This window comes from Dermacentor albipictus, chromosome 9, assembly GCF_038994185.2.
Source record: "Dermacentor albipictus isolate Rhodes 1998 colony chromosome 9, USDA_Dalb.pri_finalv2, whole genome shotgun sequence".
Classification (NCBI taxonomy): domain Eukaryota; kingdom Metazoa; phylum Arthropoda; class Arachnida; order Ixodida; family Ixodidae; genus Dermacentor; species Dermacentor albipictus.
Window position 1 is genome coordinate 59,299,997 of NC_091829.1, and position 61,997 is coordinate 59,361,993.

The 61,997-nt window shown below is 47.1% G+C and overlaps 1 protein-coding gene and 2 non-coding genes across 3 annotated transcripts; 2 read left to right on the top strand and 1 right to left on the bottom strand.

Annotated features, from left to right (window-relative positions):
• The first annotated feature begins 1,442 nt into the window (after positions 1–1,442).
• Positions 1,443–48,471, top strand: LOC135919783 (uncharacterized). Its single transcript, XM_070526347.1, has 7 exons — positions 1,443–1,630; positions 2,059–2,135; positions 4,468–4,594; positions 25,037–25,110; positions 26,267–26,411; positions 27,944–28,182; positions 48,161–48,471. Exons 1-7 carry the CDS (start codon positions 1,509–1,511, stop codon positions 48,469–48,471), a joined length of 1,095 nt encoding a protein of 364 aa, XP_070382448.1. The 5' UTR covers positions 1,443–1,508.
• On the bottom strand, positions 37,272–37,427 carry LOC135921413 (U1 spliceosomal RNA). Its single transcript, XR_010570542.2, has one exon. It is a non-coding gene; the product is annotated as a U1 spliceosomal RNA (small nuclear RNA).
• LOC135921414 (U1 spliceosomal RNA) lies at positions 45,288–45,450 on the top strand. The gene has a single exon (XR_010570543.2). It is a non-coding gene; the product is annotated as a U1 spliceosomal RNA (small nuclear RNA).
• Positions 48,472–61,997: the final 13,526 nt, after the last annotated feature.

The window sequence follows — 61,997 nt, forward strand, 5'->3', positions numbered from 1 at the left end:
TTCCCGCGACCCGCCGTGGTTGCTCAGTGGCTACGGTGTTAGGCTACTGAGCACGAGGTCGCGGGATCGAATCCCGGCCACGGCGGCCGCATTTCGATGGGGGCGAAATGCAAAAATACCGGTGTACTTAGATTTAGGTGCACGTTAAAGAACCCCAGGTGGTCGACATTTCCGGAGTCCTCCACTACGGCGTGCCTCATAATCAGAAAGTGGTTTTGGCACGTAAAACCCCTTAATTTATTTTAACTTTCTGCGATTTATTCTCAGTATTTAGTCGTGTTTGCAGCGTCGGAACCTTTCTTACCGCAACCATTCTCATGGAGAAATGGAAGCAGGAGGTAATGGCAACTGGCCCTCTTTTAATTCAAGCAATGGCGAAAACAGCAGGGTGAATCAGCTCATGGCGAGAGCACAGGGAAAACTGACCCTGCTTACCTGTTGTGGCTACATACTCGCAATTGTTACAAAGGTTACGAAGTTGGTTCTTTTTCATCCATATTTGATTCAGGCTTGCAAAGCACAAATCTACGAGGTGCGTAGTGGGAAACAGCGCATATTTTTTTAGTGACAGCAACCACTCGGCATGCTGGGCGTCAAACGTATTTACGACTGTAGAAAAATCACACAAAGCTGTACCCAGTGTCAGGCGTCTGACTGAGATACGACTATGCACGGCGCATGAGTGTTCGCTAGCGAAAAACCGCGGTAAGTGCGAAGCAGTTGCAGTTCTGCATTGCTTGGGGCTAGCGAACATAGCACTGGAATTTGTGCGCAACAGAACCAAGCGAGTGCAATTCATCAGGTGAGAACAACCACCTGCTTAATTTCAACTGAGCCAGAGAATGCCACATCAGCTTGCAGAATCGTTGCCTCTGGTAATAAAAAATTAAAGGGTTTTACCTGCCAAGACAACTTTCTAATTTGGACAACCTGAACCTCTGTAACGCGCACCTAAATCTATGTACACGGGTGTTTTCGCATCATGCACACATCCAAATGCGGCCGCCATGACACGGATTCGATGCCGCGACCCCGTATTCAGCAGCCCAACATCATAGATCTGGTAATCATACGCTAGTTAGGGCTACCTTAGTTTCTATACCTCCTGCGCTTCAACGAGCGCTAACGCGAGCAACAATTTCTTCTCGGCGAGATGTGCACTCCACTTTGAGAGGAGCATGAAAGAAAAGTGGCGGTATTATCCGATAACCGTACCTTTTTCGTAGTAGGTGAGCTTTATTAAATGATTTGGTGGATAGATAGCATGGGTAATCGGAGCGCCTATGCTGCCGCTCGAAAACTTGTGCATTAGGGTCAAGCTAGTGGCGGACTCAAACGTCTCGGTTTTTTCCAGATATGCGGTATCATTTAAATCGAAACACCGAAGTGACAAAAGTTTTTTTTGTTTCCGTTCTTTTTTTGTGTGTGGCATTGAGCGCGCATGAGCGGGGATTCAACAACGTGCAGTCGACAATACACGCCAGTTACAGGACATCGAGACATCAGCCATGGCTGAAGAAAGCAGCAATGAATGCATGCCTCTTGACTTGAGCATCAAGGCCGCAGCAACACAGCGTACTAGCCATGACGGTACCCAGGGCGCTTCATCTACATTGGGCGCCTACAGAACGTGAGCTTTACCACTTGTCAATTTTTTCATTGAATACTGTTACCCTTAGATACGACCCATATAATAGGCTTTAACACGTGTATATTTGTTCCCACCTAAAATGGGTCTTTTTTAAAACCAGCTTGAGCTTTGAAATCGAAGGCATTCGTAGATCAAGATGCGTCTACGCAAAGGCGGTGCGAAAATATTGCCACGTTCAGCGCAAAGTAACCTACATAGCGCTCAGAATAAGATGTTTCAGAACATGAAGCAAACGTATACTTATAGAAGAAAATACATTTCATTGATGTATAGGTCTTGTACTCCACACACGCGATGGCGTGCTATAGCTTGATGTCCCGGGTGGAAATTAAATACAATTTCATCTCTCTTTTTTTTTCCTTGTCACAGCTAGTAACTGTCTGACGACATTTTTTTATTATTTTTAGGATTTCCGACGATGCCTTGCGCTATCCGGGCAACACGCAGCACACGCCCACGATCGACGAGACTTGCAATGTCGACGGTACGTAGGCGATTGTCACTCGCCTTTCCATCAGACATGTCAAATATCCCTTACGGTCACAATGGTAGCGGTACATTTATTGCGTATAAAGATGCATTTTACCAGCACGGCCAAGACGGCTTCCACATGAACCAGCTTATAACTGTCCTTAGTAAGAAATGTGTGCTCATCTGAATATATCCAAATTCGTACATAACCTATGCCATAGAAGTTTTTGAATGAATGTGTTCTCGTATCGGGACGCAGATAAAGCACGCTCCTAGATGATGAGGGCAGTAGGCGAGACTGTACATTCCATGCAATGATTAATTCACTCGTAAATGGAATCATCGCATGACTCGTCGGTCTACAACTTTATTTGCCAAGCTGAATCTCAGTGGGTTTGACCTACTAACATCGTGGCAATGTTTCCCTTAAACCGATCACGCTGGTTTACAAAGCAAGTGCTTTGATCTGAATGCCGTGGGTGATGTGCAATTATTTCGGCGTTTCAGATATTTTAACAGTGCTGGTACGTTTTAGGCTGAGTGTGAAAATTGCTCATGAATAGCATGTTACGAGCAGCAGACATATCCCGCTGCGGCCGAATGTAGACGTTACAGCGTACAATTTGGGGCACCCCAAAACAGCTTATATTGAAGCTCTTCATTCTTTCATACGAAGGAAGCCACAGCCGCAGCATAAGCAATACTAAATGTACAATGAAAATGCAATGCAAGGAGATAGAGAATTGTTGGATAGTTCTTTGTGCTCTGTTGCAATAAATCTTTACCTAATATCCCAACTATGGGCACCTGAAGCATAAACACTATTCGTATTGACAGAGTAACAATCACTTTACCGACCGATTTACAATCAGTGGGTCACTACTTCAAAATCGTAAAGCTTTGTTAAGAAAATTTACGCCATGCTACAACACCGGTCTTCCAAATTGAACGTACTTTTTTGTAAGGTGATTAGTTTTCCTCGGATATGTCATCCACTATTCATACTGCCAGTATCCGCACAGCCTCTTGCGCAGGCGCCACGAATGGTGCGGCTTCAATGGTGCGACTAATAAAGTTGAGAATTCCGGACAATAAAAATGAGTTCTTTAATTTACGCCTTTGCTACCACACTGTAGTTCATTCGATGTCAAAGATGCAAGTAGAATCTTTGGTTCCGGTGATTGGGAATCCGCGTTTAATGTTTTATTAGGCGTACGAAGGCATAGTCACTAAGACATGTCGGTGCAATAACGCCATAAACATTCTTAGCCAACTCAACCCTCCCCCCCTTCATATTGTAAACAAAAGTGCATCCAAAAATACGACGTGTCCCTGGAGGTTCAACGCTAATTGCAGTAGCGTAGATGGTCATACTGAGAGTTTTATGCCGTAATTTTCGCCTCTTAGGTCTCTCGCGTGTTCCTTTCGGTTTCACGCAATTGCTGCGCCGTTATACAAGATACGTGCACCTAGCTACGATACTTGCAGCGCTATCCATATAGTCAACACTTTAGCGTGCTTCGAGCCTTTCCGTTGCATAGTTTAGTTACATATTGCCCCGTGAATTAACACTTCCGCATTTCCTACCAAGCTGATGCACTTTCTGCAATACGACTCTTATATATGCGCAGTGAGTTACGTTTTTGAAAGCTGTTCTATAGTCTATTGATGACCTATACAGGAACATTGTTAAAGACAGCCGTTTTAGCGCTCGTAATGAGCAGGGAAACCTGCAGTGCTTAAACCGGTACTTATGTGCTTCACTATACAAGACTCACCAAAAGGAGTTCGGATAACCACTTTCTGAAAGACGAGTACGCATTTTGATTACGCACCTGCGTCATAGAAGGCCAATAAATTAAGGGCATCCCTCGGCAGAAATGCGTCCCCTCACTTTTGCATGGTCATCGTCGGCGTCGGGCTATGCCTGCTGCTCGGAAAAGATAAAGATTAAGAATAAGTAAGAACTTCGTGAGGCATCTAATGTTCTTATTACTGGATAGCACAGCGAATATTGGGTCAAGGGTTTCACGCACAAGGGACCGAGATGTTCTTTTTCACTTTTACCACACTCGTGTTCTGCCCGTAGTTTCAGATAAAGCGTGATAGGCGTCAGAAGAATCCAACGCTACACAATCTTGATCGTGCATGATTTACCCATCCCCACGAAGTTCCTGCATGCATTCAAGACATAGATAAAGCACTGCGTATGGAAGCACCGCAGTAAAGTTTCTCTATCACTAAAAGCTTCTTGCCTTGCACCATAAGCATGGAAAATCCATTCCCATGAATTGCCCTTGCACAACGGCCAATGAACACCTTTGCTATACTTTTATACCATAAAGGTGTCCTTGAATATGGGAGCACAAGTTACCAGCGCCTGGGGTTCACCGGCAACATCGATCACGCAAGGCCCCGCACAAGCCGCGCTGGCATGGAGGCAGCATCAGCCAGTTTTCAAGACGGCGCCATGTAAGTTCACATTTAGAAAAGTTCCGTTGCAAAACAACTCGGAGACGACAGCGATGGCTACCCCTGTAACAATCATGCCTCTACTCGGTAAGTTTTCCTTGGGAGGGCTAGCTCTGATGTCTGAATCAGGCACTGCATCAGCAGTTTTGAGGGTATGGCCGGAGCGGCTGGCCTTGACTAACTTCACGATTCCAACCGCGTGACCGGACACCACACGGAAGTGTGCACACCCGATTCCTCAACCACAACACAAAGCTATACAGGCTCGGCCGATTTTCCATCCTGTTAACATGCCACAATATGCGGTACATTTGCATGTTTGCTCCCAATTATGAAATATGTAAAGATTGTGAAGGGAAGATGCTCATCCAATTCGAGGTTCATAAAATGAAACAGGGTTTACCTGTTTTCCTGTAAAATTACTGCAAGAAATAAACTTGCACTGATGCTCTTGCACGAAGGCTAAAAGTCCCGATGACTTAAATGCCAAATATTAACTGGTGTTTAGACAATATGCAGTCGGCGTAAACAAAACCTTTACCTCAGGGTCTACTACCTAGGTACATTTCGAGAGAAATGCATGCGCTCGGCAACACCCTGTACGAGCATTGAAGCTTGTGGAATTCAAAGGACTGTCATAATATCGGAACTGAAGCTGCTGCATTTTAGATTCGTCATATACTTTAGAAGGCGTTGAGAAACTCAAGGGACAAAGTTACATTTTGGCGAATGTATAATGGTTTCCAGCAATTACGGACGCGAGCACAAGAAGTAGAAACAAACAGGACAACGCTGGACTTACAATTGAAGTTTATCGTGAAAACATTCCACAAATCACCGCCACGCATGCGTATACACCAAAAAAACAATAACAAGTTTTGTAGTCAATTATCAACAAAAGCTCTACACGTACACAAAAGCGAAGTCACACCCCTTCCCGGCAAAGGCAACAACACGTGGATTGACATGATAAATATTCAAATTGCAGTTCTTTATCATTGATATGAACCGAAGGTTCACTCACACAAGTAAGCGCACCCAACTTTTTCATGTGGAATGCTTCGCTAATTTCTCTTTCCAGTTTGCAGTTCGATGATAAAGAATTGAACTGCAATGAAATTGCAGTTCAATGATAAAGAACTGCAACTTCAGGTGTGACGTTGAGGAGGTCAACCTACAGTGCCAAACGTATACTTCGTTCTGTGGCTCACTATGTAAGACCTATGTAGAACTCACTATGTAGGTAGGCAAGTAGCAGGCTGGAGACAAGGCAGTGGGGGAATATGGCATAGGCACTAGGAATATCAGGGGAGAGTTATTAGTAGAGTTTGCGCAACAGAATAATATGACGATAATGAATACCTTCTTCCGCAAGCGGGATAGCCGAAAGTGGACGTGGAGGAGCCCGAACGGCGAGACTAGAAATGAAATAGACTTCATACTCTGCGCTAACCCTGGCATCATACAAGATGTGGACATGCTCGGAGAGGTGCGCTGCAGTGACCACAGGATGGTAAGAACTCGAATAAGCTTAGACCTGAGAAGGGAACGGAAGAAACTGGTACATAAGAAGCTGATCAATGAGTTAGTAGTAAGAGGGAAAATAGAGGAATTCCAGATCAAGCTACAGAACAGGTATTCGGCTTTAACTAGGGAAGAGGACCTTGTGTTGAAGCAATGAACGACAATCTTGTGGGCATCATTAGGGAGTGTGCAATGGAAGTCGGTGGTAACTCCGTTAGGCAGGATACCAGTAAACTATCGCAGGAGACGAAAGATCTGATCAAGAAACGCCAATGTATGAAAGCCTCTAACCCTACAGCTAGAATAGAACTGGCAGACTTTCGAAGTTAATCAACAAGCGTAAGACAGCTGACATAAGGAAGTATAATATGGATAGAATTGAACATGCTCTCAGGAACGGAGGAAGCCTAAAAACAGTGAAGAAACTAGGAATTGGCAAGAATCAGATGTATGCGCTAAGAGAAAAAGCCGGCAATATCATTGCTAATATGGATTTGATTCTGTCAAGTGGCTGAGGAGTTCTGTAGAGATTTATACAGTACCAGTGGCACCCACAACGACAATGGAAGAGAAAATATTCTAGAGGAATTCGAAATCCCACAGGTAACGCTGGAAGAAGTAAAGAACATTTTGGGAGATAGGCAAAGGGGGAAGGCAGCTGGGGAGGATCAGGTAACAGCAGATTTGTTGAAAGATGGTGGGCAAATTATTCTAGAGAAACTGGCCACCCTGTACACGCAATGCCTCATAACGTCGAGCGTACCGGAATCTTGGAAAAACACTAACATAATCCTAATCCATAAGAAAAGGGACGCCAAAGACTTGAAAAATTATAGACCGATCAGCTTACTGTCCGTTGCCTACAAACTATTTACTAAGGTAAGCGCAAATAGAATCAGGAACACCTTAGACTTCTGTCAAGCAAAAGACCAGGCAGGATTCCGTAAAGGCTACTCAACAATCGATCATATTCACACTATCAATCAGGTGATAGAGAAATGTGCAGAATATAACCGACCCATATATATAGCTTTCATTGATTACGAGAAAGCATTTGATTCTGTCGAAACCTCTGAACTGTCGAAAGAATCAGGGTGAAGACAAGCCGTACGTAAAAATACTGAAAGATATCTGTAGTGGCTCCACAGCCACCGTAGTCCTCCATAAAGAAAGCAACAAAATCCCAATAAAGAAAGGCGTCAGGCAGGAAGATACGATCTCTCCAATGCTATTCACAGCGTGTTTACAGGAGGTATTCAGAGACCTGGATTGGGAAGAAATGGGGATAAAAGTTAATGGAGAATACCTTAGTAACTTGCGATTCACTGATGATATTGCCTTGCTTAATAACTCAGGGGATCAACTGCAATGCATGATGACTGACCTGGAGAGGCAAAGCAGAAGAGTAGGTCTAAAAATTTATCTACAGAAAACTAAAGTAATGTTTAAAAGTCTCGGAAGAGAACAGCAATTTACAATAGGCAGCGAGGCACTGGAAGTCGTAAGGGAATGCATCTACTTATGGCAGGTAGTCACTGCGGATCCGGATCATGAGACGCAAATAATCAGAAGAATAAGAATGGTCTCGGGTGCGTTTGGCCGGCATTCTCAGATTGTGAACAGCAGGTCGCCATTATCCCTCAAGAGAAAAGTGTATAATAGCTGTGCCTTACCAGTACTCACCTACGGGGCAGAAACCAGGAGACTTACGAAAACGGTTCTACTCAAATTGAGGACGACGCAACGAGCTATGGAAAGAAGAATGGTAGGTGTAACGTTAAGGGATAAGAAAAGAGCAGATTGGTTGAGGGAACAAACGCGAGTTAATGACACCTTAGTTGAAATCAAGAAAAAGAAATGGGCATGGGCAGGACATCTAATGAGGAGGGAAGATAACCGATAGTCATTAAGGCTTACGGAGTAGATTCCAAGGGAAGGGAAGCGTAGCAGGGGACGGCAGAAAGTTAGGTGGGCGGATGAGATTAAGAAGTTTGCATGGACGGCATGGCCACAATTAGTACATGACCAGGGTTGTTGGAGAAATAGGGGAGAGGCCTTTGCCCTGCAGTAGGCGTAACCAGGCTGATGATGATGATGATGACGATGATGACGATGATGACGATGACGATGACGATGACGGTGACGATGACGGTGACGATGATGATGATGATGATGATGATGATGATGATGATGATGATGATGATGATGATGATTATGATGTCAGAGCCGTCCGATTGTACAACTTTGAACATTAACACGTGTGCAGCAGGCCTCCCTCTTCAGGTGTTAGAAGAGTGTAACATGCTGCCGAACTGTTTTACTCATTCACTCTAAAAATTCATCGATAATTTGGGAAGTCCATAATGCGCAATTTCAGAGCAGCATTGTACGTCTTCTCCTTTCGCGATATATGGAGTTAAACATTTTGTGAAACACACATAGCAGAGGTTAATCGCGACGGCTTTTGTAAGTGACTGATCGAGGGACCCAGTGTAATAGCTGGTGCTGCTTGGCTTACATAAAATACTACACAATTCGCGTTGCACATAGAATCTGAATGTACAACAATCGCAAACCAAGACAACCGAACGAAGCAAATCAATCAAGCTTGAGCGAGAGCCGACGCGAACTGACGAGCTGATCATAGCGCGAAATAAGCCCTCTGGCTGAGATCAGAGGCTACTAGGAAACGAGCAGTCCGGCGGGTCAGCAAAAAACCAGTTTTGCGCGCTCGTATCACTGGAGGGGCTGCTCTCATTGGTCTCCGCCTGTCAGCCGTTCAAGGCTCGCGTCTTTTGCCTCTCCAAGTTCGATCTTTCACCTTTCGCTGTTCTGCTCGTTCGCTCGGTTACACCGCTGACGCTCGCCGCAGGAGCGGGACATTAGGAGCTGCGCCATAAACGGAGTCGTATTTTAACCGACGCAAAACAGTCGTTATCAATGACAAATGTCTCACTTCCGAGCGCACGCTTCTGGACCATTGCCTGATTACTCCTTGTGAGCGTGTTGAAAGCGGAGTTGCATTTGCAATACTCGGACAAGCTAGTTTTCTAACTTGCCATCACTGAGAGACATTTCTACTCTCCTGCACCGGTTTCATGTAGTATGCACATGATGTATTAGATAATGCAAGGCTTCTGTTATGCTTGAATCTCGAACGAGAAAAGTTCTTAATTTACAGTTCAGCATCACAGGCCACTGAAAGCACCAGTGTTTAATTTCTGACAATCTTTAGCCCAAATCGCGCGCTAAATACCAATGCAGGAACTTAGCGCTCCAATTGAGCGAGTCACCAGACCATTATGGTACCGTTTACTTTGTCAAACTCTCATTGGGTCAAAATCTGTTTTTGCCATCCCACAAGATAGTCGGCCATCATCTTGAGTTAAATTGTCCATATCCTTGCAGGAATGCTATTGAAGCCGGAGGAAGAGAGCAGCAAGTGTCCTGCGATGCCAGTAGAAAGGTTTCCAGCAGACGGGACACCTCACACGGGCAACCCAACGAACGTACGGGAGGCACAGCGCCCATGTTCAGAGCACGCGATCAATCGCCTGTCAAGAAGTCGAACCACCAATGCGAGACATGTGGTAAATTGCTAAGTAGAGCTGCTACTCTAACTGCACATTACCGCACGCATACAGGAGAGAGACCCTACAAATGCGAAATATGTCAGAAATCATTCGCGCACAAGACGAATTTCCTTAGGCATCGACTGATTCACACAGGATTGAAACCCCATATCTGCCAAAATTGTACTAAACCATTCAAAAGCAAAAGGGAACTTAAAGATCATCTTATATCACACAGTAACGACAGACCTTGGATTTGCGACATTTGTAATAGCTCCTTTAAGTATAACTACACTTTGAGAAGACACCGCAAAACAATTCACGAGGGTAAATAGCCGTACGTGTCCTAGCAGTGTGGATTTCGGTTCGCAAGGAAAGAAAACTTCGACGCACATCTCTGCAAGAATATTTGGTGCGAATTGTGTGGAGCTTCGTTTAGAGATGCAGCTCAACTGGTTGCAGATCACGTGACGCATACGGGTAGGCAGTCGTAACAGTGTGATTAGTGCACAAGGGAAGTAGATCGCTCACGTGCTTTGCATAGGAACGTGACCGGGAAGCCATGCAGGAAAATAACGCTGACATTCTCCCACACTGACGAGAAACTAACCAACCGTATCGTGGCGAGAGGGGCTTCTTTTGGCGTTTAAAAGTGCTGAGTGAAATGCAAGACGTAAACGATGCCGCTACATTTTTGTAAATTAGGTGACAAAACTTCATCTCCACCAGAATTTGGCAAGCTTCCACGTCGATGTATACTGCAGATCCTGGGTAGAGCTCACTGTTTGCAAAACTATGTTTTTCGCCAACATAGCTTTAGCAAACTCATTTCTAGACAAGCCATAATGGGCTGCAGCTTTCTGTTTGCGTTAATAGAAGGTTGAATGTTTGCACAGGATACTTGAAACCTCGTTCAGTTTTCTGCAAGCGTTTTGACAGTGTACTAGTAATCAAGGTTTAGCTAACCATGCTTTAAGGATTCTGCAGTTTGAATAGAAGGGAGTACTTCAAATGAGGAACCCATTAAAAAAGGAGGCACTTCATTGTTGTCAACTAAAAACTGATCCCTAATAATTGAGGCCCTTAGGCCTTGCTGCCTTTCTGGGACAGCTGTTGCAATATATGGACACAGGCATGGGAAAATATCTTTAGTTTACAAATTATTCATTGCGCGTAATGTTTCTATTCTCTCTTTAGCTCTTCTATTGTCACCGAAAATTTTATTCCTTATCATACTGATTACAACAGGGAGACCTAAATATATCTTCTTCCAGAGCGAATATTTTAAGTGTTGTGGTATTGAGGTGTAACCTCCATCAGTTTTAATGTGCAGTTTCTTATTCACTCGTAAGACATCTCTTTTGACTTGCCCTGCGCTCTAACTACAGCAGTGGAGTGTTTTAGCCTGATCTGACAAACGTGTCCCTGCGAGCAATGATAGGACAACTCAGATAGTTTTTAGTTAATATTACTGACCCGCGTACTTCTATATCTTTTTCCAATGTACGCGTCTCACCGAATAACAAAGGTTAAGTTACAGCTCAGGGTATGAGACACCAGCGTGTATCAGAACATTCTCCAATAGAGGAGCGTTTTGTAATCAAATTGCACGCGTAAGGCGAATACAGTTGCGCATTCTGGAAGACACGCGAGCGCCAATGATAAGGCTGGAATCTATTACGAAAAAAAAAGTGAGAATAGCCGATACTTCTTAATCGCAAATCATTTGTTCAACGATCGACTCATGTGCCCGGGACTATCATTCTGCCCGACTGTAACTTGTTTTGTTGGTTCATAAGTACGCCCAATAAAGATTCTTTCATTACTCACGGTTCTTCTCACTGTGTTGTTCACCGTCTCTACAACGTGACATATGGTAGAGGTGCTTGGTGGAAACAGCATAAACCCTACCATGGAATAAAGTGAACGTCGTTAGGGGCGAGGCAGATGGCCGCAGGCTACGACTACCGCCCGAGTACTTGACCTCTGCTGGAGAAGACTAGGAACCTGGTGGCCCAGATAACTGGCATAATGAGAGTGCCCGTGTCACCTGCAGTGACGTGGGCTGCAAAAGCCAAGGAAGCCACCGATCATACGCGGATCACTGTTTGGAAATCTGAAAAGCTGGCCGGATACTTACTCAAGAACCGCTATGTTTAACAATTGCAACTGTGAAAAGCTGCTTTTCCACAGCTTACATTTTTACACCTTTTCACCAATTACATTTCCACAAACATTCGCGAGCGTCATGCTTACGGAGCAGGCCTAAGGTCAATGCGAGCACCGTGATTTCGGAGCAGAAATCAACCCTTAATTCAGCCACGTCGACCCGCACATGGCAGAGATTACAGTTTTTCCTCGTCTGCCGTTTTGAAGCAAGTGATTTACGTCGGATATGTAAACCGGTCAAGACCATTGCGAAATTCCTAGCGGAAGCAACGGGCATTGAAAAGACGTTGGAAAAGCGCACTCGCAACATTGTTGACTAGTGCCCTCGCCCAGGTGAAAAATTAAAGTCCTAGGCTCCGACGAACTCCGAAAGACCACCAAACATTGCACGCGAAGGACTCCATGAAATATTCTCTTCGACGTAGCCTCACGTCGCCTTAATTGTTGACGTGGTCGGCAAGGTGTTCCAGCAGCCATTCGCGCTTACTGAATTGCCGCAGCTGAAGCCTGGAGTGATGGCCTACGTCACTTTCTTCAGGCGTCTCGGTCCCTCTTCGCGCTCGCCCTTTGGAACTGCTCGCTCTCCTCAAACTGCGGGAAAAGCCGGACGCGTCAATTGCTTATACCCATACCGTGAGATGCTACTAAAAGGTTGTGCAGTCAACTCTTTGCGTTCACAGCAAGATGAAAAGCCCCGTGAAATCGCTCACTGTTTCGCATAAACTGAATGGAAACACCAACGACTTTCTCGACCGCTGTCGACAAGGCACTGCCTCTCACTGGAGCACCGAGGATAAACTGCGGCTATACTTGGCCGATATGTGGATCCGTATCCGTTAAACCAAACACAGCAGCTTGCGGAGGTGCGGTTTCTGTTTACTGAAGTGTCGAAGTTCCTCTGCAGCCAACACAAAATCAGTCTTCACGACGAAGAAACGACGCGCTGCGATTTCGACGAAGCTTCGAAGAAAAAAACCACGCTCCCTAAAGGACGCCTGACGACGCCACGAAGCAGTGGGACAGCGTCACGGAGCCATACTCAGACACCTCGAAATAATTAAGGTAAGACTATGAACCATCAACATCGATGGTGTCGCCACGCAGTGGCGGCTTTAGTGGACAGATGACCTGACTACTCCGTCATTAATGAATCCTTAACCACACAGTCAATGACAGTTATGTATACATGGCAAGGAACCGAATCCGAGCATCTGGAGGCCACCTGACAAGGACGACTGGAATGAGCACGTACGTCAAATACAAGAGGTGCTAGACACCCTTGCGTCGCAGAATCACCCTTGTTTCACAGGATCAGGACAACTCGCCCGCCTGCGTATCAAGCACCATCCAAGGACGGTCAGACATTGCTACAATCTCCATCTTCGACCACGCTTCGTCGAATACCAGGCCGGCAACTATGATTGGGTTCGCAGCCTTATAAGCCGACGTGGACTGAGTGAGAAGCTACGTCATTTCGGACTCTACACGAGAATTCAGCGAATGTGAGCACAGCCCGTAAGCCCGTAACATGTCTGTGTGTAGTCCAACTTCTTTGTTAGTACGCGGTTTAACCTTAGCTAACCAACTATGATTTTGTTGCTTTAATTTTACTTACTACGTGTTCTTTTGGTCTTCGCTATCGTTTGGTGCTCGTTGCCCGGGCACGATACTTTATTAGGTAGGCGCATTGACACGTGTGCATTTTTTCTTTTTCCGGTGAACGCGTTTCAGCGCCTAAAGTGTTATCACTCCACGCATGACATGCTTGCATGTATCAGAACCTTCTGGGTCATCCTCAAGGACTTTATCTGCTGTCTATTGGTATAGTGGAACTTTCTGTAATCACATTGCAAACGTGACAAGAATGGTGTTCCACGCACTGTAAGGCGCTTGAGCCCATGTGAGTAGTCTGGAATCTTCGACTAAGCAGTTCTCAATAACAGACTCGCTTGAGCCGCAGATGAGTTTTCCGATGGTTTAGGCATGTGCTCGCTGCTATCATTCAGCCCGAGAGTAACTTGTTTTGTGGGCATAGTTTCGCTCAATAAAATTTTGGTTTCTTGACTAGCGGTTGGTTAAACCGCGTCCTAGTGAAAATTTCGTCGACAGTAAAAGAAAATTTTGCGTGGCTCTGTTATCGCAAACATCACGGACCAGCTCAGCTGAGCGAAGCTAAGGATACATAAAAATTGAGGCCGCGTTCTTCTGTGGGAGGTTTCGGTTGGGACGGTGCGCCATTTCAGGCGCCAGCCGCAACAGAATTGAGACGCCATATGCGTGAGTGTCGTCTGCCAGACGCTGCACCATGGCTTCTTAGCTCTGATGCATGCTAGCTCCGACGCCGTGTACCTGGTAGCTTTCTGAAATCCGACGTAGCCAGGATAATCTTGATCTAAAGAAAGGAAAGACGCTTGATTCTGCAGCCCGTGAGGTAGAACGGCGAAGCATCGAACCAAACGAGTGCGTGGTTTTTCGTTTTGGTTTTCTTTAAATCTGAGAGCAAATACGTCACGCCACCTGCCTCCCCGCCGCACCAGCTCCTTCTCCCTCTCTAGACTCTACCGACCCTCGCCGCGTCGCTATGCTGCGCGAAGCTATTTCTTACACTCTTATTTCAAACTCTCTCAGAAATCTCTCCCCCAGCTTGGCGAAGCTGCGAACGTCAATAGAAAACCAGCGAGCCGGTAACAGCTGCACTGTAAAAACCTCTTATTCAGGTGAACTGTATCTGTGTTGACTCGCATTACTTTCCTTGCCGATGTACTATCTGTACCAAACGAAACACGAGCAGTGGATCCCGTGGCTGAAGCATAACTGAAGGTAATGCGCACGCCGTGGGATAGTTATCGCCATTGGCAGGCTTGCACATCGGGTTTTACTGGATTATGCGATGGTGCTCACCCTATACCGCGATGTTTTTGCATCTGTTGTCTGCGATTTCTTATTTCTCCCTTTGAAATAAAAAGAAAGAAAGCAGAAGACAAAATATCGCAGTATAAGGCGAGCATCATTGCCTGGTGCGGTAAAACCAGATCTATCTGTCAATGCTGATAACTGGCAGTTTGTGCACACTAAACTTTGAGTCACGCTTCGGAAACACACTCCGCTGTTCACGTCTGATTTGGCACCGATAGCAGAACACTTTAGCGCACTGTGGGAAGAGGCAATAGGGGGGGAGGGAGACAAGAAAGGAAAGGAGGTGGTTACGTAGGTTTTGTACAGCCTTCTGCACTACGCACAGAGATGTGGCAAGAATGTTCAATCTCGAGATAACGCTCGAAACGTGGTTTGCTTTGGTATGTCAATCGTTACGTCGCCACTTAGAGGCGTCGATATCAAGATTTTTTTTTCCAATCAACGCATTATAAAGTGGCGAGAAATTACCATTGCTTGCCAATTGGCCCTAACTGGGTAGTAGGCGTCCCCAGACATGTGCTTTCCAGTTGTGCGACATAAGATAAAGGGGCGAGTAGCAGACCGTCAGTTCACAAAAACTAATACCATGGCAATTGCACATGTTCACGAAATACCTCTAAGTGTAGAAGATATGCATATTCCCTCGTCGCCATATCATGTAAAGCAATCGCAAGGTGGAGCATTCCCTGAGAACATCTTGGAAAGCTGGGATTGTGATTAGCCGAAAGCCACTCAGTCGTCGCATCTCGATACAATTCAAGAAATAGAAAAAGTGTTCCATTACATTACATTTCAATACCCATTCCGCTGTGTTTACACGGCGCTACAGTTTCCATGCAGTTGGGGTCCAAGATGGAGGTCGCATCCTTCGTTACCTCACCGTGTGCGCTTAGCCGTGTCAGAAGAAAAGACAATTAGGACAGTTAGGACGATTTGGACAGTGGCAATGTCTTTTAAGGTTATTCGGAGGACGCCCTCCACGCTATTGGGTTGGATTTTGCGTGCACCCCGAGTCACCCATCCAAGAAAATTCTGCGTTCGCGTTTTCCTCTCCCTTCCTTCGATGGCGTTTTTTTTACGTGCTTCCTTTTAGTCGTAACGAGTCCTACCTTCCAATTTGTTTGTACGGCTCACGTACGCTTTCTTACATCTAAAGTCCTGCAACGTCTCATAACCATTGCAATCTATGCAAAATACAAGGCTATGAGAACCCTATCTTCTGCTTCACTAGCGTAACTCTCCAAGTAACTTCATGCACCGATGGAGGCTTACCAACTCTTTCACTCGGTAGAAAGACTTTCCCCCGTTTCCATGTAGCAAAGTGTGATAAAACTCAAAACCAAGCAAGAATACTTTCTCCTTGTGTTGCTGGCAGTTCTTTTGCTTAAACCCTAGGCCCGAGCTATAAGGTGCTAAAAATGCTCAGCGGATACCTCCTGCTCTTGTTTCATGAAAAACAAGAGTACGAGATGCTAACCAGTCTTGTGATACTTGGAGATATTCCGATCACCAGCTTACAACACTCATACATAAAAAGCGCGTGCGGATAAATATTTCTGCACTGTCCAGCTCACCTGAGCAAAACGTGGTGTCCAAAATCACCCCTCGGACCAGTGTGCTGACACACCCCATTGCAAGAAGTGATATGCGATGGTGACCACGCAGCATAACCGGGATCACGTGCAAAATGAAAAAGAAGGAAAAAGGTCGTCGCCTTCAATGTGAAAGAGAATACCACGCTTGAGTAAGCCCTTAAGAGGTGCTCAGTTTTTCACTACACAGCCTTTGCTGATAGGAATCGTAAGCAGCGGGGGCGGGGGCGGGAGGAGGGGGAGTGCTGCTCAAGGCAACTTCACCTGCCCGACCTCTGCGCAGCTAGCCACCTGTCGCAATAGTTACACCTTCACTTACTACGAGAGCTGGGCCACTCCGGCACCGTCGGGCTACATCGCCTCCCATCATGAGGCGACGCCAGAAACACGTGCGAAGAGCCTGAAAGCGTGGGCATCCAGCGCCTTCCAGAGGACAAGGGACACAACTTGGAACACTTTCCTTTTAGTAGTACTACTATTGTGTTGCAGATAATGTATTACGATGCGAGAGGGCTGATTAAAACCTTGATGACCTTAGTAAACTCCTAACTTACCATAATCCAAGGCGTTCTTGAGTCCAGGAGAACCACTTAAACTCTGACCAATTAAACTTGCGGTGGTCGGCCATTTTGTGATGTTACAACCACGACGGCATTGCCTCATTGGCTCGTATGGCAATAATTGTGCAGACTAGTCTGTCACCTATAATCCACAACTTAAAACGCCCCTCGAGTCAGTGTCTGTACAAGTAATTCTAAATGATAGATTGCTTACGATTCCTTCTGTTTATCATCAATCTAATTGCGTATCAATAAAAATATGATTTTATGGCTGGCGAGTGAATGCTGGTGGAGACTTCTAAACAATTTGTAGCGAGATTCTGGGTGCGATGCCGAAGCGAAGCACATCTTGTAGCCTCCGGTGGGCGGTTAATAAAGAGGAGGCCATCTATTGGAATGTATCGCACAATTAATATTGTTGTATTGATTAAGCGCTTGGCCCAAAAAAATACAGACACAAAGAAACAAAGACACAGATAGACGCACACTACAAGAAGAATGTTTTAGCGATGACAAGCAACGCGTCAAGTAAACGTGGCGCTTGTGAACCGGGCCAGGCGCATTCAGCCTGCACGTACGATCAGGCAAGCACCCTTCGCAAAACGATCCCAAAATGCGCATTAAATTGCTCGAGCCGCGCCAAACGAAACGGTTGTGTAATGGTACAGGTGAGCCACAGATAACAAATTCTGTAGTTTAAGCCGAAGGTCTTGCTAGTGCCTTTACGCGTTGGAAATAATAAAGATGCTCTTCTAGAAAAGACTCGTGCAGAAACGAATGGGTGCCGGCGTGGTGAACAGCTTTCACGGCTCAGCGCTTCTGCTACCCGTGCAAAATACGCTCACCCAACATAACAAACGCCCTTCTAACAATGTTCTTATACCCAGAAACAGCAAAATTATGTCTCCATAGAAAACACTTGACCGTATCAGCGAGGCGACGCGTCAAAAAGCACGGTGGGGTGGGCGTAACCAGCGGCAAATGACCGGCGCATCATCAACGTCTCTATAGAAACGGTATGGGTCGCTGTTACCCCGTAGATATATGATAAGCTGTCACCCTTTGAGGTCCAGTGGAAGCGGACCTCGCTACGCTGCCAGGTGAGTGGTGACATACTTACTTCCTTGGCCGCGAAATGGCTCGATTGTCAGCTCTTACGTAGGTATGCTTCTCTGTGGTTTCGCCGCCAAGTCTCTGCATCCACAACAAAGTGAACGACCCCTTGAAATCACTCAGTGTTTGGCTGCAACGCTGCAGAGACTCCTATGACTTTGCCGATCGCCGCCGCCGGGACACTGCCTTACACTGCAGTGCCCACAGTACACTAGGCCAATGTGTGGACGTGTATCTGAACCCATATCTGGTAAAGTAGAAACAACAACCGATGGATGTGCGTGTTCGCAGTTCGCCGAAATGCCGAAAGCGATCCACTGCCGACGCCAGATCAGTATCCACGGCGAAGCAACGACACGCTGCCATTTCGACGAAGCTGGGAAGAAAAAAACCATCCTGCCTAAAGAATAACTGAAGACGTGACGTAACAGCGGGACAATGCAGTACAGCAATTATCCGATGCCCCGCAATAACTATGGCAAGACCACGAACCACCAACCTCGATGTGCTTTTCTATGGCCACGGGGTCGCCGCTTTATTGGGCACAGGAGCCGACTGCTCCGTCATTAGTGAATCCTTAACAGCGCAGTGGGGTAAAGTTACGACTGCGTGGCAAGACTCTCAAATACGAGCAGCTAGTGAGCAGCTCGTAAAGATGACTGGAATGTTGCACCTAGGTCGAACGCAAACCCTGCGGTGTCACCCTTGTGTACGTAACATGCACGTATACAACACAGCAGTGAGAGAATCAATCGAGATCACGGCGCTCATCCCAGTTCAGGGAGAAGAACATAACTGCGGCTCTCAACGCCACGCTACCAAACGTCCCCGCCGAAGAAAGTAACGACAACGCAAGCTTTCAGCGGTGCTCCAAAGAACCGCGGCAACTCAGCCGCCTATAGTCATCAAACCCCAGCGAATGGCGGACAGCCCACGCTATAATCTTCGACGACGACACCAACGTGGAGACCGCGTTTGGGTTTCCACCCCATTGGGCCGACATTAACTGAGGAAAAAGCTACTTCGATGTTATTACGGACTCTACTCGAAAATTCACTGAAGATGCGCACGGCACGCAATCTGCTCGGCGGCACGCAATCACAGAGGTGCCGCTCAGGCCCTTAAGTCACGCCCATAGTCAAGTCAAGTGAAGCTCACGCCTGTAACTCACGAACTTTGTAATTTCGCTATTTTTCTTTACTACCTCTCTTGTTTTTCGCTCTTGTGTGGTGCTCAAAGTAATCGGACGATACCTTTTAAGATGGGCGCAATGACACCTGTACTGTTTCTATTTCTTCGGTGTAAGCGTTTCACCGTTTAAGTTATCGCTTGGCGTGAGGCGCGCTTGCGTTTGTCAGAACATTCCGGGTCAACCTCGCTGATTTAATCTCCTGTCTGTGATCTCCTGTCAGAGAAATGTGCAGAATATAACCAACCATTATATATAGCTTTCATTGATTACGAGAAAGCGTTTGATTCAGTCGAAACCTCAGCAGTCATGGAGGCATTAAGGAATCAGGGTGTAGATGAGCCATATGTAAAAATACTGGAAGATATCTATAGCGGCTCCACAGCCACCGTAGTCCTCCATAAAGCAAGCAACAAAATCCCAATAAAGAAAGGTGTCAGGCAGGGAGATACGATATCTCCAATGCTATTCACAGCGTGTTTACAGGAGGTATTCAAAGACCTGGATTGGGAAGAATTGGGGATAAAAGTTAATGGAGAAAACCTTAGTAACTTACGATTCGCTGATGATATTGCCTTGCTTAGTAACTCAGGGGACCAATTGCAATGCATGCTCACTGACCTAGAGAGGCAAAGCAGAAGAGTGGGTCTAAAAATTAATCTGCAGAAGACTAAGGTGATGCTTAACAGTCTCGGGAGAGAACAGCAATTTACAATAGGCAGCGAGGCACTGGAAGTCGTAAGGGAATACATCTACTTAGGGCAGGTAGTGACGGCGGATCCGGATCATGAGACGGAAATAATCAGAAGAATAAGAATGGGCTGGGGTGCGTTTGACAGGCATTCCCAAATCATGAACAGCAGGTTGCCATTATCCCTCAAGAGAAAAGTATATAATAGCTGTGTCTTACCAGTACTCACCTACGGGGCAGAAACCTGGAGGCTTACGAAAAGGGTTCTACTCAAATTGAGGACGACGCAACGAGCTATGGAAAGAAGAATGATAGGTGTAACGTTAAGGGATAAGAAAAGAGCAGATTGGGTGAGGGAACAAACGCGAGTTAATGACATCTTAGTTGAAATCAAGAAAAAGAAATGGGCATGGGCAGGACATGTAATGAGGAGGGAAGATAACCGATGGTCATTAAGGGTTACGGACTGGATTCCAAGGGAAGGAAAGCGTAGCAGGGGACGACAGAAAGTTAGGTGGGCGGATGAGATTAAGAAGTTTGCAGGGACGGCATGGCCACAATTAGCACATGACCGGGGTTGTTGGAGAATTATGGGAGACGCCTTTGCCCTGCAGTGGGCGTAACCAGGCTGATGATGATGATGATGTGTTTAGTGGTACCTTGCGTTATCAGAATGGATGCGTGACGAGAATAGTGTTCCACATTCTGTAAGGCGCTTGAGCACATTCTATAATGCTGGAATCTTCAGTAAACATTGATGCCTAACCGACGCGCGTCAATCGCTGATGAGATTTCCGACGGTCGAGCATGTGTTCCAGGCTATCATTCAGCCCGAGTGAAACTTGTTTTGTGGCCACAATGTAGCTCAATAAAGAGTTGGTTTCGAGACTCCCAGTTCTTTCTACTGTCTTTCTCACCGTCACTGCAAGGTGAAAATACCGACGATTTACTCACATCTCAACGGTACTTTAGCCCATAATAAAATACAAAGCTCTTGTCCAGGTGGAAGGTATATGTGATGTCCCGCATTGATTCAGTTGCAGATTTACCATCTGTGCCACATTAAACGCGAACAACTGAGCCCGTGTCCGAATCATAACTGAATGAAATGTGGGCGCCGTAGGGTAGTCTTGCTGCACTGGACGAAGATGCTCGCCTTATACTGCTATATTGCCGCATCTGCTTTCTTTGATTTTCTGTTTTCTCGCTTTGAAAGTAAAGAGAAACAAAATATAGGCCAAAATGTCGCAGTGAAGGGCCAGCAATATCGACCGGTGAGGTCATAACAGAAGTATCCGCCTCTCAATGCTGATGACTGGCACACGGTGTGCGCTAAACTTTTGTGTTCCGCAAGGACACGCACTCCGCTATTTGCGTCCTATTTGGTGCCATACCCGCCGTGATTGCTCAGTGGTTATGGTGTTGGGCTGCTGTGCACGAGGTCGCAGGATCGAATCCCGGCCACGGCGGCCGCATTTCGATGGGGGCGAAATGCGAAAACACCCGTGTGCTTAGATTTAGGTGCACGTTAAAGAACCCCAGGTGGTCAAAATTTCCGGAGTCCTCCACTACGGCGTGCCTCATAATCAGAAAGGGGTTTTGGCACGTAAAACCCCATATATTATTATCATTCCAAACAGACGTCATCCACTTAGATTTTTCTAAAGCATTTGACCGCGTTCTTCCCCAACGTCCATTGTGTAAACTTGTATGCTTATCACTCGATCTTCTTATCTTATTCTGGATTCGCTGCTTTTTAACTAACCGCTCACAGTTCACCGTCATCGCCAGTCATGCGTCTAAAACACCTAACGTTATCTCTGGAGTTCCCCAAAGTTCCGTTCTTGCTCCGCTTCTCTTCCTAATTTTCATCAACGACCTGCCATCTGAGATTTCGTCATCCGTCCGTCTTTTTGCGGATGGTTGCGTCATTTATCGCCGCATCTCCGATAATACCGACCAGGAATCATTACAAGACGACGTAAACAACATCCAGAAATGGTGTTCTGACTGGCTTATGCAGCTTAATATTTCAAAATGCGAATACATGCACATCTCACGTAAACGTTCCACTATCCTTTTCCCGTACTCGCTGAACTCCATGGTGTTATCAGTAACAAACTCATACAGGTACCTAGGAGTCGAAATAACTAACAAGCTAACTTGGGTAGACCATATCACGAGACTTTGTGCTAACACTTCCAGAACATTTGGTTTCATCCGAAGATCTCTGGCTATGTGCCCTCCATCCATCAGGCAACTAGTATACGAAACATACGTCCGCTCTAAGATGAGTATGCCTCAGCCATACGGAACCCTCACCAGGTTTACTTGATTCAGTCGCTCGAAGCCATTCATAACCGGCCAGCCCGCTTCATAACATCCCAGTACTCACCTTGGCACAGCGTTACTGACATGAAATTAAATCTCGGACTCGAACCCCTAACAGTCCACCGGAAACTTGCAATGCTCTGTCTTTTTCATAAATTATACTTTAACTTTCCTGCACTGCGGGAGAACTTATTGCATGCTCCATTACGCTCATCTCACCGTTTGTTTAACTCCCTTAGAATACAGCGTTTGCATGGTTCTTCCAACGCCTTCAACAAATCCTTCCTCCCCATCGCCATAAAAGAATGGAACAATCTTCCCGAAGCAGTGGTTTTAGAGTCAAATCCCTCCAAATTTAGACAGTTACTATCAGACCACTTCAACCCAAAATAGCCACTTTTCCTCATGTTTCCTCTCCGAGCAATCCGACTTGCTTCTGTCATCGCCTGTTTTTCCTTCTCTTCTTTTTTGCCACTTATGTTTAGCATGTTTCACATTTACGTGTACACTTTTCTTTTAATTTATTGCTACTCAGTTTGAGATATTTTTATTGTTCTGTTATACCTCATGTTTTCTACAGTTTATTATTTATTTTTCTGTTGCCTTTGCATTTTTTTTCATTTTTTTTTCTTTTTTTGAGCTGATATATGGCACTTTTCCTATCGCTGTCCCCACCCCCTTATGTAATGTCCCCGAAGGGAGCCTTAAAGGAATAATAAATGATGAAGATATGATATTTAAGGGTCATCGTCGAGTGCCATCCACCACTTTGTCTTGGTTCGGTACCATCATCAGTCGGGCGGCGCTTTGCTCGCCGACGGCAGCAAAGGGTGGCGATGGCATGTGCAACGTCACATCAACCTGTCCCTTATACTTTGTGGTTGCATGTGTTTCCGCTGTAAACAGTTTTCATGTCAAAAAAATGCAACGTCACCACTCCCAAAGTTGGGTGCCGGGAGATTTGAATTGTGATAAAGGTATTCGGACCTTTCAGATACAATTTTCTTGTAGCCTAAGTATTTTCCTGACACGAAACAAATGTTGCGAGGTGTCTGCAATGGTATTTAAACAGTCCACGTCGACTTAGTATTTGCCTTTAGTGTACCTTTAGGAGCGCCTGCGTGGGTTAAATTTATGGGGTTTACGTGCCAAAACCACTTTCTGACTATGAGGCACGCCGTAGTGGGGGACTACGGAAATTTCGACCACCTGGGGTTCTTTAACGTGCACCTAAATCTAAGTACACGGGCGTTTTCGCATTTCGCCCCCATCGAAATGCGGCCGCCATGGCCGGGATTCGATCCCGCGACCTCGTGCGCAGCAGCCTAACACCATAGCCACTGAGCAACCACGGCGGGTCGCCTGCGTGGGTAAGTCCTCCTATAGGCGTGCGTTGTGTAAATGGACTATCTTAGCGGGGTACAAATCGCAGTAGGCGCTTAAGACATAGCGTTCTCTATTGCTTGCAAATACAGGAGCTACATCGGTTTTTACTACATTACGTAGAAGAAAAACGTTCCGCTGCGCCTTTTTGTTGCATACATGGGAAAGCAGTACGTGGAGAATTAGGAGCGGCATCGTTCTCGCAGAGCCAGGATACCTCGAAGACCCGTGCGTGGCCAGCACCTTTTCCTGTTTAATGATGGGTTATTTTTTTTTACTAAACAGTATGTAATGAACTCTTCTTTTTTATCGTTTTACACCAATTTCTAATTTTCAGTCGCCAGGGCTTTTTCTTCAATATACAGTTATATGATACGCATAGTGGGCCTGCGAGCCCCTGAAGTTGGAGAACAGACGAGATTTGCGTGATCATTGCAACATTTTGCAAGCGTATGCTTATCTACTGCAGGCGAGTACACTTTATCGAAAGATGCTGTGCCCGGCAATGAAAATGTTTTGCGAATATTTCATTTTAATATATCTGCGTTCATGGAGTCAGTGCCAGGTTTTAAGCCGTGCCACCTTAGAGATGACGCCTCGGAGACTCATACCCAGGCATTAACAAGGCAGCACGATGCCCGTAGTGAGACTCGCATAGACGGTGGCGCCAGATTTCTCTCAATGGGGTTATTGGAACAAACATAATGATAGGAACTCTCAATGCATTCTCGCATAGTCGCCACTAGCATTCTGTCCTAAGCGTCACTGCACATATGTGGCCCAGGCAGACTTTTGAAAGTCACGTGAGCTTCTACGCGTCGGGAGGTGACCAAGGGACGGCGGGAAGAAAGGTCCTGTGCCTTGATACCCAATGGCTTCCCACTACCCGGATCCCTGCTTCGGAAATCACGCGTAAAGGGGAGCGGCATCGGGGAACGTGCGCTTTGGGACAAGCACCTGCAATCTCATTTGCCGGTCCTCCCAATCGCACCATATTTTTGACCGCGCATGTTAGAGGTAGTAAATCACGTTTTATGCATGTGATCGGACACGTGGTACAACATGTGTTTGGTCAACATGCGAGGATTCATTGGAATATACTGTCTAAATACAAACCTTACTTTCGTTATTGTTCCAATATAACGCTTTGGATGTAATAGCTTCGCTCTTTCGCGAACAGGTCGGCTATATTGGCACAAGACCTCTCTCATTCCAATCCCTTAGCTCGCAGTATATTGTTTCAGTGCAATATGTCTGTGTGCCTGAAGAATTTCGGAGGCAAACGCTACCAGAAGGGAACTTGTCCTGATCTGTCCCCTAGTCGAAACGTTGGCTTCACCTACAATCTTTGTCCGACCACTGTTGCCTAGGTGTTCATGGGAATATCTCTCTTGTGTTGCAGAATTCCTGAGACCACCAGTGTTCACCGATGGAATACGCAGTACTACCCGGCTGATGGCGCATCCACCGTCTCCGGTAGGTGTGGGAAGGTTTTCGGTCACTGCTATACTATGCCTCAACATCAAAGTGATAGAGGAAGCTAATGTCTACTATCCCACACGAGCCATTTAAACAGCATAAATGAATGAATTCTGGGCTTTTACGTGTCGAAACCACGATATGATTATGAGGCTCGCTGTAGTGGAGGACTCCGGATTTATTTTAACCACCAGAGGACATTTAACGTGTCACCAAAGTTAAAAGCATACCCGCTGGCTGAGGTATGGTTGAGTAAATGTCATTCATGTACCTTTTCGTTATTCTGTTGATCCAAACTTTTCTTGCTTCGCTTAAGTCATTTTATTGTTAAACATATTTTGGCTCATTCAATACACTGACAACCTAAGAATTGAGTCCAAGCTCCGCCCACAAGCCCCGAGTCCAACCGCCCTTACCCTCTGAAAACCAAGCCACCTGGAATCCGCTCGCGCGTTAATCCCCTTGCTCTCCTAAAAAAATGTAAAGCTAATCGAAGAACAAAAGCTCGTTATTTCAAGTTAAAGTATCACCTTTGTCACAGCGCTGATATGAGGATCACCCATAAATTTGCCAATACGTTCGGGTTTCACCATAACATACGCTTCAAGGTTTCATCATAACGAATGACAATTTTCTCTTTCGTGAACCATTCACCGCTTTTCAGGGCTGACTGATTTTTTTCATAAGCCCGATTTTGCTCTAGCGATTTTAAAGGTAAATTGTAGAACGTTTACTCCGCTTTATATATAAATAACAAACTAGTACGCAGCGATTGTTCCGTACATGCATTTGCATGTCACATTTTTTGTATGACATGCAGCACCGGCGTCTGGCGCTGAGTCGCTATACAAAGCACAACCGTTATCAAAGCGCGACAAGAAGCGAGGGAACAAAACTCAGCCATTGCTATGTCAACGAAGCTCCTGTCTAGGCAGAAAAGACGAAGGAATACAGCAATGAACAACTCCCGGAATACATGCTTGTCTTTTTCGTAACATCACGTTGTGGTTCACTCTTTTCTTGTTTGAATTCAGAGAATCACTTCAGACAGGCGTAGTGCTGTCAGGGATTCTTCTTGCTTCCTGCGCGTTCCTATCACGTTATGCTCCAGCCTTGTCGTCCGACAATGGGAAATCGGCACCTCTGCTTTCAGGGCATACACACAAAACAGAAACCGGAAGCGCTGGTTTCGCACTTCCGGCATACAGCAGCAGCAGCGGCGGTGTGGACAACGCAGTGGCCGGTACAAACTACGCGAGCGCGGAGGAACCATCGGACATATTTGGAAACGACGCATGGTGAGCCACACTTTTGTATGAATTCCTTTCGATGGAGCAACCCACCGAGAAGTCACGGAAAGCTGTTTATGACTCAATTATACTTGCGCTGACGGAATTCTGTGACGGATCGAAGCATTGATGCCTGAAACCAGCCATCTGCAGTTCAGACAATATGGCGCTGGCACAAACAGGAAGTTTTAGCGCAGGATCTAAGTGAACAATGACTAAAATAAAGATAAACGAATAGATATCATATTAGCGGTATTATAGCAAGGAATGTTCGTCCAGGGCATATAGGGTAGTAATTAAAAAAACAGACAGGAGGGAACGCATAAACTAGGCAATTGTGCATGTGTCCTATTCTGTCCGTTTTTTTATTACATTTCTGTCCTAAATGGTAGGAACGATCACGCCGTAACAATGGTGAGACTCCACGCATGTAAACTTCATGAAATTAACGCACAAAAATGTCGTGGCCGTGGAAGCAACACAAAGAAATTCCGGTGTTTTATGTTAAACTTTCAAACATTGCAGTGAGCGTTCTACTATATATTTGCACAATGAGATCTTTAAAGACTTCTTCAGCAGCAGATTTTATCGATTGTGCGTGAAAACACTGAAATATTTCACATTATTCGACATGTATTCAATATGTATGTATTGAGTTATGGCGTGTACCCGAGGAGGAGTCAGCCCCCCTCCCCCTGTATTTGTCATAGATAACGTGAATAGTATTTCCAATTATGTTACTCCTCCTCACGTACCAGGGGCCGTGTAAAATATGGCCAGGCTTAGCTTGGTTAAGCCAAGAATGCGTTGCATATTGCGCGAGTTGGGGCCCAGCTTTTCCTCCGACTGTCGTGACGTGACGTCACGTGGTTGCGCTAAAGGTCAATGGTGGCTGCCCGGCCGCGCCCAAGGGCTGAACTGAGTGATTGCAATATGCAACGCATAAAAATAGAAGCAACTTAATAGCAAACATAGCAAACTTAAAAGAGAATAGACCCACATATGAGACGCGCAGCAATGAACAATGGCTCATACCCTCAATGGTGGCTGCCCGGCCGCGCCCAAGGGCTGAACTGAGTAATTGCAATATGCAACGCATAAAAACAAACCTGCTTTAGCTCGGGCAATAGTGTCCGTTTCAATGCTGAATGGCTCGCTTCCCACGGCACATTTCTGGACCTTTGCCTGAATACTCCTCGTTAGCGTGTCCAAGACGCACGAGTATTTTTAATCTTTAGTGAACGCAAGTTTAATCACTAACCATCGTTTCCAGATAGATCTACTAGACTGCACCGGTTACATTTACGCTGTATATGGTCTAACAAATAAACAACCAATAGCTCCAGTGTTCAATTTCTGCAAATCTAGAGGCCAAATAGGGCGTCAAATATATAAGTGTAGCAAGTTCGCTTAGATTGCGCCAATCGCAAATCTATAACCGGACAAATTAGTTGGTCGAACCCTCAATTGGCAAAAATGTGTTTTTGTCATCCCGTAACAAGAGTCGCCCATATTGAGCCTCATTGTCTGTCCACTTGCAGGAACTCTACTGGAACCGCAGGAAGGGAACAGCAAGAGTTGTCCGGTGCTTGTTCCAATGTTTCCAGCGGACAGGATGCCTTACACGGGCACGCCAACGAACACATGGCCGATACAGCCGACACTTGCAAACCGTGTCATGTAACGTCTACGAACAATTCGAAGTTCGTTAAACATTGCCGGAAGAGCAGAGGCGAGAACGAGAAATGCGAGACCTGTGGCAAATTGTTCCGCGAGGCTGGTAATCTAGCTGCACCTTGCCACACACATACAGGCGAGAAACCCTACAAACGCGTAATATGTGAAAAGTCGTTCCGGCAGCCTGTCCACCTAGATAACCAAATGCGCACGCATACAGGCGAGAAACCCCACAAATGCCATATTTGTAATAAGGCGTTCAGCCACTCTAGTTATCTAAATAAACATAAGCGCACCCATACAGGCGAGAAACCCCACAAATGCCATATATGTAATAAATCGTTCAGCCAATCAAGTTATCTAAGTCAACATAAGCGCACGCATACAGGCGAGAAACCGCACAAATGTCATATTTGTAATAAAGTGTTCAACCACTCTAGTTATCTAAATAAACATAAGCTGACGCATACAGGCGAGAAACCCTACAAATGCCATATTTGTAATGGAGCGTTCAGCCAGTCTAGTAATCTAAATGACCATAAGCACACGCATACAGGCGAGAAACCGAACACTTGCGAAACATGTGGTAAATCATTCGTGCGGATTACAGATCTCCGTAGGGAACTGTACGCTCACACGGACGAGAGACCCAATGTCTGCCATAAAGGTACTACACAATTCAAACTGCAGCAAGAACTCAGGCGTCATCTCAACTTCGCCTGTAGCGATGGAGCGTTCGTTTGCAAATTATGTAATGAATCCTTTATACACGACTCGCGTCTCAGTCATCACCACCAAATCACGCACGGGGATAAAACACTGTCCGAGTCATATCGTATTGCAGAGAAACAAACCGTCGATGGACACCTGTGCGAGACTTATACGTGCTACTTATGTGGTGATTCACTTGGAGACGAGGTTCAACTGCTGACACACCTCGTGACCCATAGGGATGTGCCGCCGTAATATTCTGTCTAGTGCGCAAGTGAATCACCCGCGGCTTTTGCATAACAACGTGGCAGTGAAGTATTGCTGGGAATCAACGCTGACATTCTTTCGCAAGGAGCGAGCAACTAACTAAATGCATCGTGTGGAGAGACCAAATTCTTTCGACATTTAAACCTGCCTAGTAGGATGCATGATGTGGACGATGCCATCTGGTTTCTCAAAATTACGAGACAAAACATCGTCGCCAGAAGTATTTCGGATGCTTCAAGGTCGAAGTATATTGCGGGTCCTAGTCAGCGCTTACTGCTTGCATAACTGCACGTGTTGTTCGCGAACACAGCCTTAGCACATATATTTGAAGACAAACCCTCTTGGGCTGCAAGTTTGTGTTTTGTGTAAGTAGAAGTTCGAGACGGCTGGACAAGATCCTTGACTCTCCGTTCCGGTAGATTTTTTTTAGGTGTTTTGACAGTGTACTAGTAAAGAAGCTCTAATGGACCCTCTGCCTAATGATGATGGACCCTCTGCCTAATGAATCTTCTGATGCCTGCATGCATCAGAAGATTCTCGAGGTTGCTTGTAGACTGTATAGTTTTTTCTACGTTCTAGTCAAACCTTGTGCAATCAAATTGCACGCGCAACGCGAATACAGTTGTGAATTCTGGAAGGCGTGCAAGCGCCAACGATTCCGCTGGAATCTTCGACTAATCATGCAGGAATATGCGACGCTCGTCAGCCGTAAATCACTTCTTGGATGATCGACGCATGTGCTCGATCCTCCATCTAATCATCCACCGATCATCGATCATCGAACGAAACACGTTCGCCAAATCAAGAGTGTTTCGTGGCACATGGATCTTCTTTATGCTTTGCTCACCGTCACTACGACGCCACATCTCGTAAAGGAGCTTCGCTGTTTCCGGATACACCCTGGAATTCGTGAAAACAGTAAACTTCACCATGGGCCAGCGACCCACCGCAGGCTAAGATTACCGAAAGAGTACGGACGTGTGCCCGAGAAGACTAGGAAGATCATGGCCCTGTGAACAGTCGCATTGAAAGCCCCCACGTCGCCAGCGATTGTTATGCAAAAACCAAGTGGTGCCAGCGATATTTCGCGCATCATCTTGAGAAGATCCTGAAAGCTGGCTGGAAACCTACGCAGGAACCGCTACGGTTAATAATTGCAACTGTGACGATGAGCTATGGCATGACTATATGTCATTGGAAGCAGTGGCGTAGCCAGAAATTTTGTTCGGGGGGGGCTACGCCACTGGCCCAATATATATATATATATATATATATATAAAGAAAAAGTTTAATTCTAGTGACTACTGGTTTCGAATTTTTTAGTTAGGTGGTCAATTATTTATTAAAAATTGGCCAAAATTGAAAATTTTCAGGATACGAAACTATCAAGTTTAAACCTCCGTGACTCAACAATGAAAAATGATATCACACTTCTATGAATTGCACCTAATAGTACATCTTCAGCGGAAAAAATAGATATGCTACACATGAATCTCAAAAAAATTTAGTATTGTAGAAATACGGCTTTTGCAGAACCCCTGTACACAACGCAACCAATTCACGTAAGATACAAATTGACACAGCAAACTTGTCCGCATTGACTGTGATAATAAATGCCGTTTACAGAACCACAATATCTGTTCTTCAAGCACAGCTATTAGTTTGTAAACATTGTGCTTCTATTTTTTCATACTTTCGAATTTGTCAAAATATTTTAAACAAAATTCAGGCCCTAAATCGAAGTTCTTTTTCCAACAGACACTAGGATTTAACTTTCTCTCTCAAATGCAACCAATTTAAATAAAAGCGATTAGCAGGATTATCTCAGAAAAGCGTTTCTGCATTTTACAAGTATTTGAATAGGCCGCGTTGGATTGGGCCCGAGCTAAAGCTTCCTTTTAAACAATTTATCGAGGGATCAAATACATGAAGAATAACTGCATTGTCATTGCCAAAGATGCTGCGAACGAATTCTTGAAAGCTACGCACTGTAAATACAAGTAAAATATGTATTTTTTCATAAAATATTATACTCGTATGTGCCGAAAATTGTGCCCAACATAACTGACGTCAATGCTTCCATGATTTTTGTCAATTTATTAGGTAAAGAAAATATCACACGAGCTATAGAACTTTATCAGTTCGAAACTAGGAAAGCAGTGCATGACGCTGATATGAAAAATTAAAAGGCAATGAAATGAACAAGTTGAGGACAAATATGTTAATGAAACTTTGTCATTCAAGAACCGTGCTTACATTCTTGTATATATGCAATGGCCAATGAAAAATCTCAATGACGCTGTCGTTTGTTCCAATGTATTACGCAGGAGTAGCTGTCCCTTGTCGTGTATCGTGAGTAATTGCACCGAAGTTATAGTCGCGACAGAGAGCACGTATAAAAAGCAGGAGTTCTGCAAGATATATGAGGGCAAGTCAAATGAATGAGCCAACAACAGGGTACTTTATTTAAAAGTAGTCTTCATTAGAATTTAGACATTTGTCCTATTGACTAACGAGTCGCGTGATTCCCGTGTTATAAAACTCCTTGGGTTGCGGCTTCAAAAAGTCTATCTGGTTCCCTTGAGCTGTTTTTTCGGTTGCCCCAAAATGCAGAAGTCGCAAGGTGACACCTCTGAGCTGTTTGGCGGATGTTGCAGCGTTTCCCACTTGAACTTTGCCAGTTTTATATTAACCACATAAGCGACGTGGGGACAGGCATTGTCGTGGAACAAGATAACTCCATTCATAAATTTTCCACGTTGTTCTTTCTTCATTGCGACACGCTGCCGTTCTGGCGTTTGATAGCCTCTCAAGATTTAGCAAATTCTATCAGTAATGGACCCTGTCGATCGAAAAAAAAAGTCAGCAACACTTTTCCAGCAGAAATGATGGGCTTTACATTCTTTGGGCGTGGTAAATACGAATGTTTCCACTGTAAGCTTTGCCGTCGTGTTTCATGCTCGTAGTAGTGGCACCAAGGTTCGTCCCCGATCACAGTTGCAAACAAGAAGTCGTCATCCTCATTGTGATACCCGATCAGATGAGTCAAGGCAGCGCAAAACTTCGTCTTCTCGCGATGGATCAAAATCTTGGGGATCCATTGCGCACCAAAGAGCCGATAAACGAGAAGCTCATGGATTATGGCATGAACCGAACCGTGACAGATGTTCAGACGGTCTGCTAGTTCATCGATGCTTATCCTCCGTTCTTGTTGCAGCAGCTCATGAACCTTTAAAATTGGGGGGGGGGGGTGATTGCACGATGGTTTTGGCCCGGTCTTGGAATGTCTTTGCAACGTCCTTTGAACCGTTTGCTCCAACGCTTCACAGTGGTCACTGAAATGAAGTGTTCAACGTACACGGCAGCCATATGGTGATTAATTTCTGTTTTCGAAACACCTTCAGCTGTCAAAAACTTCGCGACACCGAGCTGTTCAACTTTTGAAGTGTTCAATATGTGACGCAACCATATTCAACCCAGTGTATGAGAGCGTTAAAGAACATTTACCTTCACACCTGCGTGTCACTTTTGTAAATGAGACATGCCGTTCTCCTATACGCGCATGCCTCGCAGATAATGAACCGAACCATTATTGCGCGGTTAGGGTAGGCTCACTTTCATTTGACTCGCCCTCGTACATTAGAAATGCAAAGATACAATGGGATATAGAAATGCGAAAATACGGCTTGATAAAGGACAAAAAAGTGTCACTGGAAACAAAGTTCACTGCATGTATACACTAAACCTCGCAACAATCTCCAATGAGTCTATGTATGTAATAAGAAGTAACTGTATATAATGCGTCAAACAAGGCAAATAAACATGTTGCACAATCATAGATTCACAGAATCCTAGATTCCGCCCCCATTCCATCCACTCCCCCCGATGTATTGCGCGCGACGGAAGGCGGCGCGCTTGCTCCCCGCTTTTCTCCTTTGCGCACACAAGACTGAGCCACCATCGTCGGCTTACCTATTCCACCTCCCCTCCTACGCTTTCACTCGCACATGCAGCATGCAGCGCGTGGTCACGATGTTATCACCCTTGGACTTTATACGAAACATGAGGGCGACGGCGACGGTAGGAATGCGCCTGGAATGTCCATATAATTGCTTTCGCAATAATATAATAAACGTATCCGGCAACTGAAGCATCCCGTCGCCCATTACTTTCCGCAAAGGAAGTATCAAAATCGAACTTTCACCATGCGACAATATGCAGTGCCGCAACAATGAATTTTTTTTTCTGTGAGGCGGAGGCACCGAAATGAAAAAAAGAACGCATAGGAAAGTATGTTGGCCAGAATCGAATGCCTACTTTGGGCACCTAATGGGGCTACGGAAGGAATACCGAAGAAAACATGAGACGCTTGGTCCACCATTCGCATACTGCTCAGCATCCTACCGCGGCGAAACAAGACTTTCCGGAAAGGTTCCGCTCAAGGAATGCGGTGCAATCCTTCGAGTCCCCACAGTGATGGCGGCGAGCGACCATTTTTTTTCGTCGTCTGCTAGCCAGAAAGTGTCCAAAACTCTGTCAGGTGAAAATCCACTCGGCCAGAGCAAACCGAACGCGCACCGAAGTGCACCGCACGGTGGTCGGGGCCATACGAGAAAAACGTATGCGCTCTGCTGGCTCTGGCAGCCCGCGGGTAGGGAGAACAAAAAAAAATGAAGAGGCTCAATGTGTCCTCACGAATAAAAGTGAAAGTAGACACATAAATGTGATCGTAGTTACCTTTGCTTGCTTTAGTGTCTTGACATGGATGCTTTGGCGGAGGTGAAAAAATGTTGATATTTTTTCTGTGACATAACGGCAGAAATGAACCACCTCAACGCTTCGTCTCATCGGACCTCGCTGCGTGCTTTGTCAACTTATCTGAGTGTGCGTTGATTTGGCTTGTGTCATTGTATGATCCTGTGTGCGACTTTAGGAAAATCAATGCACCTTTGGCGACATATGTTTATAACAACAATAAACCCACAATGTTCCGGGGTTAAAAATCTGAAGCAAGACTTTGGAAATGTCAGTGCACCTTTCGCATCATAAGTTTATGAGAATTTTATATCCATAAAGTTTCAGAATTGAAATCCGTGCGCTCCGTAGATTGCGCGGCCATCGCGAGATGCCGCGACGAGCCCACTCGATATCAAAACACCCTTGAAACTTCGTGCTGGGATGGGACTCCTTGCGTTATCTGACTCCCGGTGTATGGGCGTTGCCACGAAATCCAGCCCGAGTTTGCAATCTTCGCGGTTAAATGTCTTTTCGAGCGTCAAAAAGACATTCTAGACAAAATCCAGAGTGATTTCCGGCGCCGGGGGTCGTTTTGGTCGGCGGTGCATGGACAGCACGAAAAAATTTCGGGGGGGGCTGAAGCCCCATAAGCCCCCCCCCCCCCCTGGCTACGCCCCTGATTGGAAGATACCGCCAGGACTTGGTTTGAGAATCGGAACTCCAGCCTAACAACGCAGCAGCGGTTTCGGAGCGTCTTCCTGCAAGCATTCACGAGCGTCGTGCGCAAGGAGCGGGACGAAGTTCTGCTTGAAACCCGTGTGCAGCGACCGAATGAGAATATCGCGATCTTTATGGAAGAGATGACCCTTCCTTTCAGCACCGTCGACCTGGGCCTTTTCTGAGAAGAACACGTGTTTCTTCGTGAGCGGTTTGAAACAAGAGCTTTACGCCGGATTTAATTTGCAAGGCGGCCAAGACTTACCGCGAAGTTTTTCACGGAAGCCACGGGCCTGGATAAGATGCTGTAAATGCGGACTCGGCAGCATAGCCGCCAATAGTGCGTTCACCAAAGTAAAGAATCCTGCGACTAGCCTCTGACGGGCTCCGAATGCCCATCAGAGCCCTTGTGCGCGTAGAACTGCGCAAGATGTTCTCATAGACGCAGCCTTAAGTGACCTTAACCACTGACATCGTCTGAAGGGATATCCGGCAGTCATTTGAGTCCCTTAATTGCCGCGGCTCAAGCCGGAAGTGATGGCCTACGTCACTGCCGTCCGCGTCTGCCGCCGCGCACGCACCAGATCACGGTGTCTCGGCAGTGCTGTCGCCAGTTGCCGCCGCCAACCCACCCGCCCAGCAGCGCACACAACGTCTCGAGAATGACATACGTCCGGTGTGCACGGAAACACCGCGCGCTCTGCTGCCACTGCGGAGATGCCGGCGATATTCTACACCCGATACCCGTACTATGAGATGGTACTATCAGGCATCGCCGTCAACTCTGTGCGCCCGGAGCAAGGCGAGTGAGCACGTGAGATCTGTCTGTGTGGCTGCAACTCGGTGGAGACACGGACGACTTTCCCGATTGCTGTCGCCAATGCACTAACTGTCACTCCTACGCTACAGTACACTGGCGCTATCCATGGCCAGTCTGTAAGACAATTCACAGCAAACTAAAAGTAGCAACTGATGGAGGTGCGGCTGCTGTTCGTTGAAATACCGAAAATCCTCTGGCGCCGACGCAAGATCAACCTCCACGATGAAGCAACGGCACACTACCATTTCGACGAAACTCGGACGGAAAAGACTCGCCGCCTGAAGAAGACATGACGAAGCGACGTAATAGCCATGATCGTACGTCGCGAAATAACTTTAACGCAAGACCGCGAACCACCAACCTCGACGTGCTTCTCGATCCGGGCAGCTGGAGGTAACCTGATAACGCCGACTGGAATGTGCACGGACGTCGAACACAAGAAGTGGGATGCCACCCTTCCCGTACGTAACCTCCGCGAGTAAAACTTGGAGCAGCGCGAAGAAGATGAAGAGCATAATTGAAAACACACAAAACAGGACGAGCGATCCAGTTAAGCTGAACCATATCGCCCAAGCCAAGTAGTTGTAAGCGGACCACAGTGCGAGAAACAATTCAGATTCAACATTCAATTCAGATTCAACATGCAACAATTCAACATGCTACAGCATGTCACCGCCGAAGAGCATCTCGACGGCGACATCTTTCTGCAGCGCGGCGCAGAATCACAACTCGCATACCTACGCATCAAGCACAAGCCAAGGACGGACAACCGACGCTACAATCTTCGACGACGCTTTGCGAAATACCAGCCCGGCGACGGTGTTTTGCTTTGCACCCCGATAAGCCGGCGTAGACCGAGTTAAAAGCTGCGCTATTCCAGGCTCGACAAGAAAATTAGATAAATTTGCGCACGCGGCTATGAGGTAGGGCCGGGCGGCACGCTGTCACAGTGGTGCCGCTCAAGCCCCTAATTAGTCCATGTTTTGCGCCTTTAGTTGGTCTCCCATAGCTAACGAACGCTGGGACTACGTTGCTTTGACCGCTAAATCGCCACTGAATGTTTCTTTTTTCTTCTTTTTTTCTTTTTACCGCGGTGCTGTTCTAAGTCGAACCTTCACCGTCCGTTGTCCAGTGTCACGCATGTGGGGGGGGGGGGGGGGGGCTGCTCCGCAACTCCTGACCCACTACTGCTCTGTCCTTCTACTTGCTATTATCTTGTTCTGCTTACACTTCTGGCGTTCATCGTTACCATTACCTTTATGGCGCCCTAGATACAGGGCAAAGGACCCTCGGCTCAGTCCACGCTGACAATGCGCCCGCAAGAGCGATGAAGATGAAGGGCACATACGTGATGATGATAATCTACAGATGATGATGATGAAGTGCACAATAAATGCCGGAGCTCGCATGAGAGCGGCAGCGCCGACGTCGCGCAGACCCCGAGCCTCCAGAGCGAGAAACGCAAGCCAAGCGCCGGTGACGGCACGCCAACACCCACTTTCAAGAGAAGGCAGCCCAAACCAAGTGCCAATAGAGGCAAGCTAACCCTCCAACTTCGAGAGTAAGAGGCCGAGCAAAGATGTCGACGCTGAGAGATTCTTCTCACGGAGGGTGCCGACTGGTGGCTCAAGAGAGAATTCCTCGACCGTGAGGGCGGCCACAGCTGCAAGGTGTGTGATAGACTGTGGTTTGATCACGACCTCACACAACTGAAAAGTGTGCGCAATCCGGAACCGAAGCTCGAATCCAGCAAAACGACGGGAATGAGACAAGAGATTCGCGCTAAAAACGAGTTTAAAATTCAGAAAACGACCGCCAGCTTCGCTGCTTTGAATGTCTTCACAGCGTGGAACTGGCTTTGCTTGTTTTTTACGTGACCCTAGTTCTTGGAACAGGAGCGTGCTTGACGCTACACCATAGCTTCCTTTTGATTTTCATAATGGGGGCTGGCGCGCACGCCTAGCCCCACTACCGAAAATTCCATGCTCCAGCTACCCCGACTTGGGGAAGTGGCGTGCTTCAGCCATCCGCAGTGCAATGGAGTGGCCGGGGCCGCGGCCTCCGTGATCACCGCGCACCCAGCACCAGGTAAGTATGGAGGGATCGCAGCTGGAAAACGATGCCATGTCTGAAACGACGGCATGTGGTACAAGCAAACAAGTCAATGGAAAGCCAATCTGGGAAGGCGGCAAAGCCGCAACAGATGTTTAAAGTGACGTATCCAACAGAAGATCATCGTGCTGTCAAACCTTTAAATTAAATTAGAGCAATGCTCTGCTGGCTAAGCTGCAAGTGAGAACTTATGCGAGTAAAATGTATCATAAAGTTAACGTGCTGCTTTCAGCTGCCCTGCCATTCCTGCCGCGGTAACTAATAAGTGGCTACGGCCATGAGCAGCCGAGCTCGAGAGCTCGATCCCGCCCGATCCCGCACTTGGGTGCCCGCGCACTGCGGGAATCCTGGTAACGAGGCCGCCAACCTCCTAGTCCGAGGTTCTTTAAACCGGGCTCTTGCGGCCTCCGATCCGGGATTCACGAAGGAGCGCGCGCACACTTTCAACGAGCTGACGAATGACACCAAGGCGGCGCGTCAGCTGTACCCCGCACCGCACAAATCCCTTAGCAATCGACAAGCAACTCTTTGGCGCCGATTACAAACTCACACTCTCCCATCTCCTCTGACTCTTTCTCACTATCACCCACTTTTCCTCACATAAGCCTGTAAACTCTGTCCCGAACTTCGCGCTTCTGCTCTCCACCTCCTTTCTCATTGCCCGGCGGATCCTCCCCCGCGGGGCCTCGAGCACCTGAAGACCTGGGAGGACTGGGAGACCCTGCTGCGCTCTGGAGATCCGGTCGTGCAGACCATGGCTACTGATAGGGCTGCCAGCGTTATGGAGCGAAGCAACATAAACGCTTGAGTGCAGTGGGGTCGTGCGGGGGCCAAGGAGCCTGCGTGCTCCAAACTCCTCAGTCTTACAATAAAGTTTTTATGATGATGATGACGTGGGCAAAATGCAAAAAAAAGCCTTTGTGGATCTATATATTTTAGCACAACTGGTACAAAATTTACCCGGACACTCACTGCAACGTGCCACATCATATTATCCTGGTTTCGGCATGCATACCCCCAGATTTCGAATAATTTTGATTAACGGCGCGTCTTATTTTACTGAATGAAAAATCGCAGCCCTGAACTCAAGGTTGACAATTTCATGCTGCGCTGTCACACATGTGAACAAATTTAAAGTTGATGCACAGATAATTACATCTTTATTGCGCTGACGGCTGACCTGGTTAAAGTAAAAACGTTTACTATTCTATCTACTAAAAATGAATATTTAAAAAAGCTGCGCGTCATTTATTCTCTTTCATTTAATACCATCTGAAATCAGACTGCTAGACCACTTCAACATCGACGAAAATTTTAAAATTGATTATATTTCTGACCACCCTGATAAAGACAGTAAAACAACATTCGAAATAGTTGTTGCCTATACAAGTATTTAAGTGTTTATGACTTGTAGACTGTCTCAAGCATACTCTTATTATTAAAGTTTTTCTTTCAGAAGTCATACTCGCGACAAATGGAGCTGTGCTGTTCTTTTATTTTCTCTTACTATAGCGCAGGAATGCTTATATTGAAATATTTACCTTTGTTCTGTTGAAGAAACTCGATACGAGAGCTGCCTTGGAAGGTTTCCTTCTGGAATGATTGACGTGGTTACACGACCCAAAGAATGCCTGCGAAAGAAAAGGAAAAGATGTCCAGATTGCCGGTTGGATTTTTGACAACTTGAAGTTTGTTAAATTATTCCTTGGCACTCCGTCTGAGGCTTTTGGCACTGCACCTTCATATGCATGGGCTGGCTGCGGCATAGAACCGAATCTACGATGACCTTTGCACCAGTAGCGGTGGACAGATGCCCTCAGTAGTTTGTTTCCCACCCTCACCCTGAGCACACAAGCCACGTGCACACATACACCCTCATCCACGCTTTGTAAAATATTCTCGCCCTAACTAGAGAGATATTCTTATGCCGCCTGACGTTCAAATTCCTGCGTTTAAGCCATTATTTGGCCTTCTTTGCGAGCGAAAATTGAACGCATACACACATTGACAGTGCTAAATGACAAGCAACGCTGAATTGTTATTCTATGAAGCTGCAGTAAACCAGCCGTACCCGCCTCTTATCCTCGGCTTTTAGATGTAGGGCAGCCGATTATCGAGCTGGGTAAGTGGCCGTGTTACTACGAGTTGCTTCTCGTTTTACGTTCGCAATACAGCAGGACAGGGGAAGTAAGACTCGGCAAGACGTAGAAGCTGCCTTGCCTCCCCCGTCTTGCCCATCTGCGTCGTTTTCTGATGCAGGGATAACAAAACTCGGTCAGACGTTACACGCCACCTGCTGGAGTAGTCAACGGACCGAGATGAAAGGTAAAGGTACATTTGAAGGTAGCGTGGCATGCAGAGCTGCACTGCCAAGTTTACGGCATTATTTTTCAACCATGCGCGATTCGGTTGATATGCGCAAGTGAAGTGTTTACATCTAGGCCAACACCTATAAGACGTCCAACTTTCGCGTCATTTCGCAGTTCTGCACGCTGTGATCCAAGTAGGAAAACTCTTCGCAATAGCAGCACCGATTTTGTTTACATAGAAACTCGCCAAATGACGGTACCATGGTAAAATTCAATGGGCACAGATTACGTAGCTGCTGACACCATGATTTACTTGATGTATACAGCATAAGAAATTGTATTTTTGCCAGGAGGTTAAGCAGATAAGACAGCAATCCGCATGTGTCGAAAGCGGCGGCAGCTATCTCCACAGCAGCCGCATAAGCGCTGAGCTAGGGTCAGCGTGTCACTGCAGTGTTTCAATAAAACCTGATGGTCCCCGGACAGTCAGAATCTGCGGATGCAGGCAATGCTCGCTGACCTCTTTGGCAACTTGAGCAGCATCCTAATGGCCTTAGGCAATTATTTACGAATAATTAGTTAACCAGTTCTTTAAGTATTGTCTAAACGGGAAAACCTTCACTGGAGATGTAGAGTACTGTTGAGAAAAATTCAAATAATTTCTTTCCATCGTGACAGAGGCTGTGGTTATTTGTTTTTTTTTCTCCGGGCTGTCACAAAAGCGCGCAAGGTTTGAAGAACAGTACCACGTGATTACGCGTTCTCGCGCAGAGACATTAATGCCCTCAAACATTCCGCGAAAGATTGATGGACGCTGCACGCATACTGACTGACCGAATAGGCAGCAAGCAAAAAATTACAGGGTCTCTTAAGAACTCTCTTAAAAAGTGAACGGAGAAAGCCTACTCTTCCTCCTCTTATCATTCGCCTCTTTCTCTTCTTTCCTTTAGTCATTACTGCTCACTGCTAAGCATGTTTAGTCATTTGTAATCAGTTGTGGTCATTCCACTAGTTCTGTAATGCAATACCAACTCGCCCAATCCTCAACCCTAGTGAACTTCATTTCTTGTGCAACGGGCAGCGCTCTGAGCCTTCATCTGGCCGGCTCGGCTTGTTTCTTCCTTTGTGTGTTGTGCTATACAAGTTCTAGGTCATTACAAGCCATCGTTAGACATGTTGGTCATACGGTCCTTAGTAGTCATTACAAGTCATTTCAGTGATTATTAGTAATTACTGGTCATTACTAATCATTTAAGTAATTTATGATCAAATGTCGTTGCAAGTTGTCATTAGACATAATAGTCATTTCGTAGTCGTTACTAGTCATTACAAGTTATTTCAGTCATTATTAGTCATTGCTGGTCATTATTAGGCATGTTTAGTCATTTCTAATGAGTTGTGGTCGTTAAATGTTGTCCTTAGACATACTGGTCATTTCGTGGTCATTACAAGTCATTTCAGTCATTATTACTAATTACTGCTCACTCCTAAGCATTTTTAGTCATTTGTAATCAATTGTCGTCATTACAAGCCGTCGTTAGACTTGTTGGTCATATCCTAGTCATTAGCAGTCAATACAAGTAATTTCAGTAATTATTAGTCAATACTTGTCATTACTAAGCACATTTACTCGTATCTAATTAATTGTAGCTGTTACAAATGGTCAATAGACATATTGGTCATTTCGCAGCCATTAGTAGTCATCACAAGTTATTCGAGTCATTATTAGTCATTACTGGTAACTCCTAAGCATTTTTAGCCGTTTGTAATCAGTTGTGGTCATTACAAGCCATCGTTAGACATGTTGGTATTACCATAGCCATTAGTAGTCAATACAAGTCATTTCAGTCATTTTTAGTCAATACAGGTGATTACTAAGCATATTTAGTCGTTTCTAATTAATTGTAGTCGTTACAAGTTCTCGTTAGACATATTGGTCCTACCATAGTCATCAGTGGTGATTAGAAGTCCTTTCAGTGATTATTAGTAATTACCGGTTATTACTAAGCATTTCAGTCATTTCTAATCAAATGTAGTCATTAAAATTCGTCGTTACACATATTCGTCATTTCGTGGTCATCAGTAGTCATTACAAGTCATTTCAATCACTATTATTCATTATTTCTCATTACTAAGCATTTTAGTCATTTCTAATTAATTGTAGTCGTTACAAGTTGTCGTTAGACATATTGGTCATTACTAGTCATTACAAGTCATTTCAGTCATTATTAGTCATTACTGCTCCCTACTAAGCATATTTAGTCATTTGTAATCAATTGTGGTCATTAGAAGGCGTCGTTAGACATGTTAGACATATCCTAGTCATCAGTAGTCATTACAAGTCATTTCAGCCATTATTAGTCATTACTGGTCATTACTGAGCATGTTTAGTCATTTCTAATCAATTGTAGTTGTTACAACTCGTTGTTAGACATATCGGCCGTTTCATAGTCATTACAGGTCATTTCAGTCATTATTAGTCATTACTGCTCACTAGTAAGCATTCTTAGTCAGCCGTAGTTAGACATATTGGTCATTTCCTAGTCATTGGTAGTCATTACAAGTCATTAGTAGTCGGTTTAGTAATTATTACTGATTACTAGACATTTCTAAAATTTTCTAATCAATTTTGGTCATTACTATCCGTCATTAGACATATTCGTGATTTCGGAGTAGTCGTAAGATTTCGGAGTACATTAGTGTCATAAGTAATAATTACTAGTCATTATTAACCTCTACTAATCTCTATTGTAACGTTATCATTCACTAACTGTCAATATCAATAATTTTTCATTCTTTATTCTGTGTTTAATCTGTCTTCATATGGCGTGAAGACGCTTCGGCGGAACACCGGCGGTCAGGTCTGCTGACATCGACTTCACCATGAGCCTAGAAAGGCTTTCGCTTAAACTGACTGAGCTCCGAGAATAGACCTCTCTCGGCCTAAGTCACAACGATCCGGTCACGTGATCTTTCGATAAACGCGGAAGCGTCTGGGGGCAGAAAGCACGCCGGGCGCGTTTCGCATCCGCTGACAGCTTCGGTTATGAAGGCGCAGCTTTGGTTACGACACACGTAGTTATGAAAGGGTTCGCCCCATGAGATTAGCACGCAACAATACATTCCTATTTATATAGTTTTCCCAACGAGCATGTAAGAAGCAAGATTCGACTTGACCCACAACACTTGGCCCACAACACGATGGTTTGGCAACTTATTAAAGCGTTAGCCACGTTGTATTCGTAAGTATGCATGCGTACTGTGCGATGCTTGCCTGCACCAAGTAGTTGCTGCTATATACATTTCGTCGACTGAGCGGCTGATTGATTGCTTTAACGTCTCAATGTAACGCGCAGGGAACGACAGATAAATGAATGACCTTTTATAAACAGCTCTTTGAAACGGGATACACAATAGTGAAGGACTGCGCACTCACTTCTAATTTCCTTAAGGTGCCAATATTCTTCATAAATGAACATTTCTGCATTCGGACCCCTATCCTAGTTGCCAGCTGCTAGCCTTCTCGCACTCTTCTTCTAGTGGAATCAACTTTAGTTGCAGGTTCGCCTTGAAGCCATCCCGAGAACTGTTTACGCAGAAAGTACGACGAAGCTTCACTTACGACATCGTCGGAGGCTTTATGTTCCTTGGTGTGACCGAAAACCGCCATATTGACGTTCTTTCTTCCTTGGCACCCCTGAAGTAAGTCGGATCAACTCGGCCATCGGCTTCTTCCGTGTGCTTGGACAGCACCACTGCGTCACGCGACTATCGCTGACCTTTTACTGGCGCCGTTACTCTCGTTCCCAGTTTAGATGTTCGCGTAGATAAGAGAGCGACGCGGAAACCAGCCGCCTTGTTGAGCATGACACAGCATCCCGACAGCGTCACTTTTTTTTTCCTCTTTGAAGCACCGTTTCTGGCGCTGAGCTTTGAAAGTTCTGGTCTGGAAGTCAGTGACGTCGCTTTTAGTCTAAACTGTCAGTCGCTTGGCGCGACTGGCCACACGCGAGACCAAAATTGAACCGGCGGCGGACGAGGTTGGCTCAGATGCCGAGTGATGCCATTTATCGCCGGGTGCTTCACGTCAATAAAGTGGCGAATGGATGTACTGTTGTTGGCACCAAACATAATCCAACCACGTCCTCGCAAATAATATGCGTAAAGTACGAGGTGGTGTAGAGTATATCATTCGGTACGCGCAGTGTGCTACTGGAGGACCTTCTTACGAAACCTGCTTAACTTGTGAACACTCGCGCATACTGTGAACGTCCCGCTGCTCTGAGAGGGATGACGTGGCCTGCCCACATTCGACTAGTCCCTGCCTCGCCACAACTCGGTTCGCAGCGATGCAGAGACCTCTCGAGTCTGCTCCAGCCAAACGTTCGGCTGTGCGCAGAGGAATCGGAAGAGACACGTGATCAGAATTCTGTCGCATCTCGACAACACTCCGAGCTTGAAGGTGCGAGCGCCTCCGAGCCCTCGGAGCTGGAGGGCGGCGCTCTGAGTAAACCCGGCGATTGTATTCGAAGCGCGTGATAGCAGCCAGCCTAATGTAAACCCCACGGTGAGGAACCTCTTGAGGGTTCGAAAGCGACCAGTTAAATCTGTCACAAATATATCAACGTACTTTTTACGAAGCATTGAAAAGTCGGTTAATGTGACTATAATGTTGCGTAGCGAGAGCCACGAATGAAGCTGAGGCGGATAACAATTTCGGATGTTCATTTACTGTCATTACCTAGGTGGTCACAAAAATAATGAAAAATTTTGATCTACGTCGAAGTGGTTTAGCAGTCTGATTTCAGATGTTATTAAATGAAAGAGAACAAAAGGCGCGCAACTTTTTTCATTATCCTAGTAAGTTTTAGTAGATAGAACGGCAAACGTTTTTACTTTAACTAGGTCAGTCGACTGCGCAAAAATGATCCATTCATCTGCGCATGAATTTTGAGTTTCTTCGTGCGTGGGACAGCGCAGGATGGAATTCTCATCTTGGGTACAGGGTTGCGATTTCTCACTCAATTAAACAAGACGCGGCGTTGAGTGAAATTAATTCATATCTCTGGGTTCACGTGCTGAAATCAGGACATGAGGATGAGGCACGTTATAGTGGGAATCCGTATAAGCTTTAAACCAGCTGAGGCTTCAAATATAAATGCGCGAACGCTTTTATTTTTGCATTTTGCCCCCATCGAAATGCAGTCGCCACGGCCGGGCTCGAGCTCTCAAGCTCGCCTACTCATGGCCACAGCCACTAAGCTACCGCGGCAGGAATAGCGCGGCAGTACAAAACTGCACGCTGAAGTCCTCACACATTTGCTCGCATAAGTTCTCATTTGCAAGTCAGTCTGCAGAGCATGGCTGTAATTTAATTTAAAACTTTGTCAGCACCATGGCCTTCTATCCGATAGGTCACTTTAAACATCTGTTTCGGCTTTGCCGCCTTCCCTGATCGACTTTCCATTGACTTCCTTACTTGTACCACATGCCATCGTTTCAGGCATGGCGTCGTTTTCGAGCTGAGATCCCTGCATACTTACCTGGTGCTGGGTGCGCGGAGATCACGGAGGCTGCGGCCCCGTGCGGAGGCCACTCCATTGCACTGCGGTTGGCTGAAGCACGCCACTTCCCCAAGTCGGGGTAGCTGGAGCATGGAATTTTTGGTAGTGGGGCTAGGCGTGCGCGCCAGCCCCTATTATGAAAATCGAAAGCAAGAAATGATGTGATTGCTGATTCGTTAACGTGCAAGCAGTGCTGTGATAGATGATTACAGCGTCGTCAACAGTAGTTTCCCGCACTCCCTCCCTTTTATTCAATATTTCAATAAACAATGCCAGTACATAACTTTATACTGCGCATTGGCTTCACTACAGTAAAGACCACTGGATGATGATGATGAAGCAACATTTGCTGGGCCCGAAATAAATCGGTGGTGCACGCAGGCACCAGACGGGGTGGTTCCCTAGTTACGGGACCCATATGTTTCCAGCAGCTCCTGGCCCCTGTCCGTCAGTGCGAGCTGAATCGGTAGGGCGGGGCTGGATAACAAGGTCTCCCATCGCTCAAGGGGTTGGGGATTGGGGGCGTTGGTGGGAAGGGGAGGAGGGGGGGTCTTGAGTTCTGTGCACTCTGCCAATACGTGCGGCAGGGTGCCCTTTTCTCTTCTGCAAAAAGGACAGAACATATCGTGTTCCGCAGGGTACATGCGGTTCATCAGTACGGGATGCGCAAGCGATCCCGCCTGCGCTCGACGCAGGATCGTCTGTTGTTGCCTAGTTAGTTTGGGGTGCGGTTCTGGCAGTCTGCACCTTTCCTCTCGGTACATCCGGGTAATGTCCCGAAAGCTGGTAACCGGGTGCGGTAGCTCTGCCGGCTCGTGCTCGGCCCGGATTGACATTTCTCGGGCATGGTAGTCGGCGATGGTGTTGCCTGCTACCTGCGAGTGAGCCGGGACCCACACGAGCTCTATGGCTCTTCCCGGAGGCTTGTGCTTGTCTAGAATGGCTCGGGCCGCGGAGGAGATTACCCCCCTGCGGAAGCTTCTGTAGGCAGTCTTTGAGTCTGTGACTACGGTGTTCACGCTCGGCTGTGCGAGTGCGAAGGCCACGGCCACTTCTTCGGCTACTGCGGGGTCTGTTGTCTTAAGGGACGCGCTGACGATCAGCCTGTCTTTTGATGTAACCACCACCGCTGCACGGTCACTGTGTTTCCGGAGCGAGGCGTCCGCGTAGAGGACCCTGGGGTTCTCTTCCAGCTTCCGGGCTAGTGCTTTAGCTCGCGCGGTGCGCCTCTCGTCGTCCTTGCCCGGCGTCATGTTCCGGGGAAGGGGTTTCGTCTGAATGATCGTTGTCCAGTCTTCCGGAAGGGCCGTCTTGATGGGTACTGGCTCGATCTGCCATCCTATTTTGCGTAGGACGGCTCGTCCGTGTTCCGTGTGACTGAGCCGGATTCTCTGATTAGAGAGGTGGGCTTCGATGAGCTCCTCCACCGTGTTGTGGGCGCCCATGTCTAGCAGTTTTTGAGTGGACGAGTAAATAGGCATGCCCAGTGCTTGTTTCGTTGCCTTACGAAGCATCGTGTTTAGGGTGTCCCTATTCGCCTTCGTCAGCTGGAGATACGGTGCGGCGTAGGTAACCCGCGACACGACGAACGCGCGTACCAGGCGCATGGCGTCGTCCTCTTTAAGGCCTCGGTTCCTATTAGATACCCTCCGAATCATGCCAGGTATCTGTTCGGTTGAAGTCTTGATCTTTGTGATGGCGGCCTGTGCCTTCCCGTCGCTCTGAAGTAGTAGGCCGAGAATTCTAATCTGCTGTGTTGGCTTGATGGTAGTTCCGGCGATGGTGATAGTCACGTTCGGCGGCAGCTCCTTCTTGGATTTTCCCGGTTGGATCATGAGCAGCTCTGATTTCTGGGGAGCGCAGCTCAGTCCGCACGACTTTGCGTACTCATGCACGGTCGTTGCCGCCCGCTGCAAGACTTCCTCCATCCAGGCATCGGATCCGGCTCGGGCCGTCCACACCGTAATATCGTCGGCGTAGAACGCGTGGTCCACGCCTTCAATTTGCTTGAGTAGATCGGGCAGGGGAAGCAGGGCCAGATTGAAGAGCAGGGGCGACAGGACCGATCCCTGCGGGGTACCCCTATCGCCGAGCTCGACAGGGTCCGACTTCTCCTCCCCTATCCTGATGGTCGCCGTTCGGTTTGACAGAAAATCTTTTATGTAGCCAAATGTCTTTCGGCCACACCGGGTTTTGTTTAGATTCTGCAACACGCTCGCGTAGGACACGTTGTCAAACGCTCCCTTCAGGTCGAGGGCGAGTATCCCGCGCGGCGCGTGCCTCGTTGCCGGCTTGACGACCAGTTCGTGGAGTTGGATCATCACGTCTTGGGTGCTGAGATGTTGCCTGAAGCCGTACATCGTCTCTGGCATCTGATCCGTTTCTTCGAGGTGCTTCTGCAGCCGGCGAAAGACCATGCGCTCCACCACCTTCCCTACGCAGAACGTGAGGGAGATGGGCCGCATGTTGTCTATCGTGAGGGCCTTGCCGGGCTTTGGAATGAAGCGAACCTCGGCGTCCTTCCATTCCTTCGGCAACTGCGAGCTTTCCCAGGCTTCGTTAATGTGCTCTAGGAGGCTGTACCGCTCATGCTACCGAGTAATTTGTAAATTATGGCGTCCCTGCCGGGTGCACTTCTCTTGTTACTGTCATCTATCGCTGTCCACAGTTCCGTCATGGTAAACGGCCGGTCCAGTTCTTCGTTGTTGGGTCCTTCGTACCTCTCGGGCACCGGGTACTGGCCCTTGTCTGTCTTTAAGTACTTGGCCTTCAGGTCTTCCAGGAGCCTGCGGCCGTCTCCCTTGTACGTGTTCATTACTGTGGTGAGGTTGCGATTGGTCGCAGTTTTGCCGAGTCCGGTTGACTCGCTCCGGGACCTTGAACTGGCCCTGGATCTCGAACTGGTCCGGGAGCGCGAGCGGCGGTTGCCGCCACCGTTGCTGCCACCGGATGGTGTCTTCGAGCGGGAGCGACTCCGGCGGCCGTTTCCGCCGCCACTGTTATTGCGGCGGCGGTCTGGCGTGTGTGACCGGCCCCGTTGTTTGGAGGCGCTACGGCGGGGTCCGCCTGCAGGACCTCTCTTGTCTCGGTTTCTTCTCCCGGCGTCTTCTTCCTCTGCTCGGCGCCGTTCCCAGCGTCGCCGGCGGACCACGTAGGGCGTCTTGAAGCGGGCTTTGCAGGCCTTGTCCGCGGTCAGGTGTTTGCCTCCGCACAGGCCACACTTCGGGACACATCTGTGGTCTTCGGCGGGGTTGGAGATTCCGCACCCTCGGCAGATCGTGTTTGAAGGATCCGGGCACACGTCCATTCTGTGGCCCACTCTTCCGCACGCATAGCATACGTCGATTTGTTTTCTGTGCAATGTGCACTCCGTGAGAAGATTACCGTACCTCACGTAATTGGGTACTTTGTGCCCATCGAAAGCAATGACCACTGATCGGGTCTTACCGATTCGGTCTGCCTGTAGGGCCGTTGGGTTATGCTTGTGCACAACATTGTCCTGAATCTCCTGGGCCATATCCTCGAGCGGGATGCCCCTTATGACGCCCTTCACCGTGCCGTGGGGGGCCGTTTCGTAGGTACTTATTTCGTGTGCCGTGCCGCGTATGTCGATCCTTCCTACTGCAGCGTATCGGTCGGCGTGCTCTCTCTTGGAGGTGCTCATCACTACGATATTTTGCTGTAGGTTGGGGCACACGACGTCTTCACTTGCTTCATTGGCGGGGATCTGTGCGGCCGCCGCAATTGCACGACTTAGTTCAACACGAGTCACGTCACTCACGTGGAGCCCGCCTCGCGGTCGTAACACGATTTTTATGTCGCCACGCGGCAAGTTTGGCATGCGCGCGCCTTTCAACAATTTGCCTTTGTTTATGCGTTTCGCCCTTGAGTGACGTGTATCGCTGCCAGTGGCACCACCGCCGAGGTTGTTGACATCAGCCGTGGCCTTGGCGCCATCTTGGCTCGTTTGAAGTACGGGATTTAGGCCTATCTTGCCCATGCCTTTGTGCCTGACTCTCTCACCGGCAGTTTTCCAGCCTTGCGATCTTGTGCACTGGTCCGGCGAAATTTCGATGCCGTCCACCTCTACACGCATAGCGGTAATCATCTTAGGTCAATGCTCACTTGCGTAATCACCGATGGTTCGATGTTCCGCTGGCGGCTTCACCGAGGCTCGGGCTGGGCCTACCGCTCCCCCGGCCAAGGCCGAAGTCTACGTTAGGCCCAGCGGCGGACACTCCTCTCGGCACACAAAAGTCCTCTAAAGTCGGAAAAAGCGGGCCCCTACCTCGGAATTTGGGTTCCCGGTGGTCCACACAACTTCATGCATCCGGTCGATGCACTTTCATTAAGGTGCGACTCAAAAATCCGGCCGTTCAAAGAAAAAACACGAAACCCAGGTGAGATGCGTCCACTCACTCTCTTCGTCGTCTTCTTCCAAGACCACTGGAAAAAAATGTAGGCCCATTTTGTCGAAAGCTAAGCCTCGCAATGAATATGAATATCATATCTGCTTTCATCTATTTCACACTTGTTTCACTCTTCTATCACCCATTCTGGTGATAGTCGTTCACCATCGTCATCATAAAAACTTTATTTACAGACTGAGGAATTTGGGGCTCGCAGCCCCCGCACGACCCCACTGCACTCAAACGTTTATATTATTCGGTCCATAACGCTGGCAGCCTGACCAGAAGTTATGGTCTGCATGACCAGGTCTCCAGAGCGCAGCAGGGTCTCCCAGTCGTCCTAGGTCATCAGTTGCTCTAGGCTCCACAGGGAAGGATCCGCCGGGCAATGAGAAAGGAGATGGAGAGCAGAAGCGCGCTGTTCGGGACAGACAGTACAGGCTGATGTGAAGAAAATTGGGTTATAGTGAGAAAGAGTGACAGGAGATGGGAGAGTGTGTGTTTGTAATTGGCGCCAAAGGGTTGCTTGTAGATTGCTAAGGGATTTGTGCGATGGGGGTACAGCGGAAGCCTCGGAGGGATTCGTCAGCTCGTTGAAAGTGTGCGAGTAGTTCAGTTGCCAGCAACCATACGGCAGACGAATACAGCGTGGTCTGCAGTAATTTCACCCACTCCCTCCCTGTTATTTTAATATTTTAGTAAACAATACAAGTGCGTACATTTTATACTACGCATTGGCTTCACTGCGAAACACGGCACTGCAAGTAGTCGCCTTCACTACACCTCAGATCGTGGGAGAAAAAAATTGGGCTTTATTTCGCGAAAGATAAGCCTCGAACTCTATAAGTGACGCCGCTGTTTATATTTTTCGCGCCACCAAACGTTCTCCCCGTCTTTTTCCTTTCCTCTGGTCTAGCCCTCCTGTTCGCCTTCTTTCTCGTGGACCAAACTTTTCGCCACGTCACGCCACGGGTTTCTTTTTTTTTTTTTGATACGTGGACATGATTCATCGTACTGCCGTCCATCGCGTTTTGCCAGTCACAGCGGCGCAGCCGCGTGCGTAAAGGGGTACTACGCCACGTGGTGGTTATAGTCCAATAGGAAGGGGCCAGGAAAGGAGCACCTGCGCCGAGAACATGAGGAAGAAAGACGGAAGCTGCACTGGCGCCAACTTTAAAAGGATGGAACTGCGCATGCACCGATTGCTGGAGATGGCCCCGAAGCGGCATGAAAAATTTTTTCCGCGATCTGTGCTGTGGGGAAGCCCGCTTCTTGCTGCTCTTTGTGCTGCGGTGCAGCCGACGTACCGAAGTGTACTTTTCGCCCAAATGACGCGAACATTTTCCCGCTCCCTTTATGGCACATATTGCCGTGAGGCCGACGCTTGCTGTCACATGTCCTTGGCATCTTTATGACGTCAGTCAGAATGCTATGAATCTCATCGAATATGACTTCAGGCAGCTAATCTCCGCAAGTTAATCTGCAGTGACCCTACACCAGCTCTAGACTCCCCTATAGTGAGTTTTGTAGGAACCATTATGGTTCGTGGTAGCTTTTAAAGCGAGGCCCATGTCACGCTCTCTGGAATGCTCGAAACGGCAAGAAGATACCGCTTGCCTGTCACGTGGCACTTTCTTCCTTTTCCAAAGCCATTCCTTTGCATTTTTCACGACCGGCCTTCGAAACTGTTTGGTGACGTTCTACCACAAAGTGTCATACTAAGACTGTAGCGTCGTGGACACTGCTGCCCAAGTTGTATATTTATTTATTTAGTCATACTGTTGGCCCGGAGGCCGTTACAGGGGTGGGGTACAGCACAGAAAATGAAAAACATTATGTACATTATACAAAGCCATATATGCGCCAACCAAATATGTTCGCTCATTTAAGTGACGTCATGGCGCAGGTGCCATTTAGTTGTCTGTCATCCAACAATCAGAATCCTCTGGAACATTCGGCCTGTGCATGACATCCCGAATATCAGGGCACATCCATAAAATTTCACGAATGTTTGCCATATAGAGACGGTGCGCAGCTTTTTCTTTCTTTCTTTTTTTTTTCTACCTTTCTCCGTGGTTCGGCAGTTTCTGGAACATCATGGAAGCTCATTCAATTTGTCTTACCGTTCTATGGTGGTTGCCGCCTGCATCGCGTTTGCTCAGGTGTCTGCCGCTACTTTTGGGTGATCTTGCACTTGCCTCGTTTTTAGTGTTGCCCTGAAATGACGGCTTTCGTTTCCGTGACACATTGTTTGTAATAACGTGTGTTCATAAGTCTTTCATCATGATTCGTCATCATGATTCATCATCATAAGTCGTTCAACATGATTTTGATGTACACTCAAGCCACACTTGTCTAGAGTGGCCAATCGGTCTATTTAGCCGTCGTTAAAAAAAAAAGACCCACAGCCCAACGCAGCAGTGAGGCCACTTGCTCCATCCATGCGCTATCGGACCAACATAAGTGGAACCTTGCAGCTACTTCAAGGTAGTAACTGCGGACGCTGGCGGTCACTCTATACAAGGGCGTTTCAGACTGCAGAGATACAGTGACTCGCTTTCTTCTTCTTCCGTTTTCCCCTTCTCTCTTGTAATTATGTGCGAGTGCTGGCAAGTGGCAGAGGGAGAATTGTCTCACTATTGTTGTTGTTTGGAATAGTATAATGTTTAGTCTTAAAGTGAGCGGAGGTTCCTAAGCAAGGAGTGATTCAGGAGTGTGCACTGGCGGGAATGCATCCTTGGCGATACCGTAGTAGCTCGAGGTTGCTTCGTGCGTTTGGGAGTGTCTGCTCGGAGTTACTTGTTTATCAATAAGCAACTGGATTACAGTTCTTCCTAACGCAGCCAGCGCCTTCTGCTGATGCGCAAGAAAACAAGAACAAATAAACTGCCCAAAGACGGCAAAATTTCCCAGACCAGCGTAAAAGGGAGGAAGCTGGTCCTTCGGTTACTCCGTTGTATTAATTATCCTTCATCCCCTAATAAATTAAATCAGCGGACAGAAAGAACACTCTGAACACTCTACCAGTACAATTTGGCTCTTTTCTTTATTGGTCCTTTTAATTGAAATCACAGGGCTTGAAGAACATTTCTACGAGTGCAATTTCAGTCACTGTTCTTTCTTTATCCGTTTCCTTAAAATCATGCTTGCGAAACTACGTGTCCATGGGCGACTGGTGCCTTGTACGCCTTCTGCCTTCCGTCTCTTCGCCGGGGGCTGTCCGCAGGTTTCCCGACGTTCCTCGGCTTCGTCAAGTGGTCGCCGACCAGCGTCTGGATCAGCTGCAAGAACACGTATGGTAAGTAACGAAAGCCAGCAAGTCTCTAGAGAGTCTCTATATTAAACTGAAATGTTTCGTTTACAACCGTTGTGACAAATATTATAAAACGATATTCACACTAGTAGTCTTAAAGTTATCAAGTTACTGTCGTTACACAGTATGCAAGAATTAAGCGTTGTTTAATAAAAGCACAAATGGAGCATTAAGTGCAAAAGAGTTGTTTCTTCGCATCCACAGAACTGTTCAAAGAATGCGAATGATCACGTGATAGCCTGTAAAGTGTGGTTATTTAGGCGACCTAACCCGCTCCACTACGCAAGTTCTCGTTTTTAACTGTATACTATGCCCGCGGGGATGAAATCTTACCGTACGTTTGTTTCAAATTTATGTTTCATTGGCCGCAGTGGACGCTCGCACATACTCCAAAAGTATTCGATCAATTCTTGGCATTTACAAATAGTGACTATGGGATTCGGTATTGGAAAGTTCCCCAATATTCGCGCGACTCTAATTTCGACAGTAGAACCAGCCGCCCCCCACGACCGACGCCTTTCTCACACTTACTAGAACTAAAGCACCATCTATAGTGAAGCAGGTTAAACACCCAAACTTCAAACACTCCCTATCTTCGTTCATATGAAGTGGTCGTGCGACACGGCATTACATTACATCGCCTGTACGTAAGCGCGAGTGACAACCATGTTATATATATATATATATATATATATATATATATATATATATATATATATATATATATATATATATATATATATATATTGACGACGCAGAGGGAAACTACGGCGACCCCATTACAAAGCGGCAAAGACACCAGCCATCACATCTCCGTCCAGTGTCAGGAGATTCGACATATTTTTTTCTTTACCTTTGTCGTGGCGTTGCTGGAGGTCCAGTGGTTCCGTCTTCTCCTCCACTGCTGCACCGCGTTCCTCTTCGATTGCTTCCTGGTACAGATGCATGGCTAGGTGCCTACGGAAGTGATGCAGGCGGCTGAAGGCCGTCCCGCATTGGCCGCAAATGTGGGGGCCATTGCCGGTGGAATTGTAAACCGCGTTGCTTTGGACTTCGGCCATGGATGCGTCGTCAGGTTCACTGCAAGTAGACACACATATCTGGGTTTCAGACGCTAGAATGGGCAAGTGTGCAGGGAAATTTCAGAAACTTTTTCCACAGAACGTAACTGTGAACACGCAGCATTGTATGATGAATAGAGTAGAACAACTAAAAGAGAACATGGATGAGCAGGGCAGACACCGGCAAGCACTAACGAGCAACAAAATTTATTCCGAGAACCATCTAGATCACATAGGAGGGAATTGCAATAATAATAATAATAATAATAATAATAATAATAATAATCAACATGCAAAGAGCAAACCACCCAAGCATGCACAACTCCGTCTGTCTGCGCAGCATGTGAATACAGAGAATGGAAGGATATTTCCTTACAAGGTAGGTGGACTGACAGCACACTCACACTGAGATCATGAGTTCCTTTAATTCATGCTACCACTACGACATCACTCGCGAGCTTGCCTTGTGGTCCGCACAGTGACATGCATTTGCCGAGTTCTGGTTTACACGGACACAGGTCCAAGGACATTATTTGCACGTACACGTTAGCGGTCGCACTGGCGCCGACTTGTCCAATCATACTTAATGATAATAAAATAGAAATCGTACTCATAAAACCTAAGATCCTCGCCACTATATTTTGCTAATCACTTCGGTGGAATCCCGCAAGGTGGAGAAAGGTTCGTGAAAGCGAGAATTGTGATCCACTAGAATGCAGCACAACGCTACAAAGGTAACCCATAGGGGTTTTTTAGAAATAAAGCTTTGCACTTCAGCAAAAGTTTTCCGAAAATTCAAGCCCGGGGCCAAGGAATTTCCGGGGCGGTCTCTCTACCATCCGACATAACCAGCTATCTACTATATGTGCGCACTACGAAGACAGTAACGGGAACGTGCCACTCCCAATTTTCTCACTTTTACGAGGGGCATGCTATGCTGATCAGCCAAGTGTAACCAAGAAATTTTTAATGAATTGTGGGCATAGATGTGTATTCGTACTTATTGTATTCGTTTCAGGTTCGCACTACTTTGCGTTCTGAGAAAATTAGGCCTCGATCACACCTGTCCCAGCGCCCATAACACAAGCCGTCACAGGCACTCGTGCTGTTGCCTTGTTTGGCAAAACATAGCCCACGCCGACTCTATAGGCGTGTTGCTTGGCGCGGGTATGCGCCACACGGAGTGCGCCACAATAGAGTTTTAGTTTAGGGGACGCAAGGCGTTGGGGCCCCTGGCGCTTGGGTGCGTTTGCGTTTGGGTACGCAAGCCGAAACCCGTTGTATGTTAGCGGCCCCAAACGCAAGCCCCACAGTAGACGCATGCGCTCGGTTTCTGCAATGGCACTCGCAGCACGTGAGCCTCTACTTTTCCGTTTCTCCGCCATTGTACGCGCCAAAGCTGTGAGAAAAAGGAATGCGACTGCACGGCAGGTGGTGACACCACATGGACACCTCCAGCCATTTGTCGCCGCGTGGCCATACCGTCTAGCACATTTGTTCTTTCTTAGATTTATTTTAATGCTTTTTTTGTCTCCAAAGGCGAGTTACTTCTGCGAACAGTCGTTTCGCGGTACCGCGAGAGTGCGAATATTCTGCGGTAAAACAGGCGCTTTCGAAGAGCATATAGGATCGCTTTTGTGGCTGTTTCATCTGCGCACTAGACATCGCACTCCGTTTCGAGCATTTTTTTTTTCGCGTGGCCGTGGCGGTTCATCTGCTTCTTGTATGAGGTTGTCGTGCGTACCATTGTCAAGCTCAATTATTTTATAATTTCTGAATGTATATATTATACGCGAGCGTATGTGTACGTTTAAAAATTAATAATTGTCAGTAAGGCCGAGATACGCGGTTCTTGCTGATTGGGTCTCGGTTGTGATCATATATCGGCAAAAAACCTACCGTGGTAACAGCATCGTGAGCCATGCTGTAGCTCTAGGACGTATTTGTAGACTTAGTTCGAGAACGTTGGATTTTTACTTTGATGGCTATTTCGCATTTGAATATGGTTGAATGTAGCAACTAGCGTTGTTAACAGACCGGTGACTATTTTCTCAAGAACGCTTAATTTCAGAGAGCAGAAATACAAAAAAAATCAACTTAGAAAGCAAATTTTCATTCATCGGTACTTAATAGTTTTTCTTATCATTAATAAAATCACCACTATAAGGCAATATTCAGAATACTGGCTTGCACTTGCGCCCATTTCTGCGGGAAGGATCTAAAGCCACGAAACTGAGGTCCCAGCTCAATAAACTATAGAAGCGTCAACTTATAAGCTCAACTTACACTTTCCAATAAAGCAAGTGGCAGCGTTGCCTGATTCTTCGTACGATTGCGACAGCGAACGAAAAGTTTGCCGGAAGCAGAACTCACCCGCTGTTGTCGGCTACCGTTGACGAGGTGTGGTCAGTTCTTGCACGGCTCGTGGTCGGCGTAGAGTGGCTGTCGATGCGAAGCCCAGGACGTCCGTGTGCGTCGGTATGCTTCCGTATGCAAGGACGATGTCTGACTCCTGCAACTCAAGAGCGCAGATGTGCGCACCACGGCGCATGCACGACCACTGTGAACGAACCGAAGGAATACAAAACTCGGGAAAGCGACTAGATCAGTAGCACAAAGGAGTGTGGAAGCGTAGAGGCGGGCAACAGGAATGCTGGATTTTCCTTTTCTTTCTTGGAAGAAAGCAGGTTTCAGGGCCCATGGCTTTCGTCGAAGCAAGTCCTTGCTTCTATTGTCTGTCCGACGTTGCTTCGAACAAGATACGCCAGTCCCTGGACTATTGTAAGCATAAGTGCAGAACTAATATACAGCAGGACAACTTGTGGGTGAACAAATGCGAAAGGGCAGCTTCTCCGGCCGAAACTAATTTTTCTCTACAGTATATGCGTGTGATAGTAAACTGAAGAATGGTGGCACAAGGCAAGTAGTTATTTTTCTCTTATTTTTCTATTAATATTTTGAGGCCGCGGCAGTAAATATAATCACCCTCTCAAGTGTCGTAGACACACTGTTGCGGAAGTTACCGGTATCGAACACCCCAAAAGTTCGGGGCATTGACTCCTGGAGTGTTTTAGGGTGCCGCACCTTTATGACGGATTAGGTTGCGTCATTGTTTTAACCGTAATCGTTACCATGCGCCCTTGATCAGCCTTTTCCCGGCAGTTTTTATTGATGGCTGCACGCTGGGCAGTGTGGAAACAACGAGGGAGAAGTTGGCCTGCATGTCAGATTTACTTCTTGCACCCCCCCCCCTTACCATTCCGTGGACGATCGCGATGTCATGCTACAGTGAGCTATTTAGGGGAACGCTACCACTTCTTGGAACGGTAGCAGGAAGTCAGCCATGCTCCCACGTCGGGAACAGAAAACAGCACCCACTACCTCTCCCTTTACAACGCAGGGGCTTTCGTGCTTGAGAAAAGCGCCGTACGGATTTCACGGCTAATAGAGAGTGTCAGATGGAACACTCGAGAGACACCCGAGGGTTGAGGGGCCTGGAATTCTTTTGTCCTCGCTGTGCATTCTTTCGCACACCCGGTGGCTTGCGTTCCCCGCCCTCTGTCATAAAACCATTGTCGTATTTTACACCTCACTGCTGTACTCGTACTAGGGGCAAGCAGGTTACAAAGGAAGAGTCGCCGCTTTGCCGAGCACAGAGGAATGAATGCAAACATGGTCAAACACAGCCATCGTAAAGCTGAATGATGGCGTGGCTGATTTTTTTTAGCACACACTTCAGCGATATCCGTTGCAAGTTCGGTCCAACACGTGGCAGTGATGACTGGAGGAGGAAAGAGAAAAGTAGAAGGCAGAGAGGTTAACCAGAATAACGTCCGGTTGGCTACCCTACACCGTGGGAACGGGAAAGGGGAAAGCAAAGATCACAGGGAGAGAGGGGAGGGAAGGAAAGAAGGAAATTGCGGCAAGTTCGCTGAGGCATGTGGTTTACAGAAGCTGCATTAATAGTCACAGGTGGTTGCACAATCCCGTCGTCCTTAAGAAACACAAAAGCGCCTTCACAGCTTCATGGGCCCACGGGCGATGGGGCGGTGATGACTGAAAATTAAACTAGACTGAACGAATCCAGTACCGCAGCAATGCACTCGAGACTTTGCAACCAATCAAACACGTACCAGCTGTCTTAAATAAAGAGTACGAAACTACACCAGGCGTTGTGTAACTTGGAGCGTCCATAATGTTTTACGAAATTATTTCTGAAATATAAAAGTGCTCGCAAAAGCATTTGAAGTTTATTGAGTACAGTACTTCAGATACGTGCAAGTCTGGCCCACTCATGCCTTTAGCCTGCTGCGATATTTCGCAGAATGGCTTCGTAGGTGCTCGGTCGAGACAGTGCTTCAGACCCAATGACAACCAATTAACGACTGCCGGCGAATACCCTGTGTAAGAAGTCGTGTCTCCTTAAGTTTAACGAGTCCTCAGCGTCTCATCTCTAATGGTGAGAAGCTATATGAAATCGGTCACAGCACGTGAGGACCGCACAGCCCAGCTGCCAGATACTCAAACACGGTAAAAAAAAAGCACACGCAAATGGCAATCTCTTTCTGTAGTCATGAGCAGACGAAGCTAGAACAAAAATGTATATATTTCCTGGCAGTGTGGAAATCGAAGTTATGCGAAGAATTCTGCCTATCCGGCACTGTTCGGCGCTATTGCAAGGTGCGAAATGGTCCACCAACGCGACTGCGTAAAAGCAAGCAGTTGTATTTGACCAGAACCGGTCCGTGACCACACAAGCAATGTGACGACGGCGTCACGTTTTTTTTTTTGTTTTGTTTTTTGTTTGTTTCTGGAAGACGAACGACAACTCGTCGCCAGGGCCAAGAGGGCAGTCGAAGCCAGAGGGTTCCTGGACTAAGGAGCCTTCCCACCTTAGGGTGATACCCGTCCTCGCTCGGGACACTGTTTCGTACAATAAACGTTTCTTTCTCTCTCTTTCTCGTTGTTCTACTCTGGGAAGAAACGTTTCGAGCTCTTTGGTTACAATTCGGAACGCGGACGTGGTGCAGCCGAAGGGTCCCCCCCACAAGCGGCACTGAGGGGCGTATACTGGCGTATTCGCTCGAACGGCGCCAGAGGGGGCCGTCCAGCCAAACAGAGAGCCCTCGCACCAAAGCCACGACACATCTTAGGAGCGGTTCTCTGCGGGGTGATTGCAGCGGCCAGCGAAATCTGGGCGACATATTGCGGTGGAATCTTGCTTCTAAGTGCGCCTTTGCCCGAGTACTACAATGTTGTGCTCAGTCTGTTTCGAGGTGAGCTCCCCTGCGCGATGGCTGACAAGTACTCCATGATAAGCTCGCTGTCCACCGGAGACTACTTCCACGCAATAAAGCAGCGCGTCACCGCGTCAGAGCATTGCGCTCATGAGTGGGATGTCTTCGGTTCGACTGATGATTGATATGTATTACCGCATTATACCGTTTCCCTCCTTGACTTCTGCAGTAAATGCTCTTTCCTTATGCTTCCCCGCCAAGCCATGACACAGAGGCATCGATGCAGCTCGAGCGGCTGCAGATCAATAAAAAATGGCACATTGTTACTCCGAAGTCGTTTATTTTTTTCATTGTAAAATATTCGTTTGCACGTTATACAGCAGTGCTCGTTCAAGGCTGCGCGTTGCGTAGGTATAACGGGTCCAGGTGGAGCGTGGTTAGTGGCAGGGCGTCAAAGACGCGCTGCGAAACGGCAAACCTCAAGTGACGTGCCTCCCACATACACGGGCCGACCACTGACGACAACTTGCGCTTCGCCATTACCGACCCAGCATCGGCCAGTCTGATGCCGTGTGCGCGGAAGTTTAAGCAGCGGTGCACATAGAAATTAGTACTGCCATATCAGATGTCGGTCGAAAGCTTTCTTTTCATTAGTAAGATCTTGATGAGGGCTATTTGGTTCATGCTTAGAACTGAGGAGAAACAGCGCGAAAAAGACGAGGACACAAGGAAACAAATACCACAGACAAGCGCTGACTGCCAACTGGAAGTTTATTTGAAATTCACCGGACGGTTATACCTTTTTCAGCATAGGCATGCGCAGATCAGTCACAAAAACATCTGCAAATTATCATTTTAACCTTTCTTCCAAAAATTTTATTTCTTTTCCCGACGAAGCAAGAGAGGGAGTGCTTACACATTTATCTCCTTCTTTTCTTATATGAAAGGCCTCTACTGTATCTCCTAAATTTTCGCTTAAACTGACTGAGCTCCGAGAACAGACCTCTCTCGGCCTAAGTCACAACGATCCGGTCACGTGATCTTTCGATAAACACGGAAGCGTCTGGGGGCAGAAAGCACGCCGCGCGCTTTTCGGCATCCCCTGACAGCTTCGGTTATGAATGCGTAGCTTTAGTTATGACACACGTAGTTATGAAAGGGTTCGCCCTATATGAGATTAGCACGCCAGAATACATTCCTATTTACATAGTTTTCCCAATGAGCATGTAAGAAGCAAAATTCGATTTGCCTGAGTTTTCTCAGTGCGCGATTGACATACCGGTCGCAAGGGCAGACTTGACGTGAACGAGCTGCCTTTGCGACGTCAGTGTTGACAGGATACATAGCAGTACCACAGCGGTCTATGCAGGCCCGCAACACGATTGTTTGGAAACTTATTAACGCGTCAGCCACGTTGTATTTGTAAGTATGCATGTCTACTGTGCGATGCTTGCCTGCACCGGGTGGTTGCTCCTATATAAATTTCGTCGACTCGGTGGCTGATTGCTTTAACGTCTCAATGCAACGCGCAGGGAGCGACAGAGAAATGAATGACCTTTTAAACAGCTATTTGATACGGGATACGCCATAGTAGAAGACTGCGCATACATTTCGAAATTCCTTAAGGCGCCATTATTCTTCATAAACGAACATTTCTGCGTTCCGAACCCTAAACTATAGTTGCCAGCTTCTAGCCTTCTCGCACTCTTCTTCTAGTGGAACCAACTTTAGTTGCGGGTTCACCTTGAAGCCACCCCGAGAACTTTTTACGCTGAAAAAGGGATGAAGCTTCACTTACAACTTCGTATGAGGCTTTATGTTCCTCGCTGAGACCGGGAACCGCCATATTCACGTTCTTTCTTCGCACCGCTGGAATAAGTCGGATCAACTCGGGCATCGGCGTCTACCATGTAAATGCAACATGGTGACGCGAGGGTCGCGCCACTGCGTCCCGCGACCCTCGCTGACCTTTTACCGGCGCCGCTAGTCTCGATCCCAGTTTAGATGTTCGCGCAGATAAGGGAGCGCGCGGTAACCAGCCGCCTTGTCGGGCATGACACAGCATCCCGACAGCGTTACTTTTTTCCCCCTTTTTGAAGCACCGTTTCTGGCGCTGAGCTTTGAAAGTTCTGGTCTGGAAGTCAGTGACGTCGCTTTTAGTCTAAACTGTCAATCGCTTGGCGCGACTGGTCACACGCGAGACCAAAATTGAACCGGCGGCGGACGAGGTTGGCTCAGACGCCGAGCGATGCCATTTATTGCGCTGTGGTTCCCCTCAAGAAAGTGGCGAACGGATCTACTGTTGTTGGCACCAAACATAATCCAACCGCGTCTTCGCAGTATGCGTGAAGGACGTTACGGTGTAGAGGATATCATTCCGTACCCGCAGTGTGCCACTGGAGGACCTTCTTACGAAACCTGCGTAATTTGTGGACACTCGCGCGTAGTGTGAACGTCCGGCTGCTCTGAGCGGGATGACGTAGCCTGCCCACATTCGACTGGTCCCTGCCGTGCTCCAACTCGGATGGCAGCGATGCAGAGCCCTTTGGAGGTTGCCGAGCTCTCTCGAGTCTGCTCCAGGCAAACGTTCGACTGACCGCAGAGGATTCGGATGAGACACGTGATCATAATTCTGTCGTATCTCGGGCACACCCCGAGCTT

Excerpts from the sequence above, each read along its gene's own strand:
- LOC135919783 (XM_070526347.1), top strand. The coding sequence starts at position 1,509 with ATGGCTGAAGAAAGCAGCAATGAATGCATGCCTCTTGACTTGAGCATC. Across the intron at positions 1,631-2,058 it reads ACATTGGGCGCCTACAGAAC|GATTTCCGACGATGCCTTGC; the intron begins GTGAGCTTTACC and ends TATTATTTTTAG. Across the intron at positions 26,412-27,943 it reads ATATTTGGAAACGACGCATG|GAACTCTACTGGAACCGCAG; the intron begins GTGAGCCACACT and ends GTCCACTTGCAG.